The sequence below is a fragment of the Tachypleus tridentatus genome, chromosome 7 (assembly GCF_004210375.1).
Source record: "Tachypleus tridentatus isolate NWPU-2018 chromosome 7, ASM421037v1, whole genome shotgun sequence".
Lineage (NCBI taxonomy): Eukaryota > Metazoa > Arthropoda > Merostomata > Xiphosura > Limulidae > Tachypleus > Tachypleus tridentatus.
Window position 1 is genome coordinate 150,742,776 of NC_134831.1, and position 62,231 is coordinate 150,805,006.

The following is a 62,231-nucleotide window of genomic DNA, read 5'->3' on the forward strand; positions in this document are numbered from 1 at the left end:
CATAAAATTGCGCGTTTCCTTCATCAACAATAATATACAAAAGACTGTAAAAAAACGAATGAGAGAAAACTTCAGTGGAAGGTAGTGATCAAAGATTCAGTGGAAGGTAGTGGCCAGAGGTTGAATGGAAGATAGTGACCAGAGTACAGTGGTAGTTAGTGATTAGATGTTCTTTGGAAGGTAGCGATAAAAGATTCAGTGAAAAATAGCGGTCAGAGATTCAGTATAACGTAATTTTAGATGTTTTATGTATCGTAGTTCTCAAATATTCAGTGGAACGTAGTTTCTGGAGGTCCAGTCTAATGTAATGGCAAGAAGTTGAGTGTAATGAAGTTTTTAGTGGATCATTGTAACGTAGTTTTAAGAGGTTCAGTGTAATGAATTTTCTACACATTTGGTGTAATGTAATAACCAATGTAACATAATGGCGAAAGATTTATGTAACGTAGTTTCTAGTTTCCAGGGGGTTCAGGATAATCTGCGAATAACAAATATAGTATCTGTGTAATTTATTTAACAAACAAATTCCACAATTACTAAATTACGTTTACTGGGCTTGGTTATGTAAATGTAGTTATTAATAATTCGTGAATATTCAAACGTTATGTTGGATCAAATTGTTTTTACACTTTGTTTTATGAGCATGATATCACAAACGTAATAGTGACATATCGAAAGTCTGAATATTTAATCATTCGCAGTGTTTATGAGTTTACACATGTGAAACAACATTCATATCAACAGGAAACGAGTGATGAAATGTTGATATACAGATTTAGTGTAACTACTATGTGTAGTTGTGTTTCTTACGGCTGATGCTCCTACCTTTTCGAAATTATAACTGACCATAAGAAATTACGAGATTGATAAATAATATCCAGTGCATAATTTAAAAACGACATTTGTGTATAACAACTATTTATAATTAAAAGGAACAAGTTTTAAATCTTACACAACAAATAGTAATTAAAATTAAGATAGTGTCCAGTGAAATAAGGATTGCTGACAAAACTGTGACACTTGCATGAGTACGAAAAAAATAAGTAAAATAACAATTAAATATTCGCAAGTAACAAAGATCATTAACAAAACTGGTTTGTTTTTTGAATTTCGTACAAAGCTACTCGAGGGCTATCTGCGCTAGTCGTCTCTAATTTAGCAGTGTAAGACTAGATGGAAGACAGCTAGTCATCACCACTCATCGCCAGCTCTTGGGTTACTCTTTTACCAACGAATAGTGGAATTGACCGTCACTATATATGCCCCACGGCTGAAAGGGCGAGCACGTTTGGTGTAACGGCGGATTCGAATCCACGACCCTCGGATTACGAGTCAAGCGCCTTAACCACCTGGCCATGCTGGGCCTAACAAAACTGAAGATGATATTAGATGAGTGTTGTTAAAAATAAACTAGCATGTAACTAATCCAAAGCTACAAAATGCATTGACAAAGTAGTGATTCTATTAAGGAAGTTTTGAAAGAAAACTATAAGAACAAAAATTTATGTCTGACCTTTCAAGTAACTGGGAATAAATTACTTAACAATTTTTCATTTCATTACCTTACTTATTGCTTTACTGTAAAATAGCTGAACATTAATAAAGTTATAATATAAAACTAAAATCTTGGCCGAAATATTTTCTACAAGAATGGAGTATTTACTGAGTAAATTCCTGAGTAGAAACAGAGAAGGCAGCGTATGACTAGACAAATATGCACAAATTGTTATTCTTGTCTGTTTTGAATAAAAGGATGTATTTTTGGTTTCGTCTTTTTTGAAACAGATCAACGCTTTCTGTAGACAATTTTTCTGTTCTCTTTGTGGAGTCTTGCCTCGTCACATGCTAAAAACTAAAGAGCGTCTATCAGTTCAGTTGACTAGAAGTGGTATCAAGCAAATGGACATTGCCAGTATGGTACAGTATCTCCAGTGAACTGTATTCAGAATCTTGAAATGCCCTCAGACTACAAGAAATGTTCCAGGAAAGTCTACTGATAGACACCGAAAAACTCCTGCCTGAGATGTTAAAGTTGGAAGAAGTCTTGCAACACCTTACGACAGTTGCTTTTGGGTGTTATCACCACAGACAATTTCCGTTATAGCTTTAAGGTTATGACAGAAAAATTGCAATGGAATTTTAAAACGAAAATAATTTTATATTAAATTTATTAATGTTTTAAAGCGCCGACTTTAATTGCTTAGTTACAACTGATGTAATTAATATAATAATAGTTTTGAAGCTATTTTCTTTACTATTTAGAGGAAAATAGTGTTTAGATGTTGATTAATCGTTCTTGTTTGTTTGTTTGTTTTTAAATTCGTGCAAAGATACACGATGGCTATTTGTATTATTCGTCCCTAGTTTAGCAGCGTAAGATTAGAGAGAGTCACCATCACTCACCGCCAAATTTTGGGTTACTCTTTTTCCCAACAAATAGTGGGATTGACTGTAATATTATAACGGCTGAAAGGTGGAGCATGTATGGTGTAATAGGAATTCGAACTTGCGACCCTCAGATTACGTGTAGAGCGCCCTAGCCTTATCGCCCTTATTCTTTTTACATGTTATGGAATTTTCATCTTTTGAATTTTCTATCTTAGATGAGCTGGTGTTTGGCAGATTTTAAAATATGCAACTGAAGTTTATGAAAAGTTTACAGTATTTAACAGTTCTAGATGTTCATTTGTTCGGTAGCCATAAATTTTCAATATCTACAGCAAGATATACTACTGTGTAAAATATACATTGTAATTTATTAACTAATTTGTAATATATGTGATCTTAAATATGTAGAACAAATAACTAATTCTTTACATCCAAAAATAAACATGTTCAGATCTCACAGTAATAAGAGTTTCCTTCATTCGATTGAACTAGATCATTTTAATAATCATTCATTCAATAATATAAAAATCACTATTTTAGATAATGTTTACAATGAAAACCTGTTAATACAAAGAGAAGAATATATTATTTTGAAAGAAACACTCTTTATCATTACGGATTAAATCAAGATTTTCAAAATAAAAATGTTGAAGTATTAAGTAAAAATATTTGTACCAGAAATTTGTTTCAAATGAATAAAGGTAAAAATAAACAAAATAAATGTAGGTGTAAAGAAAAAATAAAATGTACACTGAAACAAATAATAAAATACAAAACTTAGGTACTTGTCAAGGTGTATGTCAAAGATTTAATTGAATTTAGATTAAAATGGAATCAAGGACCTAAAAATAAGCCTTTAATAAAGGAGAAAGAAAAACAGACATAGTAATAGACTTTAAACACAAGATATATACGACGACTTAGCTTACAACATTGTATACTAAAATAAATTTGTAAGATTTCAATTAAAATATTCAATGAGAAAATCGAATGATAATTTTACAGATGCAGAAACGAATATTCCAAAATCTAAATTCACCAAAATCCATTGTAAAATATTCTTCATTTCTGATTTTATAATAGTTACATTACTTTTATTGAAATGGTATGTAAACAATTAATGGATATTCCAATGGAACGAACTTCTTTTCATACATGGCCAGTTTGTAGTTGTGTTTTTTTATGTAAAATCATTCATGAAACAGGTTTCATGTTCTAACTGATATTCATATACCTTTTGTTACATAGACGATTTAATTGCCACAAATAAACAAAACTTTACACTAAGCTTAATATACCCGAAAAAAATTATAACGGAAAAAGTAATACCGATCACCTACATGCTAATTGTTTATATTTAGATATTAAATTAGTAAATTACAAAGTACAACTGATTATTTTTGCTAAAAAATCAATGCTAAGAGTATTGGATTTTCCCATTCTTGATCTACCCCCTCTTTCCCTGCTGGTACAGCGGTAAGTCTATGGATTAATAACGCTAATATCAGGGGTTCGATTCCCCTCGGCGGTCACATTTGATAGTCCCTATGCGGTTTTGCTGAAAGAAACACATACGCTCTACCCGTTTCCAATAGTGTAGTGCCACCTATGATGCTAAAATACACTATTATATGACCATTAAAAACATTTTTAACAGTTTGTAACATTAATATTTTTTATGGATAATGTTATATTATTCATAAATGAACTGGAAAATAATGGTTATAAATAATGGCAATTGAGTAAAGTTTTTCCACTGTTTTATAATAAAAAAGGAATTTTAATAAATAAATTATCGATAAGTAAAATACTTTTTTGACGCTAGAGGTAGTCACCTACCTCAAATTAGTTAACACTAAAATTAAGAAGTATTGAGTAAAGTAGGTACAATAAAAACTAATTTCAAGTATGGAGATTGGTCTTAGTGGACTTATGCTATACTTGAACAATTTTACAAAAGTAATATGAACTGCAAAAGAAGTTGAGGTAGAGTATGTAGTTCATTTTAAGATCTTTCATACTTTATTGAAGACTTTTGCCATTTTGTAGAAAGGGTGGAGGGTGGGAGCTATCTATTGTAGCATTTTTAGGGCGGTTTTATTTTTATTCGTCTACATTAGGAACTATTAGAAACTTTAAGGGTGGAGGCAGGAAGAAACTTTCAGTAGAAATATTTGTAGGTGGGTGTCACTATTACGTTTATGTTTCGTACTTTCAATATTAGTAGAACTTTTAAGGTTAATTACCTTCCCACACCTGCAGATAGTGAAAGGTAGTAAGAGTTGAAACATTGTGGGTGTAAGAATTCAACTTCACGCCCTTATTTTGATTTTCCGCGACTGCTAACTAGTTTTTCATCTTCTTTTGGATTTTGCCTGACAGATGGGATATCCTCAGAGCTACTGAATGTTTTCACTGTAAACAATTTTCGTTATGGATCTAAGGTTATGATTGATAAACTGCAATGAAATTTTAAAATAAAAATAAATTTAAGGCTTAAGTTATGTATATATACATATAAATATATATGAAGCAATTGTTCAGGGCTTTTCATTCTTTTGATGTAATTTTTTTGATATTTAAAAGAATTAACATATTAAAATATTTATAGTTAAATTAATTATTTGTTATGTTAAAGTTATTTATATTTTCTGTAACTTTTCTCATTCTATAATTTGTTTATTTATCTACAAATACAAGCATGAGAATGTAGTATTTGAATATAATCCAGTAAACGCTACTTGTTTTTGTTTTGTTTTAACAAATATAAGTTTGAAATGAAATAAATTAAATGTATATAATTTCTGACATTCCGTCCTAAAAAATAATAAAGCTCGGTTTGTTTCGCTAAACCTTCTAATGACTTAGATTTATTCAAGTAAACTTATTTACACATATAGAATCTGCCAGTAAGTCATAAATAAGAACATTATGAATATCTGGAAAAAGTGTGGGATTTGAATAAAAAACTTAGTTGTTGTTCGCTGTGAAATTAATTTATACCTTCATTTTAATTTCACTGAAAGCAAAGAATTCATTATTATATATTTTTTGATTTTATTCACGAGATGGCGGCACAATATATTTATTTTTAGAGGAATCTTGCGACCTGGATAATTTTTATCCATTACAAGCAGGCTTACAGATCCAAACAAAAGTTTAAAAAGACCGTGTTTTTATTATTCAAAAATAAAATATATAGGGAGAAAGTAATTATTCGACTTTTTTAACAGAGACAGTATGCATATTCTCTGGATCTAACAAAGTGAAAGTGAATAGCTGTTCATTCAAGAAAATCTTCAATAATTGGTGTTGACATAAAAAATTGTAATAAAAATATTTTTTGTAATATTATATCGAAATTTTAATTTTTAAACCTAAAACAATCACCCATAGATTGTTAGATGCGAAATGAGAAATTAATTATTACTAAGTAGCTGATACATCTTATTTACAGGATGTGTTAGAGACCAAGAGCATTGACAGAATGGAGATGTTCCATCTTTTCTAGCAATTAAGAAGTATTATTTTGTTTGACTTTCAGTAATTAGTAAAGACAGTGTAAGCTTTTGCCATATATTCATGGTTAGTGTTTAAGTAGTGGTATAAAAGTATTACCCATAAACATTTATATCTCACGTATATCAGGTATTAATTACTCTGGACAAAAGATTATGTGGGTCTGTTTCAGCTCGTAATAAACTATATCTTAAGTACTAATAACACCAACCTCGCAAGTTGTTGAAACTCAAGTAAGAAAACATGCTATAATTATTATTTAATGTATGCAAATTTAATTTCTAATTGCTAACAAAAGTGCCAAGGTCTTTAGTTCTATATGATTTTAAGTCTCCAGTTGCTAAAAAAGCCTTTACAGTAAATGAACTTTTGTTTTAAAGCTTTGTTAGATTATAAATTTAAAGCCTTTCTCTTACGACCCAATGAATTTTATACACTTCTTATAAATACTTGTATATAAAAGTTTCGCTTTAATATAGAAAAATTTCAACTGAAACGCTGATGAAATGTTATTTTCCTTGCGAAATAGAAATTTTGGTTACGCTCTTTCAAAATGGAGAGATGGCACTTGAAGAACCCTCTGTACAAAAACTGTTTATTTTTTGACTTAAAATACTTTAACGTATTCAGGACCAACTTTCATGTGACTATGACACTAGATACGTGAAAAACTTTTACAGAATGTACGAGATTATATGCACAATAATATTAACAATTTATAGTATACGAAAATAAATACACATTCTAAATCATACTGTTTGTAATAATAGTAGTCAATTTTTTATATCTATATTTCAGATTTCGAATTTAACTTTTAAATTTTATTTCAAACGTAAATTGCAGGATTTTACTTAGGGTGTGGACATCTGTCTGCTGTCGCCATGATGTTTTGGGAATTCATTACAAAGCTTTGAAACCTATTCGATTGATATTTTTAACAATATTAAAATCAATGGTTGTTTCGATGCCTTAAATTTTTTAACGAACTTTAGGTTGATGATTGCTCTAGTGTCATATTTTTATGATCTTTATGGAGGTAGAAGTCCTAGAATCGCAGTTTCATTTCTTGTAACGAACTTATAAAACTTATATTATTCTAGAGGCCAGGCATGGCCAGAATGTTAAGGAACTCGACTCGTAATCCGAGGGTCTTGGGTTAGAATCCCTATCACACCTAACATGCTCGCCCTTTTAGCATGTGAGGGCGTTATATAACTTGACGGTAAAAGAGTAACCTAATAGTTGGTGATTGGTGGTGATGACAAGTTGCCTTTCCTCTAGTCTTACCCTGCTAAATTAGGAACGGCTAGCGCAGATAGCCCTCGAGTAGCTTTGCGCGAAATTAACCAAACCCATATTATTCTAGAGCCACATTGTGCTTCTGATGATACACAAATAACTCGTTTTACGTTAAAAAACAAAAATCTAAAATTAATTTTAAAGGTGTATTGAACTTACAGTTTTCTACAACATTTATAAAGTATCATTTTTGTACATTGTGTTCTGAGTGAAATCACAGGGTAAAGAAGCCAAGTTCCTGTATCTTACTTTTACAGTAACGAATATTAACTAAACATCAATGACTGTAGCTTTATATAGAACACAATAGTGTTCAAGGTATATTGTAAAATAATTTATTTCCGTATCGGGTACAGTAACTCTGAAAATAAATGTTATACCTCGAAAAATTCGAAATCTTTAAAATACATTTACGTGACTACCAGGAAAGTCTTAACTTTAATATTATATTGCTAATTCTGGATTATTATCTTTCATAAAATTATTTGTATCCAAAAAATAAAAATAAAATGTATGTTTGATATGAACTCACCATCAACAGATTATATGAAATAAACTGAATGTTCAGGTCGAGTGTGGTAGTAATACAAACTACAAACCTCTGTGTGGTGATAGTATAATAAAAACTACAAATTATACGTGGTAACAGAGTACATTGTAATAACAAAAACTACAAACTGTATGTGCTGATAGTAGCGATGATAATATAAATTATAAACCTCTATGTGGTGATAGTATTGATAACAGAAACTACAAACGATTGCGTAATGGTTTCATGAAGTGCAATAGGTGGGCGCGTTGGTATTCTGCGAAATAGGCGACCATGACATCAGCTACGATTTCATAATAACTTTACAATGTGGAGTTGGCGGATAGGTTGTTAGACCGCCATACCAGACGACCATGATGTAATAGTTCCACGAAATGGCACCAGATGGCGCTGCTATCTCAGAAAGGTTTGAATCGATACCAGAAGGCTATTACTATAGATGGATTGTGACTAATAAACAAGGTTCAACTTTTAATGTGATTCACTAATACATTAGTTCAATAGATTTCCTGACGAATTATATTTACCAGTTTCCAAGGCTATTTTCATGTTGAACTTATCAATATTAAACAAAACAAAACAAAAATAACAATAATAAAAATACCTTTCCTCTAGTTCTTGTCAACGAAAGTACTTTTTAATATATTAATAAGGTTTACAGTCCAAAAATTCTTGACCTCAAAGTTCCTAAATTTCTTATCACCTTCGTGTTACATTTCACTGATTCCTATGATATCACATTAAAAAATAAAATCAAAAGCTTTATGCAGTCAACTTATCCCCACGTCAGCCTAAAAGTAATCTTCAAATAAAAGGTACACGCAGTTTTTTGCTGTTTAAAGTGCATGCGCATAAGAGGTCCCTTTCAATAAGTCTAGCATTTACAACAACATAAGCAAAGATTGTTGTGAAAAACCCAACAATGAACACTTCAAAGTAATAGACTCGGCGAAAGATAAATTGACGCTAAAAAAAAAAAAAATTCTCCTAATTTGTAACCCTACAACCTAAGCTAAACATTCAACTAGCTATACCACTGCATCTAAAATTATGGTCTACAAATCGTGCCTAAGGTGGGCAAAAAATGGAAACTTTATCCAACAAACAAGTGTCAATATCTACTGAAATAATAATAAAAAAAACATATTTAAATCGTCCTCAAATGAAGTTTATTTAATATCATTTAATAGTTAAAACTTACTGTTTGACTCTTGAATTATAAATCAAATGGTTATTTGAAACCTTTCGACACATAATTGTAATAAAAAATTCGTACACAATACTTGGCCCGGCATGGCCAGGTGGTTAAGGCGAATCCCCTTCACACCAAACACGCTCGCCCTTTCGGCCGTGGGGGCATCATAATGTGGCGGTTACTATCTGCTACTAAAAGAGTAACCCAAGAATTGGCGGTGGGTGGTAATGACTAACTGCCTTTTCTCTAGTCTTACACTATTAAAACAAAACATTACTTCTTTTTAACAATTTATTACATTTCTCCTAATAAAGGTTGCGCCGTCTTGTCTAGTAATGACGTATTTCATGAAAACGTTTTACAACAAAATCATTGCGAACTTTGTGGAATTCCAATTTAGATAGAAGTTTTCATTTTGACTCATGTTGACAATGGTATTAAGCATAATACAGGGTGTTCGGAAAGTCACTGTGCAGCTTTGTAATCATATTTTATTCAGTCTATTTCAAGCCAGCAACTGATAGCGGTGTTTAGAAACAAAATAAGAAGGATCCAACGGGGTCACTTTCAACATTGTTTATAATTGTCATTCATATTTACCTCCTGTATTCTATATTGAAACATGTCTGTTAATAAATATATAAGTTGCACAATGACTTTCCGAACACCCTGTAGTATACAACATTTTTACACACAGAGACGTATACATACGAACGTAGCAAAACAACCACACTTTACAACAAAAAAAACTTTGTCATACTTTTACATTTCTGAACATTTATATGTAAATCATCTTGAAAAAGGGCTGTTATTTAAATATCATGCAATAATTTGTATATAAATGGTCACGAAATGTAAAAGTATGACATAGCTTATTGTGAAGTAAGGTTATTTTAGTTTTACAATGTAAGTTGGTCATCTGTGTGTGTAGACAATATTGTATATATTATGCTTGTTATCACTGTGTTTAAGTATCGAAATTAAACTCAGATCTAAATTTGGATTTCACAAAGACAGTGATGATATGTTTGTCCATGCTTTTGTTGAAAACGTTTTCAGTAAATATGTCCTTAACAGACGCGTCTTTCTGTGGTGATTAGATTGCAAAATATTTATTCTGAGAAAAGTTGCTAAAAATAAATATTGTGTCCAGAATTTTTTATTATAATGTTTGAATAATATTAACTTAATTTATAATTAAAGAGTCAGTCAAATAGCAAGTTTTGACTAATAAATGACAATTAGTTACACGTCCTTTTAGAACGATGTAAATACAATTGATCAGGAAACGTATAGAACTAATGAATCAGTAAATCATATTATATGTCGAAACACATTGATCCATTATAATCCTTTCAAAGATATTTGAGTCTTCTGGTTCCACTTTGGTCCCATGTCATGACACATGACATTTGATGATATTTTGTGTAACTAGGACGTCATTGTCTATACCCCTTCCTTTATTGTCTCAGGTAGCATCCTTTGGACAATAGATTGGAGCCCTGACTACACATCTATTCTACCGTTCTAAACGTTTTGCATGAAAGTAAACAAACAAAGAAAAACTGAATTTCTCTTTTTACTATTTGAGACTATTAGGAAAAAATAATCTCGTTAATGAAAGAACTTTTTCATTAGAGCTGCCAGGAGATGGAAGTATAATTCGTGAAAAAAATCATATTAATAAATCTGTTTTATAAGTGTATGTTATCCCATATCAATGTCGATAATTTATTGTAACTAAATTTGAATAATCTAAAAAGACTTTAGTATTTAATAAACTAAACACTCAAGAGGTTGGTCGAACTTATTTATTTTAAACTTAATTTTGTAATATTAAAGCTCGTGTCAGAATCCTCATCAGAACAATTTTATTTTGCATTATAATTTCTGAATTCGGCATTGATACTTACTTTAATAACGTACTCTTCTGCAACACTAACAGAACCACAGTGATACAGCGGTATATCCGTCGACTCACTCTGTTAGAAACCGGGTTTCGCGACCCGTATTGGGAAGGACATACATAGTTCCTTGTTTAGCTTTGTGCTTAATACACAAAACAAACAATCAATATCAGATTGAAAACTGTTTAATAGAGCTTCGATAGTATTATTATGACTAATATTATTTTGTTTTATTCAAGTGATTTAAGTTGCTTTGTATCGTGCTATCTATAATATACTTGGCTGAGTTTCTAATGTTTGTAGAGGCTTGTAAAGATCTATGACAGAGAACGATTTCTCGTTACTATAAATGTTACCTGGAAAGTTCTAATGGACGTTGATTTTTTTAGTTACTGCACAGGCTATCTGAAAAGCCTTTAATAAACATTAGTTTCTCATTGTTTATACAGGCTATCTTGGATGTATTTCAATAATAGTGGTTGTTCGTATTCTATTACTTTTTCCGGAGATATCATCTACATTTTTACACTCATTTTGTTCCTTGTTCTGTTCAAATGAATTAACTTGATATGTTTGCTTGTTTTGAATCTCATGCAAAGCTACACGAGGACCATCTTCGCTAGCCGTCCCTAATTTAGCAGTGTAAGACAGTTCGAACCCGCGACCCTCAGATTAGGAGTAGAGCACTCTAACCACTTGGTTATGACGCGTCAAGTTGATTTGTACTGTAATAACTAGAATATATCAAGAAGTTCTCACAGACTTACTACAAGGTATTTGATAAACAATAATTTCTCATCATTATACATGTTTTTTTTTTTGAAAATTTCTTATGGACTGTGGTTTATATTATTGTGCAGACTATCTAGAAGGCTTTTAATAAACAATTGTTGTCTAAACGGTTTTGAATGACAGTAGTTTATCATTGTTGTAGAGGATTAGTAGAAGGTCTTTGACACACAACGATTTCTCATTATTATTATATAGGTTATTTGTAAAAATGTTAATAAACAATGGCTTCTCATTGTTGTACAGGCTATTTAGAAAGTAAGTGAATGACAATGATATTTTTCAGAAATCAACATCTTTATTGCCCAACTTTAATTTAACAACTACATCTTGACTAATTAAATAACGTTGATCTTACTTGTGTATATTATACAATACCTATATAATCATGTAAATACGGTCTTCCAAAGCATAGCCTCATTGTTAGGGTTTTGATCACAGACTCATCACCATAGTTAGTTGTTCTGTAAATAAAAAACACACAGAGAATACCAGGTAAATGGCGCCAAACTAATCACTTCGGCCCTGAGAATTGCACACAAGTTAAACTTTTCAGTTAGAAAACCTTAGTATTTCGTGAAAACATTTTTTACGGGGATTCCCCAAAGGTGGTCTCTAAGTTTGGCATTCATTGACATTAGAGCACGTAAGTAAGTAAGCCTGCTAATTACCATTCGTACTTTGGCTAAACAAATTAATTTTCATTAAATTTCAAAAGTATAAAATAGTAGTTTCAGCATTAAGTTTGTATTACAGCGGGCCTGTAAATGTGGGCCATAGATTAATAAGTTCGCTTGTTAGTGTATATTATTCTAATTATTGTAAATCCTTAAGTTACTAGATAAATAATGCAGGCATAATACTAATTATGCTTTGTTAGCTTGGAAAAAGCGTTTACATTACAACCATTGTAGGTGTGAAAGTTGTTTTTCAACGACTTTTTCATTACACATTGATAATTTTATATCTTTGACAAACAAGGTGTTATGATAAATAGTTTTTAATCTTGAAAACTTACAAAGAAAGAAAATGTTTTATATTATTACAAGGACTATACACAGTAAACAGTGAAGTAAAATAAGCAATTTATTGGGGGTATCTTTCTATCATTCATGGCTAAGTGGCTAAAGGCACTCGACTCGTAATCCGAAGGGAGTGGTTTCGAATCCCCCTTACACCAAACATACTCGCCCGTTTTAGCCGTGGGGTCGTTATAAGTGACGGTCAATCCAACTATTCATCAGTAAATGAGTAGCCCAAGAGAGGGAGGTGGGTGCTGATGACTAGCTGCCTTCCCTCTAGTCTTATACTCCTAAATTAGGGATAGCTAGCGCAGATAGCCCTAGTGAAGCTTTGCGCGAAATTAAAAACAAACCAAAACTATACTTCTTATTAAAATAATCGACTTTAGTGTTTGCCACCAAACTTATATTATTTGTCGAAAGTTCATATCCATTCTGCAAACGTAGCACATTAAAATATAGGAGTGGGTGTAGAACCAAATATTTTATTGGTTAAGTTGGGAATTTGTGTTTGTGCTCCTGGTTACATGTATATAATTCTTTTGTATGAAAGAATGACCGAATACAATATTAGCTATTGAATAGAATTCAGTTTATTTTTTTCTGTGGGCCTTGCATGCAGTTCGACTTGCAAGCTAATGGTTGCGGGTTCCAATCCTTCTCACTAAATATGCTCACACTGCCAGTCATATGGACATTATTATGTGATGACCAATCCCACTATTCTTTGGTAAAAGAGTATCCAAAGCACTGGTAGTGGATGGTATTATTGACTATCTGTCTTTCATTTTACCATATCACTGTTAACTTGGCGAAGGCTACATAAAATTGCCTTTCAGCAAATTTGCGCGAAATTCAAACCAAACGAATTCTTTTCTCTGAAGAACAAATTATAAACACGACTAAAAATAAAAAAAATGCAGAAAAAGAATTAATACATTAATTTAAGAAGAAATGCACGGTATGAACTGATTTATAGACGAACACTGGAATTAGAAAAATACTAATAACTACTGTAGTTATTACAGTATTGCTGGTAGAGCTCATATTATATTACATTGTGGCAAATTTTTATAACATTAAACACGTTTAATAACTATTTTGCAGTAGATATTGTTTTGTGATATACCGACCATGAATTTTTGAAAATTTGAAATAAAGTTTTCTAGTGTTAACTATCGATATTAAGCTATTTTCCATAAAATACGGTAAAATTTCGAATTTCGTAAATGTTTTATTTTTCAACACAAAGATGTTGGTGAAAACGTTCCTGTTGCTCTTATGCAGTTATCGGAAAATATTTATCATTATATATAGATACGTTTTTGTCTTTTACGTTAACAAAAAAGTTAGAAACTAACTGAGGTAAATGTAAACATTTAACCCCTACAGGTGTTGTAATTAACAGTAACAACACAAAACAAATGTATAGCTTAGAACACTCGTATTTAATTAAATGAAGTTTTACAACAAACAGTGTAACCAGATTTATACTCTGTGATTGGTATATAACACGATATATGAATACAGGAAATAAGAATCTAAGAAATACTACAGAACACGTAAAATAATCTTATTTTGTAAATGTTTTCTTTTACATGCTTCTTGATAAAATATTTATTGGTTTACAGTTAGGCACGTGAAAACAAGGAAGTTCGAAGTAATCTATAGTGTGAGAACTTTCGTTCAAGTCCAGATTCATCATCTTAGATGGTACTGAAAACGTACAACACTCATATAAAACGTCTAATCGGACAAAACAATGAGATGTTTTGGCTCGATTAGTATTATGTTTTACTGCAAATGGTTAGTTCTCACATTATGATTATTATTAATTTACCATAACGGATTTTAAATAAGAGGTCGGAAAAACAAGTTATTGTCTAGTAGGTTTATTATTCAAACCTGAACTAAATACATAGGCTAACTACGAAAATTAAGAACTTATTTAGCAGGACATGAATTTTATTATCTTGTTAAATCTCATGGGTTTGTCAGGTTAGACATTTTCCACCATAGCATATAACATGATAATAAGATAAGTACTCAATTTCTATATTTTTGGTCACTCACAAGACTTACACAGTCTTGATTCAATAAATATAACACAAACATGCCAATCGAAAGTCTCAAACTCCAGTTTTCTCTCGTTACCATAGTATTAAGCATTGTTTTATATTTTCATTGGGTATCAAAGTTTAAGAAATTGTTTACAAAAAGCTATAGTAATTTCAGTTAAATCAAGTTTACAAGAATACAAATGAGACACAAATATTATGTTGTATATCATCTCTATTTTTCTTTAATGTTCTAATTCTTAACAGCGTTGGTTGAATATGTGATTCATATTAATTCTAATATATTGGTCCCACCCCACATCCCACAGTGTTTGCGGATTTATATTACTAGAAACCGCGTTTTAATACTGGTGGTGGGCCGATCAAATATAGCCCTTTCTGCTTAACAACAAATAATGACAACGAACTTAATTTATTATTATTACTTTATTATAAAGATCATTTTATATTATTAGCTCAGTATATGTAAACGTTTAGGAGTATCTAACAGAACTAACCTTCCACTACTTACACCCAACCATTCATCCAATTGTACACATTCTGAAACCACAGGTTACAATATTTAATTTAACAACTTTTCTCTCATCACCATAAAATCATCATACCTTGAAAACTGTATTAAGTAAACTTTACTTATAGCTAAAGACCGCCTCACCCTTAATGATTAAAAAAATTCTTTAGACCTAAAATTGTTCTACATTTTCACATGAAACTCAGCCGCCGTGTAATTTACATATAAACATTCTTTTATTCATCCACTCTCCGCTTTTCCTTATAACTAAATAACCTAATGTTTATGTTATATTGTAATTGTAGTAATAATGATCTTTGAACACAATTTTCATATTTCGCTGATGATGGAATAAGTTATTAATAAGAAACATTTAAACGTTTTAAATAAAATATTGTGTGAACCGTATTCATCTTCATTATTAAACTTCGGTTTCCACATCATGAATCCATTGCTCATGTAATCATGTGTGTAAATGATAAATATAAGACGTGAGGTCAAAGTCTAACACTCAAAATGACGAGCAACAGAACCATACCTAGTGTTGTTATGGGATACACGATCATATCTTTAATGTTTTGGTCAAAAAGTCGTGATATTACTCACCAAGTTACGAAATAACCTTGGTTCTGTGTATTTACGCTTATGACTACAATCTCTCAGTCAAAATGACTATTGAGTCATGAGTTGTGTTATTCACTTTTGATAGAAAGTGAACTTTATTGAATGGTTGTTAATGTTGGAACCACTACGTTATAAAAATGTCTTAAATACGACTTATGTTTACTACTATTTTTTAGTATAATACATAACTAAGTTCATTTTTGAAAATTTTTGTCACTCATCTGGGAATTCCAAGAAGAACCCACTGAACGAGTACTCACTTAACGCTAATTCAATCAGTCCTGATACCAATTATCAACATTAGAACAACATAAATATTACAGTTCATGTGAGCCCACCGCTAATACAGCAGTAAGTCTCCGGATTTACAACGCTAAAATCAGGGGTTCGATTCCTCTCGGTGGGTTCAGTAGATAGCCTGATGTGGCTTTGCTATAAGAAATACACAAACACACATACTTCATGTAAAATGAAGGACTACTTAATATTTTTCTGATATCACATTAAAAACATTTTTAAAACCTGTATCTTAAGTACTAGTTAATTAAAGAAAACACATTTTTACTAATATTGATATAGTTTTTAGGATCAGGCTAACATATATTCTATTTATTATGATTGACACGTTTATGAAAGAATATTTAACCCTGTCACATTATTTAAACTTTGTTTAAAATATAAGCGTAATTACTAAATCCATTCAAATGTTTAAGTACAATTTCGGAAAGGCAGGGAAGTTTAAAATTATTGTGTACGGAGGAAACTGTTTTTTCTTAATATAAAGAATGCATTCAAAATATCAACTGAATCCTTCTTAACTAAATTAAAAGATGAAATACACAAATAAGATAAAACTTACATTTGCCAATTACCAATTAAGAAACATTATATATCACAGTGACTGGTCTTGAAAGTGGTTTTTCACCAATTTAAATAATACTCAGTGTTATCTTAATTTAAAGAAAATTAAGAATGATAAAAATAGTGTAAGAAGAAAGATTTAAAAAGCTTCAGAGAAAAAGGCATCTATTTCTTGAAATAATTCTATGCTACATGTAAGGGTTAATGAGAACTGGTTTTGGTCTTGTCTTTTCGTTCGTTGTTTCTGGTTTCTTGTTCAGTTTCTTAATCACAGAACCGATGAACTCGATAACCTCGCTGCCAACGCTGAATGAGGATAATCCTAACCACATACCCAAATATCCACCAACATATCCAAACAACTCAATATCCTGAGACAATAAAAAACATTAATTCGATTTTACAACACTTGACTAATACATAATTACCATTTACGTTGAATTAATAACTTCTAACGTTTAATACAAAAACAGTGAAGTATATTGAGTCGCTATATTAGAAGAAACAGTTTATTTAAAAAACCAGTAAATGTAACACCAAAAGTTCAGCTACGTTTATTCACAGCTTATTAACATATTATTTTTAAACAACATAAGCCCATACAACATGTATCTTGGCTACTGGATTAGGGTTCGATAACTACTATTGAATAGTGTAGATAATATACTGTTAGTTTTGCATTTAACTACAGGCCCGGCATGGCCAGGCGGTTAAGGTATACTCGACTCCTAATTCGAGGATGGCGGGTTCAAATACCCGTCACACCAAACATGCTCGCCCTTTTAACCGTGGGGGCGTTATAATGTGCAATCAATTTCACTATTCGTTCTTAAAAGAGTAGCCTAAGAGTTGGCGGTGGGTGGTGATGACTAGCTGCATACCTTCTAGTCTTACACTGCTAAATTATGGTGGCTAGAGTAGATAGCACTCGTGTAGCTTTGCGCGAATTTCAAAAACAAACAAACAAACATTTAACTACAAGCAAAGAAAAACGCAAGTTCTTGAGAGTATAAAAAAAAATTAAAATGTTTAGATTTGTCTTACGATACCTACAAAGAGCAATGCAACCATGCTGGTGAGGTTAACTCTATTAACATTTTCAATTATATAAGTTATAAAATATAAGCATATTATATTAGTTTATGTCAAGAACAAAATTTTCTAAACATATCAAAATTATATAATTTGTCAATTATTTAATTAAATTGTAAAATATCTGAGTAGGTTTTGTTTGCTCGTTTAAGCTTAGAATATACAAAGTTAGGCTTCTGCGCTGTACCCATCTCAAGGATTGAATCTGGTACTTAGCGTTATCAGCCCTCATATTTACCGTTGAGTTTTTAGAGGTTATCATAGGTTTTTAAGACTACTGAAATAATTTGCAAATAAAATTATTTTCGACATAAGGGATTTTGTGCAAAATTAGTTATAAAGATGAATTTATTTAGGATATTTGAAAAACAGGTATTTCACAAAAACCTCCATTCCGCAAAAAAATACTGTAAGGTTTTTATTCAGCTAATAATAGTGACTAACTTTCCATGAATTATTTTTTGAAAATTTATTTCACTTTATAAATTTGTAAATAAATTCTATTTTTATTTAGCTTTAAGATATCTTCAAGTTTGATCACATTTATAGCAGATTTTTTCTTCTTTGGAAATTGTAACTGTATTTTATAATATCCTTAAAGAAACCTTATATAACTTTTGGAACCTTAACCGAAACTACTGTGTAGAACCACTTTATCAAAACCAATCTCAGACTTGAAACTATAGTACAGAGACACGCTATCAAAACCTTAACCGAAACTACTGTGTAGAACCACTTTATCAAAACCAATCTCAGACTTGAAACTATAGTACAGAGACACGCTATCAGTTTTATAAGAAACTTGAAACTATAGTGTAGAGCTTCACTTGAAACTATTGTGTAGTGCTACGGTATGAAAAACTACCTGCAACTTGAAACCATTATGTGGAAACGCGCTATTAGAACTTTACTTAAGACCAGACGTGAAACTGTACTAACTAAAGTTTTCAGATCTTGTACTGTAGAACCACGCTATAAAAAAACATCCCCTAACTTCAGATTATAATGCAGAGCCTGGTAATGTCGAGAAAAATATAAAACTAGTAACAAAATATGACATTCCAGTTAATACCAAATTTATTCAAAAACCAGGCACAAAACTGAGGTCTATACTATATAGAAACTACACTGACAAACACCACACCAACATTATTTATAAAATACAATGTGATAACTACAACGACTTCTATATTGGAGAAACAAGTAGAAAAATGGAAACCAGATTCAATGAACATAAAAAGTCACCTTCACACGTTTTCGAACACTGCAAGTCAAATAAACACAACATAACCATAGAAAACACTCAAATACTAAATAAAGAAACAATCATAAAGAAACGCAAAATTAAAGAAGCCTTACTTATACAACAACTCAAGCCCAAAATAAACCAATACAAAGGAACACCTTTATACCCATATTAAAAATAATATAATAAATATTAATAATAAAATAAATAAAATAAAATTATATATTCAAGCATTCCGACACTCAGTTACACAACCTCTTTGTGTATAAACTTATTTGTCTGTAAAGTTTTGGAACATGCCAAATTTTGCAAGTAGACTTGGGATTGTCCGGTGGTGGAAGTGTTTTTATGTTCTTATTTATACTGCATAGAATTTCTACTAATGAAGCTTAAACGCCCACTGTCACTAAGACATTATGGGAGGCTAAGATTAGATTTTCAAGGTCGCAGAACTCGAATCTGGCCTCGAATTTCATGTTCCCGACCACCTTGAAGACTCCGGAGGTGTGTTTTTAAAACTGTATTCACACTCCCATTTTCAAGCCAAAGGAACTAAACATGGCACGCACACTCAAGCAATATGTGTAGGTGACCTAATGGGGTTTTATTCTGGTATAGAATTCCTTTGTGGCAGCCATTAAAGTAATTGTCATAATGTAGGACTGTGATCAATACATTGGGGCCTTTGTGAATTATGAAGAAGTTTCTTGAACCTCGCAGGTGAAGACGCATATTTTATGTTAGTATTTTAAAATGAATGCACTGTACTTCAGAATATTATGGTAAATGTTGTAGAATCACACCATTATCACAACACGACAAACATAGAAGTTGTAGAAACCCCCTATCTGCACAATAACTGAAACAAGAAACTGCATTTTTATTATAAGTTATAGTTTTTACGCTTAAGAAGAAAAAAAATTCAAAAAACGGGAAGAATGTTTCGATCACTGGTGCGATCATTCTCAAGTACATAAATTTTAACAGTAAAGAATGTTTTTGTATTTTGTTAAGTCAATATTCAACAACTTAACAAAGATTTTAAATCAGAGAATCGATTTTCGTCACTTCGGATGTCTATATCAATTCGAATAAATCGACACTTATTTATCGCTGAACAGAAAAAACAAATAAACAATAAATACATTTGGATATGTGAAATACGTCACGCGAAATTTTATGAAGGTTAGGAAAGTCTGTATTTCTTAACTGTGGTATTGTTTCATTTTATTAATAAGGTTTTTCTGTTTTTCTTTTGTTAATGTTAAAATTCTGTTTTGGTATTGTGAAATTTTATTCAGAGAAACTGTGATTGTTTTTGTTCATACGTTTATGGATTTGGCAAGAGGGTTTTTGGTGTTCTTTTAACAAGATGTTGAAGTTACATCCTGTTTCACCAATATTAAAAGGCTGACATAATTGTTACACTTTAGTTTGTAAATGTTACTTGGCGAGGTGGGTTTTTTATAGTATTTGCTTAACATGTATTTAATTTTAATTGTAAGAGTGAAAAGGAATATATGATAGTTATGTTAAGGTTATAGTTATACAGTAGTCTTTTTTAACTTTCTTATGGAAGTATGCTAATATTTTTTAATATATGAAATCGTGCAAGTGAATAGGTTTCCTTTGTGTTATGGAGTGTCTTTTGAATTTGTTTGCTAAGCATGTGTTGTTTAGATTTTTTAGATTCTTTACTAGTTTATATAACAACTGGAATAGATGGAACTCTTGCTTATATGATACTAGAAACGTTTTTATTAAGCGATGTGCAGCCCCCAACTTCGCGAAATGTTTATCCTGTGTGTACGTGGATTTGTAATAGGTGTCATAATTTTCCTGTTTCGTTTCCGTTTCCCGTCACGGATAACTTCATTTTTCATCATTCTGAGGGTGCAGCTATGACGTCACGAATACGTCATCAGCGGATCTAATGCACTGGCGTCATGTCTGTAAAAATATAATATATTGTCTGTTGTATGTCCATCTAAATACTTCACAGGATGTGGATGGATCTTCACCAAAATTGGTATGGAGGTTAATTCGGTTCATGAGTAAACTACCGGGTGATGGATTTCTTATAGAAAGTCCGTATAACTCTAGGAAGTGTGAATCTGTATTAGGAACATATAAATGTAGCCATGTTGTAACAGTCAAATTAGACGTTCCTGTTTAATTAGTTCTGTCTGTTTGGAGGTTTGTGAAATAAGGAGTTTGAGGGAATAGGTTTACGACATCAAAGCTAAAAAAAATGACGTTACTATCGAAATTAATAAAGAGTTTTTTAATTAGGTGATTATCTTGGAATCATAATGTTCCAAAATCCTTTATTAAAAGTACTTAACAGGTTTGTGGTTTAAAGAGTTATAAGAAGATATAACTTGGCCTATGGTTATGGTGTTTTTACGAACTTATGGTAGACCCTAGGTTTCTCAGTGATTTTGGATGGTTGGTTGGTTTGTATGCAAAAAATGTAAATATTACATAAACCTCACCACTAAAATTCATTGAAAAACACACAGAGCGGAAATTATATAATCTGGTTTTTGATCACGTAATCCATAATCCACCGGAAATTATACACTTTAAAAAGCCTGCTAAGTTTAACGTACACTACAAGCATCACAAAAATATCGATAAAGAAGTTGCACACTTAACTCAATGCTTTACTAACGCTATTAAGCAATAAAAATCACTGACAAACACGCTTAGCAAACAAACCCTAAAACACTCCACAAAATAAAAGAAACCTAAACAATTGCACTATCCAGTATATATATATATATAATATCAGCATATTTCTGTCAGACATTCGAACAAGTCTAGCATACAAATATAACTTTAAAGCAACGACTAGATTCATTTTCATCTTTGAAATGAAATTTAAGCACACGTCAAGAAAATTATATAAGAAACTCACCCCGCCAGAAAACATCTACAAAACAGAATTTAACAATTACCCAACCTTTTTACATAAGTTAAATAAGAAGATGAAATTTAAAACTGTATTGGAGAACCAAACAACATTACTTTTACCACACATTTAGTATTTGATTATAGAACCAAATTATTTGGTCCTTACCTCAAACTTTGGACTGTACCGGAGAATCACATTATCTGCGGTCCTTGGAATAATCTTGAAAAAAAGTTCTCTAGACAGTAGAAAATATAAATAATTTATATATTCTATGAATAATGTGGCTATTTTAGCCTAAAATACATAGATATTTTATGAACATGTAACTAAATTATATATATTTAGTGAAAAGGATATTATTTGTTATCCCGTATCAGTTCAACAATACGTATATGTTTCGATTAATTTTATGTAATAATCAGAGGTTACAGAACTGATACAGTATTGAGGAAGAAACTGTTTAATATTAATAGCTTTTTTCAACAATAAGAGATTACAATATCTACACGTTTTGAGAAGAAATTGTTTAATTTGAGTAGTTTTATCATTCAATCAGAAATTACAGTGCTGACAATATGTTAAGAAAGAAACTGCTTAATTTGAGAAGCTTTATCCAACAATCAGTGATTACAGTCTTGATACAGCGTTAAGGAAGAAACTGTTTAATATGTTTTTAAGAGTTTTGGCATTCACTCTCAAACACATTTTTTACATTGTTAAGAGCTGTGAATCTGAGTTAATATAACATATTTTATTTCCGTAATATATATTACTAAGTCATTAGTGACTTACTCAGTTTTCATTTTGTTCTTAGGTTTATCGTCTTCATCAGCCACGTCTTTATGAAAGATGAATCTTTTTCCCCTCGATATGAGCTTGTTAAATATAAATGTCTGAAAATATCATAAAAACCTTTACAGTAGTTTATCAATTCAACGTATGTAATTCTTGTTGCTTTCCTGCTGAGTATAATCTGGAATTCAGTTTGTCAACGAAACTCCAAGTAGAAAGAAATCTCTACCAGCTGTCGCTCGTTAGACTCTCAGTTTAAATCAAAATACCAGGTGGAGTAGACAATGGATCAGCTTAAACTAATTATGCTGCGTTTGTTTCTATACAGCGGAAAGAGTAGCTAGCCCAGTTTTAATGTGGTTTTACTCTATAACAGTGGTTCCTAAACTTTTATCAGCGATGACACCTTAACTTACTTACTACGATGAGTTGTGTGACGTCTCTGCTGCTACGTGGAAAATTGTTTCATAGTTTTTGTATTATGTTCTTAATTAGTATTCGTTTGGCGAAACTCTCGCGACACCGCTGGTAACTTACCGCGACACACAGTTTGGAAACCATTACAATAGAAAACAACAACAACAAATTATAGACTGCTAACTAAGTTTTTGATTTATTCGAATAATGCCTGGGATAGTTAGGGCGTTCGCAACGGTCACTTGCTAACTCTCTTTGTTAACCTGAAGGTCGAAACGTTGTTCTATACTTTATTTTAATTAAAGTTTTAATACCCATACCAGCCTTCTTGAGAAAACATTTCTACATCAAGTGGGTTTATCATCATCATAAATGTGGTCGTGTTCGCCAGCAACACACTACTAAGCAAGTACAAATACTAGTCAACACACTACTAAGTCAAATACAAATACTAGTCAACACACTACTAGTCAAATTAAAATACTTATCAACACACTACTAGTCAAATACAAGTACTAATCAACTCAGTAATGGTCAAATACAAATACTAATCAACACACTAATGGTCAAATAAAAATACTAATCAACACACTATTAATCAAGTACAAATAGTAATCAACACACTACCAGTCATATCAATATAATCAACACACTATTAGTTTAATACAAATACTAATCAACACAGTAATGGTCAAATACAAATACTAATCAACACACTACTAGTCAAATACAAATACTAGTCAACACACTACTAGTCAACACACTACTAGTCAACACACTACTAGTCAAATACTAGTCAACACACTACTAGTCAAATTAAAATACTTATCAACACACTACTAGTCAAATCAAAATACTAATCAACACACTACTAGTCAAATACAAATACTAATCAACTCAGTAATGGTCAAATACAAATACTAATAAACACACTACTAGTCAAATACAAATACTAATCAACACACTATTAATCAAGTACAAATAGTAATCAACACACTACCAGTCATATCAAAATAATCAACACACTGTTAGTTTAATACAAATACTAATCAGCACAGTAATGGTCAGATACAAATACTAATCGACACAGTAATGGTCAAATACAAATACTAATCGACACAGTAATGGTCAAATACAAATACTAATCAACACAGTAAAGGTCAAATACAAATACTAATCAACACATTACTAGTCTAATCCAAATACTAGTCAACACACTACTAGTCAAATACTTTAATACCAATACTTCTAGTATATGGCTTCCACCGTCATAATCCTTTCAAAGTCAAAGAGATCCTTGTTTTTACCCTTTGTTTTGCTAGGTAACCATGATATGTCTACTATAAATATTCATAAGGTTAAATTGATTGATTGATTGGAATTAAGCACAGAGCTACACAATGGGCTAATTGTGCTCTACTCAACAAGGGTATCGAAACTCGGTTTCTCGTAGTGTGAGTCTGTAGACATATCGCAGTACCACTTGGAGGCTCATAAGGTTTTAAAGATCATTTAACACATCTCAAGATCTTTATACTCTGCATATTAAGATCAAATTAAATCGTTCTACAAATGAGTAGAAGGGATTCTAATAAAGTACTTAGTTCGTTGGTGACCAAAAATTGTGCAGTCTACATCGTGTTAAATTGTAAACATAATTTTTCCATCTATACAATTTCATTAGGAACATACAAAGTGACGCAAACACCTATGATCTAGGTGACAATCTCACATTACTTAAATGCGTATTTGTACTTTATATCAATGAAATTATTTTCAGTGTCATTTTTAAATTCATAAACCTTGAATATTTTAATGTTACTTTTATATATGATTATAAATATAATAATCTTTTATTGACGTTGAAAGCTTGATACTTGCAGATAACGGTGTATTTACAAAGCTGTGTCTTAGAATTGTTCTGCAAGATTTGTATAGGAAGTTGGGTTCATGTTTTTCATTCTGCACATTAGCACGAATCTTATGGCACGTAAGATATTAGATATTCTACGCAATTTGATTCTTATTTTTCATCTGAAAAATGCACATTGCTTTAAGCATATTTCTACTTGACATCGCGGTTTCAATTTAGAATTCTATGATTGATATCAATATCTGTGTTTTACTGCATACTTACTGAAGACTTTGATGAGACTTTGTTGAAAGGGAAGTCTCTCGAATCAGTAGATAATCTATCTTCCTGAAATAAATTTAATATACACTCATTATAAAAATAGTTTCATGCGGTTTGCTTATGTAGATATTTTGTTTTAAATAATAAACCTCACAAAAATATTCAAAAAGTGCAATTTTTTACAATAAAATTTCTACAACATAAACGTCAACAATATACGTACGTACCTACAAGGAGCTCGGCAGAAGTCATTACAATACTTATCAAATATTTTATCTTTCTCAGCTTCTTCAAGGCATGAAGGTCTTTCATAATATATCGTCGAATCTAAATATTTTATAGAGTTATAAACGATACCATAGTATACTGTTTATGATAAAATGTATTGAATATTCAGAAACGTTCCTAGAAAACTATTTATTTCATTCCTTGATTTTGTATTTGACTGTTTACAAAACAACTTTATAATCTGAGGTCTAAAAGTAAAAATGGTTACGTTCTTATAAGATAAAAGAGTTTTAGAAAGGAATTTATAACGATTGTTTTTGTATAACATTAACTTAAAATTGGATAAACCATTTACTATATTCAAGGTCAGTTTAGATTTAATAGCATAGCAGAAGTTAATAACATTGAAAAGGTAATAACGTCAGATATATATTCTACAACATTCATATTAGTCGATTCTGAATATCTAACAAATTAAATATTACAATACGTTTTTGAGAAATTAAGATACAAAACCCATTCAAATTTTGTTTATGAAATAAATGTATCTTTCAATCTACAACGATTGTGAGAAACGCTATTACGAAATTATTGAAATATTCTCTCTTTGTAACTTTAATTTTCTAAACCAACGCAAAATAAAACTGTCTCAAAAACCACTCATAAATATTTGTCATAAGAGCTAGAAGAAGAAGTCGTTAAATGACTATATCGGTGTCTGTTGTTTGTTTTTAAATTTCGCACAAAGCTACTCGAGGGCTATCTGTGCTAGCCGTCCCTAATTTAGCAGTGTAAGACTAGAGAGAAGACAGCTAGTCATCACCACCCACTACCAACTATTGGGCTACTCTTTTACCAACGAATAGTTGGATTGACCGTCAAATTATAACGCTCCCACGGCTGAAAGGGCGAGCATGTTAGGTGCGACGGGGATTCCGACCCGCGACCCTCGGATTACGAGTCGAACGCCTTAACCCACCTGGCCGTACCTGGCCTCAACTCAAGCAAACCAATAATATATTCTGTCTTTCCCCTCGTTGCGTTGGATATCTTTTATAAATGTTAGATAAGTTTCTTGAAATTTCTGTTTGCACAACAATATTATAAGCTAGTACTTTCGTACACACATATATTGTTGATTCTTACACTCTGGAATCTTCAATAATTTTCGTGAATATGCGAGAATTTCGCATTACACATTTAACATATAAGTTACACGCATTTCTAAGTATATATTTAAATGAAACAAACATCGATATTGAAATAGAAATATGATAGTGAATCCGTCACAGTTTGTTTGTTCGGAATTTCGCGCAAAGCTACTCGAGGGCTATCTGCGCTAGCCGTCCCTAATTTAGCAGTGTAAGACTAGAGGGAAGGCAGCTAGTCATCACCACCCACCGCCAACTCTTGGGCTACTCTTTTACCAATAAATAGTGGGTATTGACCGTAACATTATAACGCCAACAAGGCTGAAAGGGCGAGCATGTGTGGTGCGACGGGGATACGAGCCTGCGACCCTCAGATTACGAGTCGCACGCCTTAACACGCTTGGCCATGCCGGGCCTCCGTCACAGTTTGAAAGCTTTAGAAGTTCCCATTGTTTTTATATTATAATTACAAAAAACAATTGTAAAAACAAGTGGTACTGATTATCCTGAAGAAATGTTTACAACTTTTAAACAGTGAGCAAATTATTTTTTGTAACTTGTAAGCCTCACAATTACTAAAAGTGATTAATTACAAAGTTGCTTACTAGTTAAAAAACAGTACAAACTGTTCATATTGTGGAGTTTATTTAAACTTATCCACTAAAATTTCGTAATTCATGCAAAGTTCGAAAGGATTTAGTTCTTGTAAAATTTACTCATTTTAACAGTATCAAAATTAAAACATACGTAGAAATATTATCCAATCAGAGTGAAATACGATTTATAAAACGATTCCCAGCTTACCAGAACTAAAGTTTCTGCCCAGTTTCTCTTTTGCTTCGAATGCTAACGGGAATAAGATCACATTCGTAGTTCCACATTTTTCGAAAGTTCTGTTGTACACACATTCAAGGTAACACAGCTAAATATCAAAACAAAATAAGGTTATAAGTAATTTATTCTGTTCATTTTTCATTAAAAAGCATATTTTGTTGATTAAGCAAATTCTTAGTGACAATTTTAAAGACTCAATAGATAGTATTCCATTTCTATATAAATTAACTTGCTATTTTTAGTGATATTTAATTACATAATATAGTGTATTAAAAGATATTAAAAAGCCTAATGTCCAATTATATAATTTATTATACTTTTTCCTGTGCAACAACATAGTTTGTTTTCACTTTCCATCAAGTGGCAGTCACTAAAATGTGTATAAAGACAAAACTAAACGCTAGCTTTTCAAGTAAATTGCTTTTATCATGGATGTCACAAAGAACATTGTTTGATTAAGTAACATTCTGACTGTGATACTTCTACTTACATTAATTTGAATCACTATTGTATCTTGAGCTATTCATTGTTTATAAAAAAAGCTCCAACGATGAGCAAATATAACGACTATTTCTTTCAGGGTAACGGAAGTAGTATTTCATCACATATTTTTTAGAATATAAACTGATGAGAAAGTAGTTACTTATTAAATCCTGGGAAGAAAATTAATGGAAGTGTCTTTAGGTTTAGTTTTAGTTTATACGCCACAATATCAGAGATTCTTGAACTTTAATAAGAATTTGTTCATCAGAACCATTGAAAACAGTATTAGACTGGTCTAATAACAAAATCATATTTGTCTTGAACGTGCCTGATCACACGTGGGTTGTTGTAGTTAAAGGCATCTTTCATCGGAGACACTTGAATTTCCTCATCTAGTTGATGAATATTTGTAACTAACAGCTTGAATATTCAAATTGCTCACTCTGCTTATCCTCAACTACATGACAGTTGTATTTTTAGAAGCTCTTTTCCTCTTTGACGTCTCTTTGTATTTAAAGACAAGGTTAAAAATTAGAAAAATCCTTATTTGGCTATACATATACCTTTTTTTTTTGCTCTATAGACTATACTGGTTCATTTACCAAGTGTCAATTTAGTTTTAAGACATGAAGTTCTGTTACAAACAGGTGTTGGTATTGAACTCTATAGAAATACTGTTATTAGTGAAAAAAAGTGAAGTAAGGTTTCATGAAATTATCTTTATTGATTATGATAAAATGATAATGTGACATCAGCACTCTGTTATTCACGAGGAATCAAAACACGGAATTTTTTGTAAAGTCCGTAAACTTACCATTGAGCTCCCGGGTGACATCAATAATTAAAGATTTAATATGAAAATTACATCAATGTTTCGAACATACCGTATACATCACCCACATTTATTAGAATTTGTTTATAAAAGTTTAAAAATAAAATAAGAACCGAAATACAATATTACTAAAATTCCCGGAGTAAAAGAAAATGGCATTTATAGACATGAAAAAAATTAACCTATTGATTTATAAAAAATGGATCTAATTTTATTTATGATGTTTTACTATATTTATTTATATGTTTTATTTCCATCTAATTTTTATTCATATATTTAACTTCATGGCGGACCTGAACAGCAGTACTGTTTGTCCTGCCTTTAATTCGGTCTCAGCTATGATCGAAATAAGGTATCTGTACAATGGAACCTTATATGTATAGATTAAAAATGGACCACAATGAATCTAATATGGCAGTGATCAACTTATAAAAAAGAGGAAGTTCTGGAAAAAAAACTTTACTATTATTTTCAGAAGGAATTAAAAGTAATCTTTTAGTTTCATGTGGAGCTGTAACTATTTTCATTGTTTATTGTCTTATGAGGCAATTTTCTTCTGAAACAGTAGTTATTTTTGTTTTTTCATTATGCAATCTTAAGAATTCCAAGATAAACTTGACTTCAGTCACATGCATTTTAAGGCTTTATCATGATATGTTCTTAAAGCCCAAATCACTTTGCGAAATCGTCATCAATCTCTTAGCAAGCACGTCGGAAGCTTATTTCAATGATTTAAATTTCTAATTTCCAATTAGTATGCTGATGTTGAATGGCACTGGAGAAATTAACGTATTTGCTTTTCATTGTTATCCATGAAATTGACGAATGTGACAAACTGCTAATAGTAAATGTGATATGTCATTAAAATATGAAATATTGACTCGACAGATTTTCAGGGATTTATGTTTGTTTGTTTGTTTTGAATTTCGCGCAAAGGTACTCGAGGGCTATCTGCGCTAGCCGTCCCTAATTTAGCAGTGTAAGACTAGAGGGAAGGCAGCTAGTCATCACCACCCACCGCCAACTCTTGTGCTACACTTTTATCAACGAATAGTGGGATTGACCGTCACACTATAACACCCCTATGGCTGAAAGGGCGAGCATGTTTGGTGTAACAGGGGATTCGAACCCGCCACCCTCAGATTACGAGAAGAACGCCTTAGCCCACCTGGCGGGGATTTATGAAATAAATGAGTATCATTGTCTCAAAGTTCTTTAATCGATTACAAAGTTCAGACAAGAATGACATGTTGACATTTCATATAATTTTTTATGCAAGTTTATATTATCTACAAAACATCACCAGGCTCATAGACTCGTTATTAATACAGCATAATATCAGCTTGGTGTAGTGAAATAGGTAATCGTAGACAGACGCGTGAGGCTAACTAAACTTTGTACGGACAAAGTGTCATGGTAAGGTTATTTATTAAACCATATATATGTCTAAGCTGTTGAATGTTTACATTTATCTAAAAGAATATAACGACTTTAAAGATTGCAATCTTTGGAATTATCATTCCTTCTTGTGTTGATTTAATGTCATTTTACATAACAGCTGTAAAAGGTAAATATCATGACTATAACAAAGAGAAATAAAAACTGACCATAATTGATAGTTTTAAATACGTTTAATAACTACATGGTTTCAAAATAAAGCATCATCGACTAACGGAAAAAGACATGCCATTACTGATAAAATATAAACTTTAACTATCAGTCTGGTGCGACTGACGAAAAAAGACATGTCATTACTGATAAAATATAAACTTTAACTATCAGTCTGGTGCGACTAACGGAAAGAGACATGTCATTACTGATAAAACATAAACTTTAACTATCAGTCTGGTGCGACTAACGGAAAGTGACATGTCATTACTGATAAAACATAAACTTTAACTATCAGTCTGGTGCGACTAACGGAAAGTGACATGTCATTACTGATAAAACATAAACTTTAACTATCAGTCTGGTGCGACTAACGGAAAGAGACATGTCATTACTGATAAAATATAAATTTTAACTAGCAGTCTGGTGCGACTATATCGGACAGCCACGTTTTATCCAGTACAAAGTTTACCATCAAACTTAACGCAACTGGATTATCTTAAATCAATAAAATGGTTGTATAATGCGATTTAACGAACATAAAGATTGTGTATTAGATACACTATAATTTATTTCATTTTGATCCTCCTTATTTCAGAGGTAATAAACAACTCAATAATATCCTTTAATATTATTTAGCTGTGAACGTGAGTAGTATACCAGTGATCATAAGCAGCAAACCCTGTTATTATACTTGTCGTTTTATGATTTTTATAATATAAAAATACCATTAAATTATATTTTCTCACTGCTTTCATAATTCTGTATAGCTAAGGTATTCATTATTCTGACATGAAGATAACTCAAAGCTTCCCAAAAATATTTATATACAAATGTGTGATGTGGCGATTTCTGTTTAATTTTTAGTTATGATTTTAATATATCGTTTATGCATATTTTTCTTCAGTCTTTTGGTTTCGATAAATTATTTGCTTTAAACGCGAGCTCAGGCTCCTACTAGTGAACACTCAATGCGAATTATTTCTATATGAATTAAATCGAAAGATTAATCATTTAAAACAAATATTAAGTAGGTAGTCATGTAACATAAAATTTTGTGATCTGGTCAAACAACAGCAACAACATAGAACCCCATTAAGATTTAAAGTTAGACTGTCAGGGGAAAAATGGAGATTTTTGAAACATTTTGTGATTTAACGCGACTTTCTTTGAGAATTGTCATGTTTTCCTAGAGCAAAGCCACATTGAATCATTTGTCTAATTGTTTAATTTCATTGTTGTGAGTAAAATTACGAATTGTTTTTTCCTTCTGCTCTTTACTTTCTCATTCCTTATTGTTTTTAACACTGTTTTGATGTTCCTCAATGGGTCAGAGGCACGTTTACAGATTTACAAAGATAAAATTGGCGTTTAAATTCCCCACGGTGAATAGAGGGCAGACATTGTGTGCCTTTTAATTGAAAACCAAGGAAGTAATTAACAACTGTTTTAATATTAATAACTTTTTTGAATTTTGTTTAGTTCCGAGATAAAGTTGTTGATTTGCAAATTCATAGCCAGGCTCTCTTTAATTATTGTTTAAGATTTTGTAAAATTTGTATTGCATTTAATAAATCTCCTAATATTTCGTACTATTTTCAATAAAACTACGCTGTTTTAAAGGAAATATATCGTGTATATTGGTGCTGTCACTGATTTACTTATCTTATATCATACATTATATGTAATACAGTAAAAGCATAATTCCTACCTTCTGATCTAAGAGCCCAGGCCTCACAGTTGACAAGCCAATTTTATCGTAGTCCGTGCAGTCCGTTTGGTATGGAGGAGGTAAGAGATACGAAGTTTGCTATGAGGTAAATAGAAGTGGATTTATTCTCCAAGGCAATTTCTGGTAGTTATTTTGGGATTGGACATACGTATTTGATGCCCCATATTAGGTATCATAATTTATCCCACTTTATTAAGTACATATTATACTTTATTTCAAACGAGTTACCGATTTATTACATTACGTATTACGATTTCAAATAACTGGAAACTGAAATTTGAATTTAGAAGTTAATTCAATGTCAATCTGATATTTACCAAAAGACTGATACATACAATTTTTTTAACAAAATATAATTTGGTATACAACAACAATACACTTTATAATAACGGTTATTACAAACTATTATAATGGTTTATATACAGAGTTTTAGAGATCTACAAACAATACTAAATCTTCTTTCTGGTCTGGAACTGAATCTTTTATCGACGGTTCACGGAGAGGGAATTAATTTTATGCTGATACACAAGTACACTTTTATTGATGAGAAAGGTAACTAGTTCTATTCTTGGCTAGTCTCACGCGGTTTAGCTCACTTTTACCGAAGAAAATTTTGTTTTGGAATTTCGAACAAAGCTACTCGAGGGCTATCTGTGCTAGCCGTCCCTAATTTAGCAATGTAAGACTAGAGGGAAGGCAGCTAGTCATCACCACCCACCACTAATTCTTGGGCTACTCTTTTACCAACAAATAGTGGGATTGACCGTCACATGATAACGCCCCCCATAATAAGTGTTTACAAAAATTAAAACTTCCGAGGTTTATAGTAACTGACTCTAGCAGACCAACAATATTATTAAATTGTCTCCCCGCGTGTTACCATTTATAAACTTTAAGGTGAAGTTCTAGAAAGTTCAGTTGTCCAAACAATGCTGATATTTATGTAGATATACATATTGTTGATTTTACAAGGTAGAATCTTCTACAGATTTAGAGAAGTGGGAAGTATTTTTGCAACACCCATATACATTTCTAAATATATATATTAATCTGAAACAAACATAGGTAGTAAAATAAATACATAACTGTAAATTCGTTACACTCAATATTATTACGTTAGTAATTTTTCGATGATTTAGAAAAGTAAGAAAGTGTGATTTAACCATATTTAAAGTTTATACAATAATTTCCTTTAACAATTATAACCATCTAATATGACCATTTTTGCACGTGTTTAAAGTTGATGTAAATAGAAATAGTTTTGTCTTTACTTCGTTTTCTACAACTAAATATAATTCTAGACAACAATTTATAGCATGCTATGACTTTCATTTCGCACAAAAATAAATTAATATTTAGATTTCTTATATAAATGATATGCTTGCGTTTATATCTTTGTCTGCTCAGAACATTTTACGCAAACCTCTCGATCAAACACCATAAATCTCATATCGTTAGAAAGGCCTTTGTTTGGGGAGTCCAAATTGTGCATTGTCTTTTACATTTGAATCGCCTTACTTATTTTTTCTTAGTTAAACGTTTAATGCAACAATTATACTGCACAACGTCGCAATGTCGTTGTCATCACATGACAACTGTCTTTGATTTTAATTCAATATTTTTATTTGCAACGTTTTCCATACCAAGAACCCTGAACCTGCGTGTAATTTCCTACAAAATTTACAAACATTACACTGAACACGATTTTTCTAGACTTTCTAGACTCATTTAGTTCTAAAATACGAATGCATAGTTCATGCAAATCATATGCTTTTCACTTTGTGAACATGTATTTAGACGTTTCTGTATAACAGCTAAATTTGTCTTTATCATAACTTTATATTTACCTTATTTTGCAAAATTTAGCTTCAATTCGTTTCATAGACTGTTACAAACGTCTTTTCATTACTTTTTGTCTACAATGGGTTTTATTGTTTGTTCTTATGATTTATTTGTTTCAACTTGTAAAACACTATCGTACTCTGAACGCTTATAACTATTTCATAATAATATTTGGTTTTTGTCTGTCCTGAAAACGCGCGCGCATTTTGTTTTCACGAATGTGAAATCGTAAACAAAAGGCAGACGTGAATATACTTCAGCAGACATTTTGTACAACAACATATTAAGAGTTTATTAAAATTCATAAAATGTCTAATATTAGATTGTACAACAGCATTATTAGTTTATTTATAATTGTACTGAGTTTGGTAAAGTTTAGTATAAAATAAAATAAAGCAAAAATAATTACATGAGTTGCAGTGTTATCTCTTTTTCAAATATAGGCCGTACTTAATAAAGGATTAACTGACGTTAGGCCTAAGACAAGTGAAAGTACAGATTTCGATGTCTGCAATTATAATTCTTCCGTATTATTCCAGAAATTCTGTATTTAAAAAGCATTGTCACAATAAAAATACTAATTGACCTTAAAGTTTTGCGGGTCTATACTAGTATAACAAATGTATCGATGATCTTAGTAAAACATCCTCTGCTTACCTGAGTGTAAAAGTAGACATATTGTAAACCTGCTTTTAGTTTGATGCTGTTATCGCGTAGGTTTGGAAACACGTACGGTGAATGAACAGTTACTAATGCTCCGATAAAAATGTATTCGTCGGTCGGTATTTGAAGAGAAAAACTCAGTTCTAGAGAGAGAAAAACATTATTTTGAATACTAAAGTTAGTTTTAATCCTACTGTTTCAGATTTAGTTTGGAGGAAGAGGGCTGTCTTATATATCACTCAGGAAGCTCTAAATGTATAAACTGTGAATGAAAATGTTCTCATTGTGTCTGGCACTTTTAATTCCGCAAAATATCACACAGGTAAAAGAAAAATGCCTTTTAAGATAAATAAGTGAGAAATAACGTAATTAGCGTTATTACAATGTACTCCCTTACTTTCTGGAATCATCTAGCTAATGTTTGTTCACGGTGTTTTGTGTCTGAACTCTTGAAGTTTATACAATTACACAAAGTAACCTTAACAATGAGGAATTTAAATTTATAATAAACGGATACAATGGATATAATTCTTAACAGATTGAGTTAAATTTATTATTTGAATGAAATACTAACAAAGTCAATGTTTAAAATCAAATAATTTACAAAAAACGAAACATTTTTAAGAACGCTAAATAACATTTAACACTTTCACAAAATTACGACATATTCTTACTTATAAAACATAAATATATATTTAATTCTAAAAGATGAGACAAGTAATTACAGAAAATCACCATACGCTTAACTGTGAAAGACCATCACAATACAATAAGCAATAAAGATTGATGCTTTTAATTTATCCTTTAAAAAAGATTACATTAGTTTCGGTAAAGAAAAGTTATTTCTTTAGAAGCGATTATGTTGAGTTTAATTTTAATTAAGAAGTTTAAGGTAACTTCAGTTATGATAAAAAGTTACAAAACGTAGTATATAACTTAGGCTTTCTTCACTGTGTTTCTAAAGACAAATACACTTAGTTCGTTAAGAAAGTTAGAGTCCCCCAGTGGCTCAGCGGTATGTCTATGGACTTACAACGCTAACAATCGGATTTCGATACTCGTGGAGGGTAAAGTACAGATAGCCCATTGTGTAGCTTAGTGCTTAATTCAAAACAAGAAGAAAGTTATAATGCAGTCACTCCTTAAACATGTTACAACGTTCCAATTTAAAATGAAGGTTATTTTACAAGTGAAAAAAAGGCGAGGGTATCTTATTCACGAAAAAGTGTAGGTTAATTCATAGAAAAGGTACCCCATAAATCATTTTTCTAAGAAAATCGATACGCTTTGTTATACGAGTTTTTTTTTTCCCAGAATACTATACACAAAGATTATAAAAGTTTCTGTATGTTTTAATAGCGTAATAATCTCTAATATTTGATTGTTTTTGAATTTCGCACAAAGCTACTCGAAAGCTATCTGTGCTAGCCGTCCCTAATTTAGTAGTGTAAGACTAAAGGGAAGGCAGCTAGTCATCACCACCCACCGCCAACTCTTGGGCTACTCTTTTACCAACGAATAGTGGGATTGACCGTAACATTATAACGCCCCCACGGCTGAAAGAGCGAGCATGTTTGGGGCGAACGGGATGCGAACCCGCGACCCTCAGATTACGAGTCGCACGCCTTAACACGCTTGGCCATGCCGGGCCTGAATGTTTTAATTCAGTTTGAAATGACAAATGAGATAAAATAATTTATTCTTTTGACGAACTGAGATAAGTAATTAACATTGCGTAAGCATTAGGTATAACAGAAAGAGACTGAGTGAACTGTTATTTTCATCATTCATTTTACACCAGTAAATTTACAAAAGAAAAACTAATGAAAAATATATTACGTGGATATTTCACATTTGAATGGGAATATTCTCTTATTGATGCAAAGTATATTTTGTATTGTATCACGATTCCGTATTATGTATAAACAATAAAATAACAAATCTGAAGTTTTGTAGTTTTATAGTTATATATTATAAGATAAAAAACATAAACATCAAATATTAATTTATTTACAATAATTTACAAAAGTATACATTATAAAAAAAATACTTTTTCTTCTTTTATCCAGGGAGAAACTGTCTCTTCAATTCAACATAATCACTTCAAATATAATGTGTCGAATTCAGTTTCAGGTTGTAAATTCAAACTTGAAATTCATGCTGGATATACAGTTACAAAAGTGCACTGTTACGATGTCAAAAGCCAGATGGTTAAGGGCACTTGACTCGCAATCTGAGTGTCGTTTCAATCTGAATTCCTGTTTCACCAAACATACCTGCCCTTTCAGCTGGCGGGCGTTAAAATAAGCAGCCAATCACTACTATTTGCTGGTGAAGAGTAGCCGTGATGACTAGCTCCCTTCCCTCTTGTTTTACACTGCTCAATTAGGGGTATTATGTTGTTGTTGTATTTAATTTCGCGCAAGGCTACACGAGAACTAACTGCGCCAGTCGTCCCTAATTTAACAGTGTAAGACTTGAGGGAAGGGAGCTAGTCATCACAGCCCACAGCCAACTCTTTTACCAATGAATAATGGGATTGATCATCACGTTATAACACCCCCACGGCTGAAAGGGCGATAATGTTTGAAGTGACTAGGATTCGAATCCGCGACCCTCAGATTATGTATGATTCGAACGCCCTAACCATCTGGTCGCGATGTGTCGATTAGGAACGACTAGCGCAGATATCCTCAGTGTAGGTTTGCGCAAATTTCGAAACAAACAAATAAACAAACAAGCTTCTCAACCAAGCAAGCTGCCTTCATGGGTCAAACTGAAAACCTACAAATTGATAAATATTACTGATTTGATTTACTGTCTTTACGATCTTGCTTATAACGATGAACATGCACTGTATACCAACTTATGTACCTCAACTGTTAGCTATAGTTTCGGCCACCAAAAACTCAAATAAATCTTACGAAGTTTGAACAGTTGAAAAGGTTTAAGTTAGCCTAAGTTAGTTTTAAATTTATATACTAAGCTAACATTGCAAATTAATCCTATAATAAAATACTTAATAACGAAAATCATGCATAAATAAACGGAAATAATAAGTTAAACTTTCTGTTCAGTATTAATAATGAAAGTAATATTACAGAGTATATCTTCTAGAACATCTAAACACAAATAGTTATTTGTGTTTTGCACTATTATAGATTAGATATTTTATGAAGAACTTGACATCAGTACACGCTCATCGTAATATAATCCCCCTTGACAACGTCTATTAACAAATTAATAAACCTCTGATCAAGGTAAGCTAACTACTAAAAACGAGCCTTAAATTTAACCTGGTAATGAGTATAGCTAAATAAGCGTAGTTTTTTTACATGCGTACTTATAAAGATTAGAATGAATTATTTCATTGGTTGTATACTTGAGCTGTTATCGACATTTTCTGTTGTAAATCCTAAAACATCTCACGAACTTTGACCTGTCAAGTTTGTCCTAAATATATGTATTAACTTAACAATTCAGCAATTTCTGTTTATTACAGGAATTACAGTAATGACAACAAAAAATCAAAAGTAAAATAATATATATATATATTAAATATTTAACTAATATTGTTTATGCAAGTAATAATAAAGAAGTAATATGGTATCTTTTATTTATAGAACACAAAAATAATAGCTGTTAGTTTCAAGTAGTGTTGTAGATTTAATTTTCGTTGAATAATGTCAGGTTAGTATAGCAATGTGTGGATCTCCATCAGTCCTTCCTAAAAACACTTTGACACCAATAAAAATTCACTAAACAGCCCAGACAGTGTAATTTCAGTGGAGCGTGACATCTGAGATAAACTACAATACATGTTATTATTCAGGCGTTTATGGAGGTTTAAAATAATAAATATAACGGAGACCTGAACCGTACGATAAATAGCTAAACTATTGGTTCTGTGATCACGACATAATAATATTAAATTTAATATAAAGGTAACAAGTTGTTTGGTCCACAGGGTGATGTAAGGAGAGATATCACACTGAAGTCTTAAAGGAAGAATATAATAGACTAAATATCTTGGATAATCGTATTTAGTAATCGCTGGAATAAATGTGGAAGTTTAAATCCGACACTGTTGTAAGCCACGTGTTTGTTACTGATATAGATGCAAGCCATATGTTTCAAATCACATTGTTGCAAGCCAAGTGTTCTAACGGACATTATTGTAAGCTAAATGTTCTAAGTGAAATTGTTGGAAGCCAACTGTTTTATTTCAGTGACGTACATTTATGTCATTAGTGTATTGTATTTTGTCTTTAAGAAATCAGTAGGGTCCCTTTCGTTGGATCATCCCGTACTATGAAAGTGCCTACCATAACTACTTTTACGTTAAGCACCTCTGTTACTTAACAAATCACATGAAGCTGGAAGTAACGAATAAAGTTAAAACGTCTGTACTGATGTTAAAGTAAACGCTATAACCCTTGAGAAGCTTCAATAATAGTAATCACTAAGAAAGGAAAGTTACAACAAATGTATCTATGGTAAATATAGTTATTAGCAATCATTAATGTGTTTCAATGCTATATTATAGGTAGTTGCCATAAAGCTTACGATACTATTGTAATATAGTAAGAGATTAAATTAGCGGAAATTGCTTAAAACTGGTTGTGGCTGTCATATTATAATGGTTCATTATTACCTAAAACAGATAAATTGTATAACTGAATGAATTTTAATAGGTCGTGATATTCTGTAATTTTTAATGCTTTATTTACCTAAAAATGTGTATATTTAATGTTCACTCTTACCAATAGTCTAACTTGATTATTTTTGAAATTGTACGTATTATAATGTATAGTGTGTTGGTGCATCAGCGAGAAGCTGTTAACTAGAGATGTGTAGTATTAGTTGTTAGTTGAAACTTATATGTGATCAATGTTTTATGTACGTTTCCCCATAGAAAAGAATTGTTGTATTTGTTGAACAAGTTATTTGATGTCGTGAACATAATTTTGGTTTAGATAGTAAGGAAAACAAAACGCAATAAAACCTTACACGTAATTCTCCGTCACGATCAAGAAATATTATACATCTAAGCTGGTCATACTTACAAGATTAATTAAACATTGATAATTATAAACGTAAGATATTATAGCCTGTTAAACCTTATGATGTATTAATATAAAATAATTAATTTGGGCTAAAATTTAAACATTTTGTCCGCCCCCTTAAAAAAGAAAATAGTTTATTTTGATATGACTATTGAAATAAAATATAGTGAAATAAAAAACTAAAACATAATATCAATATATCTACATTTAAAATCAATTCCTGATGGTAATAGGCCAAAGTTTAGGCTTCCAGAGATAAATTTAAAACGTGTAAATCTCAATATTTTTATAAGGACAAAAATTTAACATTCACCAAAGTGAGTTTAGTTTTTGAACAAAGTCCATGCTTACAACTTACTTTTGCAATTTAACATAAAATATCCCTACAAATTAAACTATTAAGTTGTTAGACATTAGTTTCTGTTTTGAAGTAAATAAGTTAGTTATCTTACCTTCTTTTTTATTTTTATTGCTTTCTCGTAGACTTTTCCGCACTTGCGACCGATTTGACCAAGCAGCGTTAAAAGTGAAGCAGTTACCGTACATCGAATCAAAATATTCAGTCACAAACTCCTTTCTAATAAGTAATAACATAAATAATGTAATAAATTATATTTTTTTTATAATTAGACATTCATATAATTAAAAAAATTAAATGATCTTTAATCACATGTATTTAGTATGGACATTATGAATATGATCATATGAAGAGCCCGATCTTATTTTTCATAATATCAAAATCTTTAGATCATAAAATACCTTATAACTTATATAATTAAAAGTTATACATAAAAGAAAAAAAAAACGGAACTATCATAGTGAACTAGAAGAATTTTCATTTAAATTAAAAAATATATTTAAATTGGTACTTAAATACATTTTTACTAAACTAGACTGCTTGGAGGCTCTTATTCCTTTTTGTGGTCCTCCAGCTGATCAGCCGTATGTATGCAGACTGACGACGCTAAAAAATTCGAGGTTCTCTTCACCTCGGTGAATAGAGTGGATTTCTCCCTCTATGGTAGCTTTTCATAAAACAAATTCAACATCCTTTTGGTGTGTCAGAATATAGTGGCAGGCTCAGTATGGCAAGGTGGTTAAGGCACTCGACTCGTTATCTGAGGGACGCGATTTCAAATCCTCGTCACACCAAGCATGCTTGCCCTTTCAGCCGTGGGGGCTTTATAATGTGACGGGCAATCCCACAATTCGTTGGTAAAAGAGTAGCCCAAGCGTTTGCAGTGGGTGGTGAAGATTAGCTGTCTTCTCTCTAGTCTTACACTGCTAAGTTAGGGACAGATAGCGCAGATAGCCCTCGTGTAGCTTGGCGCGAAATTCAAAATAAACCAAACCAAATCCTCATAAGGCCTCAAGACACTGTTTTATAATCTTCTATTTTCAAATAGAACGATTCCATACTTTAACACTGTCTATAATTTATGTTAATCCATTATTAACACACTTCAGAACACTATAACAAAGAAATAATTAATGGGATCATTAATGGGATCTGTCACACTTCTGACAGAAATAAAAATATTCCTATAATATATCTCATAAAAGTCTGACGTTGTTAACGTTTTCAAAGCTTATTTTAAGTTGGATAGCTCATGTTTGTTAGCAACATGTAGTTTACTTTTTTATTTCGCAAATGAATAATATTGTATTTAATTATAAATAATTGGAAGCATGTTTGGTTTGTTGTTTTGAAAAAAAAGTAAAACTATAACTTATTATATTGAAAAACTAACAGTGGAAAACAAGGAAATGTGGAATAGTTTGGGAAAACAGAACCATAGAGAAATAAACCAGCAACAAGTCGTTCGTCATCTGTGGTAAGTAAAGAGTGACATCATAAGTGACAAACTAAGAATAGAAAGATCAGTACAAAAAGCCGTCTACGTGACACAGGCAACAATACGAAACAATCAAGAGTGATCTCTACATGAAAAAAAAACAAACGATACAAGTCACGTACACGTAAGATCTTTTCTCATCTAATCTTTGACAACCTCTTATAGCTACAGAGAGAATGTTTTGATCCAGTTTCAAAATGACATGTAAAGTAATTGTTTGTTTGTTTGTTTCTGAATTTCGCACAAAGCTACTCGAGGGCTATCTGTGCTAGCCGTCCCTAAGTTAGCAGTGTAAGACTAGAGGGAAGGCAGCTAGTCATCACCACCCACCGCCAACTCTTGGGCTACTCTTTCACCAACGAATAGTTGGATTGATCGTAATATTATAACGCCCCCACGGCTGAAAGGGCGAGCATGTTTGGCGCGACGGGGAATGTAAAGTACATACGTCTTTTTTGTCAAATAATAACGTTGTATTTTTAGAATTTTTTAAGAACTTCGGATAAAGGATTTACAGTACAATAAGCTAATTTGTCAAATAAAAAGAACTTACTCTTCTTTGGGGTTAAAATAATCTATAATAGATTCCAGAGATGTCGATTTCTTCTTGGCATAACTGTAGTTTAGGCTCTAATAACATAAAGGTATAATAAACACGTATAATAAAGAAAAACTGTGTTAAAAAGTAAATAATTGTATACACTATTTAACAATTAGTTAAAGTGTAATAATTCAAGCTCATTTAAGTTAAATATCTCAACTATTTATTATATTTAGCTTCATGCTATTTTAAACAGAATAAACTCGTTTTAGTGTTTAGAATGGCCACAGCCGTCTTAGAACATGTCTGTGAGTTGCATTTTAGTTACATTTGCGTAGCTTCTTACTGGTTTCAAGACGTAGCAGAAATATAGTTTATAAAGTTTTTCTTTTGTTGTTAACGTTTTTCTAAAACCCAGAGTTACTCCATTTGATACTGCTTCTCTTTCATAGAAAACTACACTATTAATTAATTAAAATTCGACTACATAAAACAATTTTTTCGTTGTTTACTTTCTGATCATTCCAAGTAGTTTGTACGAAAAGTTTTCATCAAAGGTAGGCACAAATATAAAAATAATTGCCTTGTTCCTACTTTATCTACTTCGTCGTTGAATATGTCTTTTGTACCTGAAAAGGCTCGAAATAACTGAACAGTAACTTTTTAAATGCTGGCGTTTTAAACACATTTTCTTAACTTGTTAGATATACATCAAACTTCTTATACACCCGTGAATGATTTTGTTGGTTAATTGTATCTAATATTTTTTTTAATCCCAGTAAAATTTAAAATAAAACTACTGTCAATATTGTAATGAATTCTATTAATTATTGTTCAGATTTGCTACGACTTATGTATTAAAAATGGATTATTTTACTTAGTGTCTTCGGTCAATTCTTTATACCGAGTGTTATGACAGGTCAAAATATAAACAATGTGTTGACCTGAACGATATATTAAGAAGTGGGTAAATTGTTGGATAAGAAATAATATTTTCTGTAAAATGCAAGAACTCACCAAGTTTCACTATCATCAAACAAACAATGCTAGTTCCGCGTATCTAAATGAAAACGTGATTCTGAAACCCCTAAATAACTGGACTCAAGTGCCAACTTTCAACTACTTTAAAATCAACTTTAACAAACAAATACTCATCTGTACTTTACCTCTAGAGGTTCGTATTCCATATCTGTACTTAAGGGAAATCTTTAAAAGAAAAAAAGGTACATAAGGTTCAGATTTGAAGAGTAATCTTATGATTCAAGAAGATAAAACACGTTCATTTAAGAAAAATACTATATAGATGTACAAGTGGTATAATTAACCAATGTTTAGTCATAATTAATACTAGAAACAACCAGAGTTGGTAACAGGTATTGATTTAAACCAAAAGTTAGTTTTGGTAATCCAATAAATTTCAAACAAAATAAACCGTATTCTCTTTTGGCTTATGTGTTTTTCTCATCTTTAATTGCAATTATAGATTTTTTAGTCATATTTTTGTTAAACAATTATTTCCTTATTATTCATGGATTTGGAGAAGATATTAAAATATTAGTTGGAAAATACGTCCTCTGGACGGAAGTTACGTAAATTCATGATTAATGAAACATTATCTTAGGACATAAAAAGTTGCTTGTTATTGTCAAAATCGCAAAAACAGCCATAAAAAACTGCAAAACGTAAAATGTAAAACCACAAGTTTGCATGTCATTTTGTACTGATCCAACAAATATTCATGTCAACTTTTGTAAAGATCCATCCAAACCATGTAGCTACATGGACAAACAACAGACAACACTATGATGTTTATATGGATTCACTAGGTCTGTTATTTCACTGTCTTTCTTGTTGAATTACATAATTGCGTTAAACAATAATTATTTTTCATATTCTTGCATGACTAGTTTATATTTATACTAAAAGCTCTTAAAATAAAAAATAATATTTAGCTACATATAAAAATTCAAATTTTAACATTTTTTAACTTTCCGAAATGGTGCATAATGATCCTATTTTATAAAATAATACTTCAATGAGACAATAATATATAACTTATATATAATATTTTGCTTCCTTATTTAGATATAACTAAAATGTTAGGTTGGAAACTGTCAAAAATACTCTCATTATGAGTTAATCAAGATGCACTTTATAGTTTTGAATGAATTAGAAAATAATAGTTACTTTGAACTTGCACAGAGGGTAACAGCAGGAAAATCTACATCTTCAGGATCTTGTACAGTGAAGTCCACAGTAACCTGATAATCCATAAAAATTTGGTAAAATGTGATACACTGATAGATAAATCCAACCATAGACAAGATCGTTAAAACTTTCTGAAAATATTCTATATACATCTTTGATGTACACCCTCTGTCGATAGTTTTGGAATTAGTCATCTCGACCTGTGAATAATAAATATAATAAATGTTAGTCATTAATAGTTTGATAATAATTTAATGAAAATCATAATCATTATTCTGAAAATAATTATAGAATTTAATAACGTAAAAGTTAAAGAAATTTCCCTTTACAAAATTGTATTTTAATTCTTAAGTTATTATTTTCCTTTTTGGTAATTGTTAAGCACAAAGCGACACAATGATTTGATTATTTAAACTTTGTCATTGCAGGTATTGAACCCTGATTATAGCGTTTCACAACAAGAAGTAAGTCTTGAATACAACAACGATAAAATCCGGGTGTCGATTCTCTCCACGGTGGAGAGAACGTAAATAGCCAACTGTGTAGTTTTGCGCTAAAAAAACAACAACAAAATAAAACTTCTTAAATAATATAAAAATTATGTGATATATTGGTGTTCTTTTTAACGATCTCCATGAGTTTCAAGCACTGAGCTTAATGATAGTATTCCCTGGCAGTGACACATTTTCTACTCAATTTAAAGGCTTAATAAAGGTTTTGATGTGCTACAACGCAGTTTGATATTTATTACTCTAACACAAAGGGAACCAGCCAAAGTAAAAGTCAAAACTCTTCTTAGACTCATCTCGTGATTTGAAAGTAAAAATTATGCGATATTTTCGTATTGCTTGAAAATGATGTTGAGTGTGGTTAATCACAAGAATATAACCCATTTCGTATTCAACATTTGGAGTTCACGTTTTGTTATTTTTTTTACATTTTCACAATTAAAAATGTACTGACAGTACACGTATCTTCTGGTTAAAAACTGGCTTTCTTAATTTAATAACAGGAATATTCTAAAGTGGAGTTAGAAACAACATCACATTTGTGTAAACTGTGTTTTTACAGTGTTAGTTTATTCGACTGAAGAGCTTTCTACTGGTTGATGCAAGATATTCTTGGTTGTACGTGTACTGAGGTGCTCAATGTATGTTGTTTGTTTTTAAGACTTAAAGAGCATTTTTAACACAGACTACTATTTAAATACACATCTTCGCCTTTCAGTGGTACAGTGGTATATCTGCGGACTCACTCCCTTAGAATCCGGGTTTCTACATCCGTGGTGGGCAGAGCACAGATAGCCCATTGTGTAGACACAATTTAATTTGTAGCTGTTCAATAATTTTTCAAATTTTCTTCAAATATCATATAAAAACATGTTTAAGTAGGGTGTGACTGAAGTAACAGTTTTTTGAACATCTAACACAACAACAAAATGAATATTTGTGAGGATTATTCTATTTAAGAACAACAGTAAAAGTTATTTCTTATTAGCATTTGTTAAATGTTCTTGATTTCCTTTTCTACGAAGTTTTGATTTCCTGGTATTTTAAAGGTTTTGTATAACAATATTCTAAACAGATTTTCTTTAAAAGTTGAAGGAGTGAAACGTTCAGGTTATGAATAATGTTCAGCCTATGAACTCTACTTTTTGACAACTGCTGATTGAAGTGGTTCTTTATTTGGGTCTTCCAATGGCTCAGCGGTAACTCTGAGAGCTCACACGGCTAAAATCCAGGGTTCAATACTCATGGTGAGCACAGATGCATAGGTTTGTGCTTGCAAACAAACATTACTTTATACGGGAGTTAGTTCGTATGTTATTCATGTATTTCTTTTCGAAATAGATTTGTATATTTATTGTCACTTTATAACACATTTGCTGTACTTTTAACATAACACTTTATCCTAGTTTCAAGTCCCTTTTTTACAAGCTTTCTGTTTTTAAATTGCTTTTTAACACATTTGCTGTACTTTTAACATAACACTTTATCCTAGTTTCAAGTCCATTTTTTACAAGCTTTCTGTTTTTAAATTGCTTTTTATCTCTTTGTGTCTAGTACAAATATATATTATGTGCGTTTTATACTTAAATAAATAATATCTTGGGTTTTATTAGAAATTATAATCTGTTCTACTTTACCAAAACGTTGTGATCTAAATTCTTTCAGCTAATCTATGCGTCAAAAGGAAATAAATGGAAGCACGGAATGTCGTTAGTTTTCTTTGCTTTTTTCCATTAGATGTGTGCATGTATGTATGTGCGTGGGTGTGTTTTCTTATAGCAAAGCCACATCAGGCTATCTGCTGAGTCCACTGAGGGGAATCGAACCACTGATTTTTGCGTTGCAAATCCGTAGACTTAACGCGGTAGCAGCGGGGGACCCAATAGGTGTATTCTTATAATAAAGTAAATACGTATTTTGTTCTGTTTATCCTCAAGTAGCACGGTGGAATGCTTGTGGACTTACAAGGTTAAAAACCGGGTTTTGATACCCGTTTTGGCAAGTGCACAGATAACCTGTTGTGTTGCTTTGTGCTTAACTTCAAAGAAAATTTACTTAAATAGTTGTATTTCCTATTCTCCAAATGTTCCTTCGATAAAGAATACATGTATTCTCTGTAAGTTATTTATTTATACAATTTTATGTTTTCTGTCTCTACACTTTGCATGAAACACGCAAGTGCTATTCTGCGTCACCTATAACTTATTTATGAAAGGTAACAATACCAGAAAGAAAGAGAGAGTGTTTTACTATATGATCTAGATCAGACATTAAGTGTCGTTTTGTTTCACATAACCATATGTCTGCAACGTGAAGTCATTTCGCTGTAAGTCCCACAGCGGCCCATTTGCTATATACAAACGAGACTTGTCTTTAAATATTCAATGATCGAGGGAATTTAAGTAAATGAGAAAATAAATATGAACATTTCAAATATTTTGTCCATGATTAGAAAATTTACCTATATAAATATTTACGACAGCCATGAAGACGAATTGCAATTAATTTATAACACGCTTTGAACTGAAATGAATATTCTATAAGACCTAGAATACATTAATTTACATTTATAAGTGTATACATTTAACCAGTATGTGGGATGACTCATACACTAGTAGAATAATAGTTAATGTGTTTCATCTTTTGCTAAAAACATAGCTTTATTAGGTCACAAAAAAACTAAGTCTATTGAGGTAAGTATTATTTATATGTGCATTTAATGGTCATTGTGGTGAATATGGGTATATTGATTGCTTCAAGTAAAAGTAGTAACCGTTCTTACTAGAGATTCGGGATATATATATATATATAACAGAGATAAATACGGGTTTTCTACCTAGAAAAGAAATTAGAAAAAGTTACAAGTTTAAATACAAATATTCCATTGTTCATTACACAAGACAAACAAACACGGTTTAGTAGACCTATGCATAAAATGAAAAATAACTCTAACAGTAAAAGTATTAGCCATAAACACACTAAAGATTAAATGTGTTTGTTGTCCACTTAAATTAGGAAGGCTGTAATCTTCTACATATTTTTAAACTTTTGTATAGCAGATGAGGTGGGATCGTCTTATACAATAGGGTCATGTGATAGCCACAGACGATTTTACCGGGACTGCATCAGGGATCATCTATTTCCTCTGTCCTATTCAATATCCATACATCAAAAGTGTCAGTAACCTTGAAAGAACATTTACATCTGCAGACAACATATTAATCTACAAGAATGGTCAGAACAGAGCTGAAATTGCAAAATAACCACAAAATGCAATGGATAGCATTTTGCGTTGGCGTCATTGGTCTTGATAAATCAGTGATGCACAAACTTTTTGAGTCAGGGGCCACAAACAGACTTCTCGTAACCGTTAGGGGCCACAAAAAAGTGAAGATTAAAATCGTCCCACAGTTGTTTCACACAAGATGGACATCACATTTAACAACACATAAATAACAATTACATCAAAGAGTTTGCACATTATTCTAAGAAATGTTATGATATGTCAACTGTCACAAAGTGAGTGCGATGGATAGTGCTGCATGTCATTTACGAGCTTAGAAATGTCCGGCTTGATGTTTGACGTTGAAAGACGCAAAACTGCTTCTAGATGATCATCAGTCAGCTGATTGCAAGTGTTGTTTTTGTTCAGTTTCACATGCAAGAAAGACTGTTCGCAGCAGTATGTGCTGCCAAACATGCTGATGTGGACAAGTGCGTTCTCTTTCAGATTAGCAAATGTATCAGGCAATGTTTTGTAGAAGTCAAGCAAACTGTTTTCTCGGTAAATGGCACGCAGTTCATCAGATGCCTGGAGATCAGTAAGTTCGAGCTGATATTCTGCTGACAAGTCATCCACTGACACACTGAACGAATCAGCAAAATGTTTCAACAATCTGCATTGGTTAAAGTCATGAAACCGTGAGTTGAAGGATTGAATCAAGGTATCTAGCTTCCCAACATAAACTTGTGTGCCAATGTCCTGATTCTTCTGTAGCTGTAAATGAAAAGTGGAAAAGTACACGAAGTTGCCTGATGCTGCTTGCTGCTGGAACAACACGTGATTTGCAAGCTGACAGACAAGCTGATTTTTGCCTTGCAACGTCAAATTCAGATCATTCAAGTGTTGTGTCATGTCGACCAGAAAGGTCAAATCAGCTTGCCATGCTGGATCAGTCATGGAAATCACTTCTGTGTTTTTGTTCTTGCTTCTGAGGAATTCTATCACCTCATCAATCAACTCCCAGAATCTTCTGAGCATCTTCCCTCGACTCAGCCAGCGTACTTCACAGTGATATACAGGGTCACCATAGTCTGAATCAATTTCTTCAAGAAGACTTCGAAACTGACGGTGATTGAGCCCTCATTATTTGATGAAATTAATGGTTTTCGTCATTAATGCCATCAGTGCCTGAAAACCAAGTTCTTTACTGCACAGGTTCTGTTGGTGAATAATACAGTGCCACTTCATCAACTGTCTGTTCTGCTTTCCTCGATACTTCATCAACAGTGCTACCAGCCTGCTACTCGAATAGAGCAGATCCAGTTGTCTGACCTTCATGGAACCCATGCCGATTAGTTCTTCTGTAATATCAAACGATTACGATACACCACGAAAAACGACTAGTAGCTGTGCTGTTGGACTGATGTCAGTCGACTCGTTTGCTGCCAAAGAGAAGTAGACAAAGTTGGCTGCTTTATTTGTAAGCTGCCTTGTCACGTCTGCTGAGAGGTGTGAAATTCTTCGTTGAACTGTCTTACGATTCAAAGCCACCATCTGTAGCTTGCGAACTGCTTTTGGATACAACTTTTCCGATGCAGTAATCATACATTGCTTGACAAAATCACCATCAGTGAGCGGTCGGCCAGATTTCGCTATCATCAACGAAATATCGTAACTGACCTCACATGCTGCATCTAAATCTGTTGACTGCTTTGAGAAAACGTTCTGCTGGGGATTCAGCGACCGCCGCAGAGATTTAATTCGAGCTGTTCATTCATCACCGACAACGTTGTGGAAATATTTATGCTTCGACTCATAATAACACTTTATATTGGATACCTTCTCCACTGCTACTGTCGAATGACACAGCAGACAAATCACGTTATTCTGTTGTTGAACAAAACAGTATTGCGTAGTCCAATCATCATGAAACTGCCGGTTTTTGTCGTCAACTTTTCTTTTACGGTTAGCTGCCATTTTGTTATGGAATAATATCAAAATAGGGCTCGTTAGTAAATCTCAAAGAACAATTGGAACACGTGAGATTTCGTAATTACGGAAATATTACATCATTGCGCCAATGATTAAACGCCTATGCATTAACGAGATTTGCTTATTAAATTGTCTTTATTACTCGACACAAATATGGAACCATCCAGTATCTAATCTAATGCATATTCTTCTATAGCGCTTAATCTTCGCGCAGGCGCGAACTCTCTATGTTTGACTTTCCCGTTGGGCAACGCGGGCCACTCGGCGACTCGTCGCGGGGCGGGCGTTGTGCACCACTGTGATAAATCATTTGTTCTATGATGCTCACTTAAAAAAAAAAAAGCGTGAGAACTTTTACTTTTGGTCCAATGTGACTTATCAATGTGACCAATGTGATCAATGACCAATGCTCGATATACACATTTTCAGAATCTCCTGTAATTGTAAAAACAAGGGAACCCAACAAATGAAATAAAGCATGAGATCTAATCAGTATAAGTAACTACAATATATTTATTTAGATACACTAATTGTGAGATACCAAAGCTGGTTAGTCACAGGGCAGGTTGACGCAATGCCGATAACTTCATATGATGAAGGTAGAAGCCGTGATATAATAACCGCTAACGCATCCAAATAGGCATTAGTTGTTGCTATAGTTTCATCGTGATCGGAAGCTTCTGTCACGTTCAGGAGTAAAAATGGATATTTTCATATAAGTAAGTAATTATGTATTGCAAAAATTCTATGTTATATTAACTTTTAAGATAATTTAAGTTACAGATTATTTGAAAGTGCATTCTTTCGGTTATTTAATGGTACATAGTTTTGTTTGATAACTAGAAAAATAGTGCACTGGAGTACGTTAACACTGGGAGCAAATTGACACGCGTGTAAACTGGCCTGACAATGAGGAATTTCCCTCTACTTTTATGCTTTTAATAGAAAGAAAGATACAATATGAAAATATTGAAATATACATTTTGAATAATTTTTAATTAATGCTAAATGTTAAAAAATTTAACGTGTTACAGTTATGACCCTCTAGATGAGAAGAGTGAACAACATTTTTCCCCTGATTTTGTTAATTCTTTAATATTATTCATTGATAACTCAGTTGTTCAGTATACAATAAAATGGTTAAAACAGTTAAAGTGATTTTTTGTTTTATTTACTTAAGTGTGCAATAAATTCAGTAATTATTAATAAAGCGTTTGTGATTTAATCCATGTCAACACACAGTGCACATTTGACTCTGTGCTAATACTTAATTCTGCTCCAGATGTATATTTGCTTTGATCACAAGCTATTATCAACTGCTAATCTATTGTTTAGTTTTACCACAAACTAAGTAAGATCTATCCTATCACCCTCTCAAAAGAGGATATTGTTATGTTCAGAAAGTAACAAAAAATCCTTAGATTCTGTTTCAAATTAAACAAGACAATATTTCATTCTTTATGCAAAATAATAGTTCAACCCAATAAAATAGCAAATGTTGTGTAATTATTTTGTGTTTTATTTGTTTTAAGAAGAAAGATATGGAAATATATTTTTATGCTTCTCTAATAACAGGGATCGAGTCTTGAATTTTAGTTTAATAATCGCTTAAATTTAGTAAACTCAAGTGCTGTATAAAGTGAAGAAAACTCAAAACGTATATAGGGACGATAAAGACTATTAACTTATATGTGTTGGAAAAAAAAGAGCAAATCGTAAAAAAATATTTTAATCATCTATAGTATTTTAAACAGGAGCCAGCGAGATCTTATGTTTATCATGCCGAACCAAGAATTCGAAAACCAGTGATTCGAAATCTGTTACTTCAAAATAAAAAAATATATCTTAACGCACTTGAAACTGTGCGTGCGTTATAATGGTAACAGTTAAATTCCACTATTCGACTAAGTCGGCTTAAGAATTGGCGATTAGCGATTCACTGGTGCAGGCAATCCAATCTGGGCCCGGCATAGCCAAGCGTGTTAAGACGTGCGACTCGTAATCTGAGGGTCGCGGATTCGCATCCCGGTCGCGCCAAACATGCTCGTCCTTTCAGCCCTGGGGCATTATAATGTGACGGTCAATCCCACTATTCGTTGGTAAAAGAGTAGCCCAAGAGTTGGCGGTGGGTGGTGATGACTAGCTGCCTTCCCTCTAGTCTTACACTGCAAAATTAGGGACGGCTAGCACAGATAGCCCTCGAGTAGCTTTGTGCGAAATTAAAAAAAAACAAAGCAATCCAATCCCTGTATAGTTTTGTGCAAATATCACACACAAAGATTTTTAAACGAAGTAAAAATTAACACTTAACAATACAGTCAAAAATACATTAAGAATGTATTTTAGCAATACGTCTAATATTATTAATACGTTTAGACGAATGTATTTCTTACACAAATTTTGGACACTTACCGACTACAACTCAGTAGTGGATACTTCTCGGCTTCGTACCATCTATGGTGTTTTTGTCTGAAACATTTTCAGATGTTTATGTATTTAGTTAGCTAAAAAATATATTAACCAAAAACAACACACTACTTTGTCTCTTAAAACTGCTGCATGACATTGACGGTCAAGTATATACACGCAACCTCCTCATTTATTTATTGTTAATTTCCCACAGGTTTGTTTACGTTTGACGTTACGTATCTTTTCATATTAATAATTTAGTAAATTAGCTTTAATATAAAACGAGTAACTAAATCGTAAAGAAGTAGAAAAAATTAAATCTATTGTAGTATTTAATAGGAGTTAAACCCACAAGAGACCTAGAAATGTATCGTATTACATATATAACAATATGTAATTGGAAAATAAATGTTTCAAAGTATTAATTAACTTTTATTACTAACACATGAAACATTCCGTGCGGAGGTTCACGATCTCTATGTCATGTGATAAAATCAATTTTATATATTTAGGGAAACATTTCTGGTACAAGGAGAGCTAGAAAATTTTCCTTTCTGGAATGGAAATGTATTCACTCCAGTACTAGACAATATATAATGCTTTTTGTTAAACCCATTTTCTCGCAAAATATTAATTTTCACACTTCTACTAAGCAAAGTAATTTTGTTTTTAAATAAAAAGTACCCATATTATTGACCCTTTCCTAATGACTCAGAGTTAAAAATAGGGTATCGATATCCGTGGTATGGAAAGTACAGGTAGTCCATTGCGTATATTTGTGTTTAATAGTAACCAACCCGTAATACTTTATGACATCTCATCGATGTTCTGCATTCTGTTAACTGGTTTAGTTTGGTTTCTTTTGAATTTCACTCAAAGTTACACGAGGGCTATTTGCACTAGCCGTCTGTAATTTAGCAGTGTAAAGCTAGAGGAAAGGCAGCTAATTATCACCACCCACCGCCAACTCTTGGACTACTCTTTTAACAACGAATAGTAGAATTGACCGTTACATTATAACTCCTCCATGACTGAAAGGGCAAGCATGTTTGGTGTGACGAGGATTCGAACCCACGACCCTCGGATTACGAATCGAGTGCCTTAACCACCTGGTTATGCCGGGCCGCATTTTGTTGATAAGAATAAAAGATTAAGTTATTAAGTAGCACTCATATCAATTTAAAAGATTATGATATCTCTTTCACTTAATGGCATTGGAAAATAAAGGAATATGGGTTACCTTGGTGCACCATAACCATCTAAAATATACTTGAATACAAGTTAATTCCAAGTCGTAATTAGGAAAGTAAAATGTGATTATAGAGGCACTGATGTAGCATAATGAAAAATAATCTCTATCTGGAAAGTTACACAAATCACGGGTACAGAAACTGTTTTCACGAGAAACCCGTTCATCCGTAGCATAACTCAAGCAGTTGAATAATAGAATATATATATATATATATTAATGCTGTTTAACACGAAAGCATACTCAGGATGTTAGGCGCAGCGTTTATGGATTTCAGTGGGATAGGACTGCTGAGATGGGCGTTATACACTAGATGTTCTACAGAAAGTCAGCATGGAGGAATGGTGCTTATTGGACATGATAACTTTACAAAGAAGCCACTTGCAACAGAAACTACACTGCAGAGGTATTATGAAAATATACTGTCATCATTAAGAGCATGAATCGACGTAATGATACATACTGTACTCTACATTTATAGTTGTCTTGTTCTGTTTATATAATATAGGTGTTTCGGAATATTTTAAATTCTGACTTTTACATAAGTTCTATTATAATGTTAAATATCATAAGTGAATAGTAAATAATAGGCTTTAGTGTGTGAGTACATAGCAAGGAAAATTGATCTTAGTTTTCTTTTTAGAGAAAACTGTAAACTTAAGAAAGTATTGTTAGCACTCAGAGCGCACATAGCTCGTTTAAGCTACCACTTTGGAGTAAATGCAAACGAAAGGTCATTTTTGTTTTGTAAAGAACCATAAATCAACAATTTTAATGGAAGTTCGTTTTAGGGGTATCTTAGTATCATATCTTAAAGCAAATAAAATTGTTCAAATTTGTAATTCTGATTCCATGACTTAGAAAGTCATAGGATATAATGTCTTATCTCGAAGTGTACTACTGATTTGATTGTGTAAATCCGTAGACTTAACGCTGACCAATGAAAACCATTTGGGAAAGAATATATGAAATAATCAAAATATTTTCACGTAGAAACTTTGTTAGCCTCTCCCTTCACTAGCTCAGTGGTAATCTGTAAGCTTACAGCACTAAAAACCTCATTTCTTTACTAGCGATGTCACAGTCCAGATAGCCCATTGTGTAACTTTGTGTTTAAAAAAACAAACAGAACAAAAACTCTGGTGGCTGTTTTAATAAAAGTTACAGTCAACGTAATTATGATGATAATTTAAGCACCTCTTCTTGAATATGACCGAAATTCTAGGAGCTTCATCTTTATCTTTATGTTTGTTAATAAGATAAATTAATCTTTGCTGATGAAAACAAAGTTTCCAAAGAAATGTAATTGTACTGCTTGCTTTGTCGGTTTCTTCACTCCACTGATGTTTGTCTGAATAATAAAAATAATTATATTAAGAAATAAACCTGCTGTGGTTTGTAGTTAAAGAAAATGAACAACTGAAATATACATATTTAACTTAATCAGGTCCATATAAAGGCTAGAACATTTTTGATCTTTGATTTTTCTCAAACATTGATGTCACTTGATGAGAATGTGGAACGGCTTCCATATTCACCTGATCTGTAATCTCCAGACTACTTTGTACGGGAGTTTAATTTTAAGACAGAGCTTATAATAACACCAAACTTCGAACTATTAATAATTTCAAGAGCAGTATCCGCCAGAATATTTCGAATATTCTGAAGTGATGAACAATATAGCAGTCCGAATGCAGGTTGTTAACCACAAACTTGGAACCTACGTTGAACATGTGGTGTGAAAAGGGATTATGGGAATACGGACTCTCATCATCGGTGTTTAAATAAATACATTCATTATTTAGTAATGAACATATTTTGTGCTTTTTCGGGGCACATCAAAACATATTTCTAGGACACGTTATATAATATTCTACTGAATTATTAACACGTAATGTATACCTCCACGGGGCTACTTAAGCCGGAATAAATGATAACTGGACAAACGTATGTGTATTGATTCTCTCATAAAGTAACATATTTAAATCTAGGATTTTCTGAGCCTTCTGAAAATTTACAATATTCTACCAATATTCTATAAGAAAGATATGAGATGATAAACTCTATGGATGAGTTCCCTGATGAGAAGAAAATAAAAAGCAAGATCTGCCAAATCAAACAGAAAAAGAAGGAAAGGCAAACAGCTGAAGGAAGTGTTTCATTATGAGTTCTGTACTTGTTTGAAAATCAAACAGAAAAAGAAGGAAAGGCAAACAGCTGAAGGAAGTGTTTCATTATGAGTTCTGTACTTGTTTGAAAATCAAACAGAAAAAGAAGGAAAGGCAAACAGCTGAAGGAAGTGTTTCATTATGAGTTCTGTACTTGTTTGAAAATCAAACAGAAAAAGAAGGAAAGGCAAACAGCTGAAGGAAGTGTTTCATTATGAGTTCTGTACTTGTTTGAAAATCAAACAGAAAAAGAAGGAAAGGCAAACAGCTGAAGGAAGTGTTTCATTATGAGTTCTGTGCTTGTTTGAAAATCAAACAGAAAAAGAAGGAAAGGCAAACAGCTGAAGGAAGTGTTTCATTATGAGTTCTGTACTTGTTTGAAAATCAAACAGAAAAAGAAGGAAAGGCAAACAGCTGAAGGAAGTGTTTCATTATGAGTTCTGTACTTGTTTGAAAATCAAACAGAAAAAGAAGGAAAGGCAAACAGCTGAAGGAAGTGTTTCATTATGAGTTCTGTACTTGTTTGAAAGTCAGTATAAGTATTTATCCCATAAACCAATGAAATAATAAAAAAAATGTTATTTACCTGAATATATTGCCGTTTATTTTCATAAAATGAAGAAGAAAAAACAAAATAACAAAAAATAAATAAAGAGAAGGACTATAATTAACAAGAGTTTCTCACTATTGTACAGACTTTTTTTGAAGCCTTCAATAAACAATGATACTGTATTGTACTGTTACTCTTACTTCCACTAAAATCATTAATATCTTTATAACACAACCTTTCTCTTCTCTGTACTTTACGTTAACAACTACATTTGACTGTATCTCAAGTCTTGTTATCACGAATTACACCTTGACCGATTAAATAATGTAGTTCAGTTCCACGACTGTTATATAATGTCTATGTAACTACGTACATATGACTTTATAAATGAAAGGTCTTATAGTTAGCGTGTCTTTCGCAAATTCATCACTAGATTAAGTAATTCTGTAAATAATAATGAGAATTCTAGGTAAATTGAGTTCAAATTTAAACATGCACGTATGATCACTTCTCATAAAAATGCATAGTATAAAAATTATTAGAATATTTGTTTGTTCGTTTTTGAATTTCTCGCAAACCTACACGGTGGCTCTCTGGGCTAGCCGTTTCTAATTTAGCAGTGTAAGACTAGAGAGAAGGCAGCTAGCCATCATCACCCATCGTCAATTATTGGGCTACTCATTTACCAACGAATAGTGGAATTGACCGTCACATTATAATGCTTTCACGGCTGAAAGTACGGGCATGTTTGGGGTGACGGGGATTCAAACCCGGAACCCTCAGATTACGAGTCGAGCGTCCTGACCACCCGGCCATGCCAAGACGAAATTATTAGAATAAACGTAACAGTATCAGTTTTTTTATAAAAATAAGTCACTGGACCTTACAAACAGATCTATTAGAAACATTATTTGTAACTAGAGGGGCATTCAGTAGAGGGCATACCTTCGACTGGCAACGTTGTTCATATTTAGCTCTGAAAAAATATTAAAATCAGTCCGTATGTTTATCATTATTTTTAGCAGGAGAATGAGAAATAATATTCTACATCACACATATAATTTGAAAAATCGGTCCCATTGGTAAAAAATAGAAATTTTTGGATTGTCGTGATCTCTGTGGCCTTGACCATTAAAAAAGATATGCCTTATTTATGCCACGTAAAAGAGAAAATTTTAAGTCGCGATCAGGATGTAATCATTATATTTTTTATTTTTTGTATGTGTACACTGGAATTATTCACCACTTATAAAGTGAAACAAAAGTTTATTGAAGTAAAGTTATCCGATTCAATTCTCTAAATTGTTTTTGTAAATTAATTTTTTTTACTTCAATGCATTTTTTAATAATTTAGCCCTATAAGTAATATGGATCGTATATTGGTTTATATTAATACTATTCTTTTGAATATTTTGGGATAAGTCCCTTAATATTCGTTTAATTGCTGAAAAACAAGTCAATGTTTTTAAAATATTTTAATATGTCAGGATTAATATAAAAAGTCGTTTACACGTTCATTATATAAACCATTGGATACTTAGTGGCAAGCGTCAAGACTTAAATGCTAAAAGTCGGGTTTTCATACTCGCAGTGAGCAGAGCATAGCCCATTATGTAGCTTTATATTTAACAAGTTACGAACATACAGACAGAATCATTATAAAACACAATCTCGCAATATTATACGCTGATATATATATAAATACAAAGAAGCTTTGTTCACTCCTTGTGTATTGTGTAAAATGGTTGAAGTAAATATTTTTTTTTTTTTGCATTTTTACCACGACCTGTTAGGTAATGCTCAATTTCACAGGCCGTTCCTGTTTTTGTTCTCTGGATTGAATGAAACATATCGTTGGCAATGAATATGGCACATGCTAAAATTTTCTCTCTCTGTTTGTAACGTAGCTTTTTTTAAACCACTGGTTGTATCGACTCCTGAGTGGTAGCAAACGAATTATGTCGGTCTCAAGTTCTGTAAAAAAATTGGGAAACCCTTTGGGAAGCATGGGTTTTTTGCGAAAACCATTTTACGGTGATTTCGGAAAGTGTATATCAAATTTGGTCTTCATTTACATTACATGGCGTAAATAAGTAGGTCAAACAATTACCGCTCATAATTTGCTTAAATGAACTTGCATTATAGCTGGCCTATAAATGTGGTTTATCGGCCCACTGGTTCGCCAGTTATTACATATTATCCTAATTCTTGAAAATCCTTAAGAACAGAGATAAAGAACGTCGTGTAAAAAATGTAACAATCTCCTAATTCTTTAAAATCCCTGAAGGACTAGATAAAGAATGTAATGTCAAAATAGAACTGGCCTGATGATAATGTGTTACGACAAGTATAATTAATTATAACTATGCTTTAAGAGCTTAGAAAAAGCGTTCATATTTTAACAATTATTGATGTTTAAATTGTTTTTCAATCACATTTTATGCTAAATATTGAATATTTTATATCTTTGACGAGTAATTTGTTTTGATAAATCATTATTAAGAAACTTGAACAAACACTGAAGTGAAACAAGCACTTTAAAATCTGATATACTTTCCTTATATCTCATTAAAAATTAGTTTTAGTATTTGGCATCAAACTTACCTTATTTATCGAATGTTTATATCCATTCTGTTTGGAGATACAAATACAGCTTATTGAAACTCGATACATGAGTGTGAAATCAAATTTCGTTTCTTTTGGTAAAGGTGTGAATTATTTTCCCGGTCACACGTATATAATTCATTTGTACAGAAGAATATTCTAATGTTCAGGGCGCTTGACTCGCAATCTGAGTGTCACGCGTTCAAATTTCTTTCATTGAGCAAGTTCACCCTGCCAGTCGTGGGGGTGTTATTATATAACAGTCAATTCCATTATTCGTTGATAAAAGAGTAGCCCAAGAGTTGGCGATGAGTGCTGTTGACTAACTGCCTTTCCTTTATTTTATGCTGGACATACAGAGTTTGTGTGTGTGTGTTTTCTTAGAACAAAGCCACATTAGGCTATCTGCTGAGCCCACCGAGGGAATCGAACCCCTAATTTTAGCGTTGTAAATACAGAGACATACCGTTGTACTCGCGGGGAGCACATAGAGAGTTGTTTAGCTTAGGTTCATATTTAATTTATTTAGTGAACTAATATTTAATTTTCATAACACAAGTAGAAATCTTACGTTGTTCTAGGCTTTTATAATATTGTTGACGTCATCTATGTCTTTCTCGTTATGTTTAATATTGTTGTTAGTAGAGGGCTAGATGTTTCTAGATTTTTCTATTACGTGTTATAAATACGTGTAAATATAGAGAGCAAGTTAAATCAGTGATAGGAAAATAAGTTAGTGAAAATAAAGTTGGACTGCATGATTGTCAGCTGAGCCAAAACGGATGACTTATAAACTGAGAATTTCACAGTTTATATTGTAATAACAGAGATGAAGAAGAAGAATTTGTTTTGTCAAATGGTGTTATAAAGTAATTGAACTGATCTATGTGGACTTGACGAAAAGAAGACAACTATTTGAAGTTTTGGATACAAGTGTGGTAATCCATGGGGTAACGTAAGTGAATTTATCACTGACTGTATTGTGAAAACAGAGAGAGGAACGAAGAAATGACTATTTTTATCAAAGGGTGTTCTGAATCTCTCTCTGTGGACTTTGATGAGAAAAAATAAAACAATTATTTATAGCTCTGAATAAAACTGTGATAAACTGTAGCCAGTAGTGTAATGGATGTTTTTGTAAATACGTTTGTCTTGTTTTTAATATATATTATTTTAAAACAAGCGAATTGTGTGCTTTCAGCTTATTGTTAAAATTTATCGACAACATATCACAGACATCTACTGTAAAAAATCTAGTTCATATTTATATAAGCAAAAACCTGGTACAGCCGTGATGGCGTTATAATGTGACGATGAACTCCACCATTCGATGGTTAAAGAGCATATCGAGAATTGTTGTTGACTGGTTGCCTTATCTGTGATTTGTCGCTGCTAAATCTAAGAAGGCTTGAGAAGTAGTGCACGGTATCAATTGATTTATAGGTAAAAAGAAGAATTAGAAAACATACTAATAAGTATGATAACTACTATATTATTGATAGTAGATCCTATATTTTAACAATTTATGTCACTTTCTTATTACATTTAACCACATATAGTACTCATTTTACACTAGACAATGTTTGGTGATATACCGACCGTGAATTATTGAAAACATTCAATTATGTTTTACATTGTTCTTTCTTGGTATTATCTTATTTTCATTATAATATAGTAACATCTTAAATTTCGTAAATGTTCTACTCTTCAACGCAAAGATTTTGGTAAAAATTGTTCGTAATTACTGGAATATTATTTTTATGTGTAAAAACATTTTCGTCTACTAAACTAATAAAAAGTGATAAAACTAATTCAGATAAATGAAAATATGTAAAGTTTACGAACTCTGTAATTAACAGTAATAACACAAAACAAATGTAAAGCTTAGAACACTCACGTTTAATGAAATGACATTTTACAACAAACAGTGTAACCAGATTTATACTTTGTGACTGGCATATAATACGACATTTGCATATAGGAAATAGGAATATAAGAAATACTACAAAACAAGCGAACATCATTTGTCTTTGCAAATGTTTTCTTTATACAGATGTGTTAGAAACATTATTTGTAACTAGAGGGCATTCAGTAGAGGGCATACCTTCGACTGGCAACGTTGTTCATATTTAGCTCTGAAAAAATATTAAAATCAGTCCATATGTTTATCATTATTTTCAGCAGGAGAATGAGAAATAATATTCTACATCACACATATAATTTGAAAAATCGTTCCCATTGGTAAAAAATAACTTTCGTTCAAGTCCAGTTCTCTGATGGTACTGAACACATGCAGCACTCTTATACAATGTCTAGTTGGACAAAACAATGAGATGTTTTGGCTCGATAAAGATTATGTTTTACTGCAAATGGTTAGTTCTCACATTATGATTATTATTAATATAACATAACGGATTTTAAATAATAGGTCGGAAAAACAAGTTATTGTCTAGTAGGTATAGCCTAGGTATAGGCTAACTACGAAAATTAAGAACTTATTAATGTTAGAACCACTGCGTTATAAAAATGTCTTAAGGACGACTTATTTTTACTACTGTTTCTTAGTATAATACATAAATAAGTTCATTTCTGAAAACTTTTGTCACTCCTCTGGGAATTCCAAGAAGATCCCACTGAAAGGGAATCCAACTTAATGCTAATTCAATCAGTCTTGATGCCAATTAGCAACATTAGAACAACATAAATATTACAGTTCATGTGAAATGGAGAAGTACTTAATATTTTATTAATATTACATTAAAGGAATTTTTTAAAATCCTGTATTTCAAGTATCCGATTTTTAAAGAAAACATATTTTTGCTGAAACAATATAATGATTTCGTTTTTAGGATCAGGCTAATATACCTTCTACTTATGATAGGCGAAGACATAAATTCTGAGGTCCATAAAGTAAACTGAAGCAGAATAGATAATTAGAGATGTGAGCACAGCAAGCAAAACTTGCAAGTGGCTGAAAAGGTTTAAATTTTATTATATACAATTATGCTTCACCAAGTTGCTACCAAACGTATTAGCTAAGTATCGGTCTTCATTATCTGGACTAAATCACTGGTAAATAATGCCAATTAAATAATAAATATTTAGATTATATGAAGTGGGATCTTGTGGCTGTTCCCTAAAA

The 62,231-nt window shown here is 31.9% G+C and overlaps 1 protein-coding gene across 1 annotated transcript; it reads right to left on the reverse strand.

Moving 5' to 3' along the window:
• Positions 1-17,048: 17,048 nt before the first annotated feature.
• On the reverse strand, positions 17,049-52,654 carry LOC143256906 (epithelial sodium channel subunit alpha-like). The gene is made up of 13 exons (XM_076514750.1): positions 52,522-52,654; positions 44,365-44,585; positions 43,344-43,383; positions 42,190-42,266; positions 40,233-40,357; positions 34,709-34,857; positions 32,189-32,287; positions 27,525-27,642; positions 25,569-25,668; positions 25,345-25,407; positions 22,791-22,891; positions 22,164-22,233; positions 17,049-17,114 (listed from the first exon to the last, which is right to left on the reverse strand). Exons 2-11 carry the CDS (start codon positions 44,577-44,579, stop codon positions 22,798-22,800), a joined length of 1,080 nt encoding a protein of 359 aa, XP_076370865.1. The 5' UTR covers positions 44,580-44,585; positions 52,522-52,654; the 3' UTR covers positions 17,049-17,114; positions 22,164-22,233; positions 22,791-22,797.
• Positions 52,655-62,231: the final 9,577 nt, after the last annotated feature.

Excerpts from the sequence above, each read along its gene's own strand:
- LOC143256906 (XM_076514750.1), bottom strand. The coding sequence starts at position 44,579 with ATGACTAATTCCAAAACTATCGACAGAGGGTGTACATCAAAGATGTAT. Across the intron at positions 25,408-25,568 it reads TTCTGCCGAGCTCCTTGTAG|GAAGATAGATTATCTACTGA; the intron begins GTACGTACGTAT and ends AATTTATTTCAG. Across the intron at positions 22,892-25,344 it reads AAGTCTCATCAAAGTCTTCA|ACATTTATATTTAACAAGCT; the intron begins GTAAGTATGCAG and ends TGATATTTTCAG.